Raw genomic sequence first — 72,089 nt, forward strand, 5'->3', positions numbered from 1 at the left:
TAGTGTGCTGTACATTGAGATTTAATGCTATAACTAGTACTCAAACAGTATTTTTCACTTTATGTTTCTCTGTGGGAGCAAACTGTTGAAATCTTTACTTAATGTATGCTAAACTGATCTTCTGTATATAAAGAGAATTGAAAATGAATCTTGATGTGAATGGAAGGGGAGAGGGAGTGGGAAAGGGGAGGGTTGCGGGTTGGAGGGACGTTATTGGGGGGAAGCCATTATAATCAATATTCTGTACTTTGGAAATTTATATTCATTAAATAAAAGTTAAAAAAAAAAAAGAAATTAAGTGCTCCAAAGTAGTTGGAGCATTGGCAGAAGAAAGTCTGCTCAGCCCTCCATTTCTTTTTTATTTTATTTTATTTTTTATTTATTGTTTATTTTTTGACAGGCAGAGTGGACAGTGAGAGAGAGAGACAGAGAGAAAGGTCTTCCTTTTGCCGTTGGTTCATCCTCCAATGGTCGCTGCGGCCGGTGCGCTGCGGCCGGCGTACCGCACTGATCCGAAGGCAGGAGCCAGGTGCTTCTCCTGGTCTCCCATGGGGTGCAGGGCCCAAGCACTTGGGCTATCCTCCACTGCACTCCCTGGCCACAGCAGAGAGCTGGCCTGGAAGAGGGGCAACCGGGACAGAATCTGGTGTGCCGGCGCCACAAGGTGGAGGATTAGCCTAATGAGCCGCGGCGCCGGTCCAGCCCTTCATTTCTTAAACATTTGTACTTGAAAGGCAGAGACACAGACACAATTCTTCCAGCTGCTGGTTTATTCCCCCAAATGCCTGCAAAATCGAGGGCTAAGCCAGGCCAGATTCCAGACCCTGGAACTCAATCCAGGTCTCCCACATTGGGTCAGGGAACTCAAGTAATCGATGCACACCTGCTGCCTCTCAGGGTGTACATTAGCAGAAAGTGGAAGAAGAAGAAAGTTGGAACTAGAACTCAGGCCCTCCAGTATGAGTGGACATGCCAAGCTGTGCCTTAATAACTGCACAAAACACCAGCCCCGTCATTTCTTCATTTTAAAATATCTTGTTTCAGTTCATGGGGGAAATGATCTCATGTGTTGTGAATCTTCCTGGCTGGCCTATAGAATCCTGTATGTAGTAGTGTCACCACTGTACATATATAATAGAAATGGTGATACTACATTTTTCTCATCTGTGAGATGGGAATAAAATGTATTTTGCTGTTGTCATAGATATTATTGAAGATCATTCATAAAAATGAATGTAAAAATCAGATTGCAAGCTAAGAATTAAACCACCTTTGTTCCTTTTCTTTTCTGTCTTTGACAATAGAAGCCAAAAACTGGAGATTCTGAATTTAGGTAAAATGTGACTTTACTGGAATTAGCAGAATGAAATCACAGGTACATTTTTCTTCTTTTCAGATAATAAAAGAACAGAGTAAAAGAAAGTCTATAAGATTTCTGCAAAGTCTGTTCAGATGGAATATCCCCTGACCCCCTAACTACCATATAAATAAAGTAATTAAAATTTATATATATATATATATATATATTTGACAGGCAGAGTGGACAGTGAGAGAGAGAGACAGAGAGAAAGGTCTTCCTTTGCTGTTGGTTCACCCTCCAATGCCCGCCGCGGCCGGCGCACCACGCTGATCCGATGGCAGGAGCCAGGTACTTCTCCTGGTCTCCCATGGGGTGCAGGGCCCAAGAACTTGGGCCATTCTCCACTGCACTCCCAGGCCACAGCAGAGAGCTGGCCTGGAGGAGGGGCAACCGGGACAGAATCCGGCGCCCCGACCGGGACTAGAACCTGGGGTGCCGGCGCTGCAGATGGAGGATTAGCCTATTGAGCCATGGCACCGGCAAAGTAATTAAATTTAAAAAAAATTGGGGGAGGACTTAGGCCAAGCAAGGGACAATTGGAGAAAATATGGTTAAAGTGATGTTGTTAAGTGTGGAAACTGTGAATTGAGGATTGAGTGAAGAACTAACAAGCAGACGTGTAAATTGTGAAGTGAGAAAGGTAATACTGTATGCCCTGACAATGCACAAATACTACCAGTGTTGAAAACTGGGAAGAGAAGAAAAATGGGGGAGGTAGAACTGACTGATTCTATCATCTATGATAGTTGGATGTTAAAGGATATCATTTAAGGACAACAAACCCAGCAATAAAAGTTTGTTATTCAAATGAAAATATTGAATAGTAAAAAACTAAATCCTGAAAAAATTATTGGCTAACACTGAATGCTGAAAGAGAAAGAAGGGAAGGGAATTAAGTTAAAATGTACTAATCCAATGAATGGTTGTGGCAGGAGACTAAAGGCATTGTATAATTGGAATCATATACTCTGTAATCTTGTCAGACTAGCTTAGCTCACTTAGCAGAAAGCATTTAAGTTTTATTCATATCATTTCATGGCTTTATAGCTCATTTCTTTTGGGAGTCATTTTTGTGTGGGTGCAGTGGTATTGTTGTATCACTCATAGAAGACAACATGGCATACCTACAACATTTGTAAATGTATAAACCATTTGATTTAGCTTTAATGGAAAGCTATTAGGGAGGGCAGTGTGAGCCAAGCTAAGTCCTCTAAATAGGATATGGGGCCAACATTGTCGCCAAGCCACTGCCTATGACACTGGCATCCCACATGGGTGCCAGTTCAAGTCCTGGCAGCTCCACTTCCAAACCAGCTTCTTGCTAGTGTGCCTGGGAGGGCAGCAAAGGATGGGCCAAGTGCTTGGACCCCTGCACCCATGTGGGAGACCTGGATGAAGCTCCTGACTCTTGGCTTCTGCCTGGCCCAACCCTGGCTATTGGGGCCATTGCAGAGTGAACCAGTGGATGGAAGATCTCTCTCCCTGTCTCTCCCTTTCTCTTTGTAATTCTGCCTTTCTGATTAACTATATATATATATATACACACACATACACACACACATATATATATATTTAAGATTGATTTATTTATTCAAAAGTCAGAGTTACACAGAAAGGAGAAGCAGAGATAGAAAGAAAGAGAGAGGTCTTCTATCCTGGTTCACTCCCCAGTTGGCTGCAATGGGTGGAGCTGCGCTGATCCAAAGGCAGGAGCCAGGAGCTTCTTCTGGGTCTCCCACGTGGTGCAGGGGCCCAAGGACTTGGGCCATCTTCTACTGCTTTCCCAGGCCACAGCAGAGAGCTGGATTGCAAGTGGAGCAGCCGGGACTCGAACCGGCGCTCATATGGGATGCCAGCACTGCAGGCAGTGGCTTTACCCGCTATGCCACAGCACCATCCCCAACAAAATAGAGCTTTAAAAAAAATGGTGAGGGCTTGTGGAGATTTATCCATATGGAAGTGATATTAAATTTGTGGTTTGGAAAGATCAAGTGATAACAATTTGTAGGCTGTTTGTATCAAGAGAAATAGAATCAGAGTAACTTGATAGGAGGCTATCTTACTTAGGCAAAAGATAATGAAGGTGAGAACCAAAAAGGGTATAAATGGAAACTGAAAAAAATATAAAATTTCCAATGAAATAAATAACAGAAAATGCAGACATTTGTGCATTTCTTAATAAAGATTTATTTATTCATTCACTTATTTAACAAAAATTAATTGAACTTTGTCATGAATCAACCTTTAAAATTAATACTTGTATATTATGTTTGACATTAAGAAAAAAATTCATGTGTAAATATGCTTCAACATGGTGGAAATGACAGTCTAACTTTCAGATGAGAACTTGTGCCTAAGCTGGGCTTTCATTTGAGAATCATTTTGGTGATAATGATTGAGACAATAAAGCAGGTGTAGTCTACTCTCTTTTACACTTAGGGAGAGGACCTGAGGCAGAGGGTATATAAGCGGTTACTGTAAATATTATTCACAATTAAGGGGCAGAAGAATAAATAGAACTCAACAGAACAGACACAAATAAAAGGAGTCTCTATGATATGCATACTAACATTTTGGAAACAGATGTGGAGAACATACAAGAATGGGAATATGACCCATAATATTAAAATTCATAGAGAAATCTAAGAAGAGGTCACTTAGTTAGACATGAAATATTTCATTGGTGATTTTATAGAATATAGAAGCAGATTTTCAAGGATTTCAAGTAATAAATGTTGAGAAAATATAGGTATTGGAGAGAAATTATGAGTTTGAAAAACAACAAAGTTGATGCAGAAGCAAGTAACTTCAAGGTACTTTAAAGTTAAGTGAAAAAATTGTGCATGTATGAAGATAATGTGGAAGGTATCAGTGAAGAAGGAGAGATTTGAGTCAAAAAAGAACAATATATAATCATGGTTCTAAGCTCTATGGAGGATCAAGTGAATTTCACTTGAAGATTCTCTGAGAGAAATCTAATACCATCCTTTTCAAGGACGGAATTGGCTTTGGAATTAATAAAACAGAAGAAAAATTTTTATTATAAATTAATGGATCAAGGTCTACTCACTCAAGAGATTAAAATAAAATCATAGGCGCCGCAGCTCACTAGGCTAATCCTCCACCTTGCGGCGCCGGCACACCGGGTTCTAGTCCCGGTCAGGGCGCCGGATTCTGTCCCGGTTGCTCTTCTTCCAGGCCAGCTCTCTGCTGTGGCCAGGGAGTGCAGTGGAGGATGGCCCAAGTGCTTGGGCCCTGCACCCGCATGGGAGACCAGGAGAAGCACCTGGCTCCTGGCTTTGGACTGGCGCCGTGCCGGCCGTAGCAGCCATTTTGGGGATGAACCAATGGAAGAAAGACCTTTCTCTCTGTCTTTCTCTCACTGTGTAACTCTGCCTGTTTGCTGTAAAGAAACAAATTAATTAATTAATTAATTAAATCATAAAACAAGTTGTAAAACAGAAAATTTTTACTGTCGATTCTGTCCTCTTGTGTACCAAAGGCTCTAGTACATACAGACCTAAAAGTTTATGCTTACTCATTAGATCTACTTGAAATCATGTAGTGGCGTTCCATAAAACCCATTCTTCCTCTAATGTGGAAACAGTTGAATCATGTAATGTTAATTTGGATGATAATAATGTGGCAAATACATCCACTGAACAGTATACATTAGATAAAATGTTCTGAGATATTCCTACATAGATTTACAGAGCAATCTCATTATCTAGTGACACATATTGTTGTAATTTCTTTTGTTAAAAATATAAACATACTTTATTAATTTTTCTTTCCATGCATAGTATGGGCAAACTCACACTAATAGTATCTATGCATCCATGTATATGCTATACAGATTATTCGTATACCTACTAGATGTACTAAAATGTTTATCCTTAAAGCAAGAATGAGGGATGAGTTTTTAGCCTCACAGTAATGATGCTTGTTAAATAAGGCCTATGTTCCACAATGGGACACTTGGATTCAAATCCTGCTGCAGCCATGATTCTAGTTTCCTGATAATGCAGACCCTGGAAGGCAACAGTGTTGGCCCAAGTATTTGGATTCCTGCTACCCATGTGAGAGACCTGTATTGGGTTCCCAGTTCCTAGTTTTAGCCGTAGCCCAACACTGGTCAATGTGTGCACTGGGGGAATTGAACCAGTAGATAAGAGCCTCTCACAACAACACAAAACCCTGCTGTATTTAAAAAACAAATCAGGAGTGAATCTTATCATTATTCTGATGATTCATTAAGTATTCACATAGTACCATGATCATCAGTTCATGTGATAAGAACATAGCAATTAGAAATTTTTGTAGGGAGATGATTATATTTTACATTCCAAAGTCAATAAAGATAGGCAATTGAAAACTTCATCTCTGATGTTTCCCATTCTTACACTCTTGTGGTGGGAAAAATTATCCCAACCTATGAACCACTACCATAGTGAATGTGCTATCTTGGCCATTCAAGAATTCATGTTAACAGAAGTCCTTTCTGGGTGGTTGTCAATGGCTTCCTACATAAATTTGCAGCATTTGTCCAGTAACGCACATAATATTATATATGATTATTTTGTGTTTCAGAAGTTTCAAATGTGTAAGAAAGACTTTTGAATGTTCACACTACAAAGAAATCTTGAATATACAAAGCAATGGAAGCTAACTATCATAATTTGATCATTAAAATGTATGCATTTATCAAAATATTACATTTTACCCCATAAATATATACAGTTATTATTTGTCAATAAATACAAAAAATCTAATTTAAAAAACTGGGTCCTGGATATGTGGAAGTTCACTATCAATTCCATCTACTCTTGTGTGCATTTAAAGTTTTATGTAATAAAAATATTTTTTTAAAAAGGAAAAGAAAAGTTTCAAATGTGAATCTCTGCTTTTAATCAAATATAAACTTTTAGCCACTGAGCCTTAGATTATATTAGGAATTTGTTCATGTTCCAGTGCTTGTAACAATTTGCTAATTCTCTTTAAAGGCTCAAAATCAAGTTACTTTGTAGGATTATAGTTTACCTTTAGTTTTTTTTTAAAGATTTATTTATTTATTTGAAAGTCACAGTTACACACAGAGAGAAGGAAAGGCAGAGAGAGAGGTGTTCCATCCATTCAGTGGTTCACTCTCCAAATGGCTGCAATGGCTGGAGCTGTGCTGATCCGAAGCCAGGAGATTCTTCTGGGTCTCCCATGTGGGTGCAGGGGCCCAAGGAGTTGGGCCATCTTCTACTGCTTTCCAGGCTGTAACAGTGAGATTGGAAGTGGAGCCACATGGACTCATACCGGTGCCCATATGGGATTCTGGTACTGCAGGCAGTGGCCCCACCTGCTATGCCACAGCACGGGCCCCCCTATCTAATTTTGAAGATACCCTGTTAAGTCTACTGAGGACAAGTATAGTGGTTGTATAAAAGAAAAATTTTGGACTCGATTTAGTTTATAATTATCATCAAGATACTTTTATTGAACTCCTGTTTCAAGGAGAATATCTTGCTAAGCAACTGGGCTACCGTAAGTCCTTGTTCTCTTATAATTTTATTAAAAATAAGATTTATTTACTTATTTGAAAGAGGAACAGGGAGAGAGGGAGGGATGGAGAGAAAGAGATCCTCCATCTGCTGGTTATCTCCCAAAATGACCACAATGAGAGTTGGGCCAGGTTGAAGCCGGAAGCCAGGAATGCCATACAGGCCTCCTACATGGGCGGCAGGGATTCATGTACTTGAGCCATTATTCACCACCTGCAGCTGAGTTGGTTGAGAACCAGATCAGAAGAGGAGTAGCCAAGACTCAGGCCAGCACTCCAGGATAAGATATGGACCCAAGTGGTGGCTTAACTCACTATGCCACAACGCCTACCCCTGTAAATTATTTTCAAAATCAGTGAGAAAACAAAGTAAAGCTGAAAGGGACATCAGTGAAGGCAGTGAGTGTGTAACTGATGGAAACGATGTGCATGAAGGATCCTGAAAGAAGAGAAATGAAGAGTAGAATCATGCTTGTGAAGATGAGTTGACACTTCCAGTTACCAAACTCAATTACATACCAGACTAATGAATTCGAATCGTTAACAATATGATAACAAAACACAAAGGAGCATCATCCCTTAGGACAGTTAAATCACTTAAATACGGGATCCTTTAAGGAAAGTTACATTTACTGAATACGTGTTACTGTACACAAGCTATCGTGTTTGTCCAGTTGTTCGGACAAAACTGTAGTATAAACTCAGAAGGACAACAATGTCCTAACGTCATTTAGGTGTCTGCCCCAAAATTGAAACCCAGCTCTGTTTGACATCAAAGCCAATGTTTCTTCCACTGTATTTCCTGCCTCCTTTAAAATATAAATCACACAGGGTCCAGGTACATCAAGGCTTATTTCTCCACTGATTATAATCAGCTGTGATCAGATTAGTGCCTTCGGAATGTCATTAATTACATTAAGTAAAAGCTGATATAAATCGTCACCGATCAGGGAGAACATATGGTATTTGTCCCTTTGGGACTGGCTTATTTCACTCAGCATGATGTGTTCCAGATTCCTCCATTTTGTTGCAAATGACTGGATTTCGTTGTTTCTTACTGCGGTAGTTTTTTTTATCTGTTCTACTTAATATGACTGGTTTAGATCTGTAATTGATGCACAGTTATTCTTAAATGTTGAAAATTAACTGAAATGTGATCCCTGTTGAACATGGTGGTGGGAATGGGAGAGGGAAGAGATGTATAATTTGGGACATCCTCAGGCTGACTTGCCCCAAGTGGTGGAGTTGGAAGCATACCAGGGGATTCCAATTCAATCCCATCGAGGTGGCATGTACCAATGCCATCTCACTGTTCCAGGTGATCAGTTTCAGTTCACAGTTGGTCATGGTGAAGGGACTGGGAGTCAAAGGGAACACATAGACAAGTCTAGTACCTGCTAACGCTAACCGATGGAGTAAATAAAGGGGAGAGTGATCCAACATGGGAAGTGAGATACTCAGCAGACTCATAGAATGGCAGATGTCCTAAATAGCACTCTGGCCTCAGAATCAGCCCTAAAGGCATTCGGAGCTGGCTGAAAAGCTCATGAGAGTATTTCAGGCATGGAAAGCCAAGACACTCTGGCAAAAGATCTCTGCGAGTGAGATCCCAGTGGAAAGAACAGGTCATCAAAGAAGGAGGTACCTTTCTCTGAAGGGAGGAGAGAACCTCCACTTTGACTATGACCTTGTCTAAACAAGGGCTTCCATAGCCTTGGAAACTCATGACTGGAGCATAGGGAGATTACTGATGCCATAGACAGGAGTGTCAATTGCTAAAGTCAACAACAGGAGTCACTGTGCACTTACTCCTCATGTAGGATCTCTATCCTTAATGTGCTGTACATTGAGATTTAATGCTATAACGAGTACTCAAACAATATATTTCACTTTGTGTTTCTATGGGGGTGCAAACTGTTGAAATCCTTACTTAATGCATACTAAACTGATCCTCTGTAAAAAAAAAAAAAAAAGAAAAAAAAAAAGAAATTATCAATTCCCAACTTGACTCTCACTGGGATTAAACATGACAATAGGTCTGCTCTGATTTCATCATCATTTAAAAAAATCATCTATTATTTTTCACTTTATGTTTCTGTGTGGGAGCAAACTGTTGAAATCCATACTTAATGTATACTAAGCTGATCTTCTGTATATTAAGATAATCGAAAATGAATCATGATGTGAATGGAAGGGGAGAGGGAGTGGGAAAGGGGAGGGTAGTGGGTGGGAGGGACGGTATGGGGGGGAAGCCATTGTAATCCATAAGTCGTACTTTGGAAAATTATATGCATTAAATAAAAGTTAAAAAAAAAAATAAAAGAGAGGGAATTTGAAAAAAAAAAAAAAAAAGCTGATATAAATCACAACTTTGAGAGTCAGCTTGTAAAACGCCATTGCCAACACAAGCATGAGTGTTTTATGGAATCCTGGGCCTCTGCTCTTCCCTGTCACGGACCTTCTGCCTCTCTTCCCTCAAATCAGTCCAGTTCAGTTATAAAACATTCACAACTTCATTCACTCTTGCGTGGGGAACTTTTAATTATCCTCCTAGATAGGTCAAATTTTCTTCTTAAACATCCAGGGGTTTTCCCTAGACTTCTGGTTTGCAGCCCAGCTTGTAACAGCTTGAGTGTTGTTACTCTCTCCTGCCAAAAAGTAAGAAGCTGAACAAATGAAAAAACAACAGCTCTTCTTAGATGGTAAGAGGAGTGAGGTCACAAAGCAGAACTCTCCCCCAAATTGGAGAGACCAATAGGGAAATGCAGAGAATTGTAATTAATCAGAGCCGCAAACTCCACAGGAGTCAGTGCTAGAAGAGGGAAATCTGAACTGTAATTGATGAATTGCTAGTTCCAAGTGGACAAGTGTGAAAGATAAAAACTCCTGGGAGAGCCAGTCAGTGGGGAGTAGGTCACAGTTTTGTTGAGTTTTACTTCTAGAATCTTTAGTTGGTCGTCAAATGAATTTGGAGAAAAAGCTCTAATTTCCAGCAAGGCGAGGAGAATGAAAACATTTTGGAATACACTGGAGTATTCTTAATTGGTTTGGGCCATAATCCCAAAAGCTTTATTACCAAATGTTGAAATCTCCAAAGATTAAAATCTCTAAACTCCAACATTGTTAAAATGTAATATCCTATAAGATCAAAAACCTGAAAATAGATTTCTTGAAAAAGCAAGTTAAAAATTCTCTAAGATTTGTGTTTACATATTATTTTTATTTTTGAAACATAAATGCACAACAGACTATTTCATTATAAGCATTACATGATAAAATATGAAATATTAACATGCATATTTTGACAAGCATAAGTAGATATAGTTACAAGAGCACAGGTAAAACCGTCCTGAGCAACTGAGTTGTATTTTAAAGCAATAGGTCAAAAAGTGAAATGCAAAAATACATATCACTGTGGTTGGTGATTTTGTACACTCAGCTTTATAACTGTAGACATCTGGAATACCATGACAATTGGAGTCTTTCAAGATTTATTTATGTATTTATTTGAAAGGCAGCATGACATGGGGGAAGGGTAGGAGGAGATAAAGAGAGATCTCCCATTTGCTGGTTCATTCCTCAAATGACTTCAGCAGTTGGGCCTGGAAATCCAGGAGCCAGCAGCTCTTTCTGGGGCTCCCACATTGAGTCGCAAGAGTCTAAGCACTTGGGCCAATTTCTGCTGTTTTCCCAGGCACATCAGCAGGGTGCTGGATAGGAAGCAGAACAGCAGCAGGGACTCTACATGGCGTCCAGTATAGGATGTTGTCCTCCCAAGCAGCAGCTTATCCCACAGTGCCACAACGTGGCCCCGATCAAAATCTTTCGATGACATGGATTGAAAACTGCAAGAAGTCACTACTGCATATGCAGTTGTCCAAGCCAAGATTTCATGGAATTTTATCTTTCACACATGCAAATGTACAAAAAGGACATTTCTTCATTTAATGAGAAAGTTTCAAAATTTTACAGATAATCACAGTGCATACATACAAAGTCAATGTATTTAAGTGATAATGCATTTAAAAAGGGTCAAACTTACAAAAAATGAATAAAATAGCAACTCTCAGTCTTTTCATAATTTATATGCAGTATTGGAAATGTTACAAAGATGAAATATGTAGCATTGAAAATTGTAAAAAATGCTAACAATTTAAAATAGCGGGGAAAAATTTTAGAAAAGAAAAACTAAGAAGAAAAAAATGGCATATAAAAAAGTGCATCTCAGATGTAGATTATAGGAAACTCTGGAGTCAGTCCATACCGGCTGGATGACTTCCATGATCACTAACTCTACTTGGAAACTTTGCTTTATGATGAGTGGTTGCTTTTTTAATTTTAGGGCATGGCTATCTTAGGGGACTGTTTTCATATACATTTTCTCTGTGATGCTACTCATTTTGAAATTCTGTAATTTGATATTCACTGACATGAGCTTTCATATTAAAATTTCCCATCTTCTGTTTCATGCTTCTGGGTTGTTTTGGGTATTTGGAAACCCATTCCTTAGAAGCTTATACTGAAACCACAGATTTGGTGGAAATAATACTGGTGATCAAAGAGCAACAACATTGTGTATCTTTTGATCATACTGTGCAAAAAATTATTTTCAAACTAGCCAGTAACTTATCTGGGTACTTCAGACAAATGAAGTTTTAATTAAATAAAAGTTCCTGGAACTTTAACATTAGATTAATTGCTGCAATACTTATGGAAGATCTAGCAATCATTCTCATTTATTTTAATTCACTTATTCATTCAGTAAATATTTAGTGCACATCAACTCCTCATTCTTTTTTTTTTTTTAGAGATGTATTTATTTATTTGAAAGGCAGAGTTACAGAGAGCAGAGGCAAGGAGAGAGAGAAAGAGGGAGGTCTTCTATCTGCTGGTTCACTCCCCAGATGGCCAAAACGGCCGGAGCTGTGCAGATGGGAAGCCAGGAGCCAGGAGCTTCTTCCAGGTCGCCCACGCAGGTGCAGAGGCCCAAGCACCTGGGCCACCTTTTACAGCTTACCAAGGGCATAGTAGAGAGCTGGATCGGAAGTAGAGAAGCCAGGCCTAGAACCAGTGCCCATTTGGGATGCCGGCATTGCAGGCAGCAACTTTACCCACTATGCTACAGCGCAGGCCCCCACTCCTCAAGTTCTATGTGAAGTACTTGGAGTATTTTTTAATATAATGGCCATTTATATTAAAACATAATATCAGTAAAATACATGGTGGGAACAACCCAGAAGGGTGGACCTAAACACTGTTGCAGATCAAAAAATACTTTCAGAAGACATAATAGCTGCATTTTGAAAAATTAAGTAGCTGTTGCTCCAAATGGACTGGTGAGGATGGGAAGAGAAAATTTCAGCTACAACCAAATCAACTCATTCTGCCTTAACATTAATCACCAATATTTACATTCTCCAATGAGTATTTCTTTTCTTTTCTTTTCTTTTCTTTTCTTTTCTTTTCTTTTCTTTTCTTTTCTTTTCTTTTCTTTTTTTGATAGGCAGAGTGGACAGTGAGAGAGAGAGAGAGAAAGGTCTTCCTTTACCGTTGGTTCACCCTCCAATGGCCGCTGCGGCTGGCGTGCTGTGGCCGGTGCACTGCACTGATCTGAAGCCAGGAGCCAGGTGCTTCTCCTGGTCTCCCATGCGGGTGCAGGGCCCAAGGACTTGGGCCATCCTTCACTGCCCTCCCAGGCCACAGCAGAGAGCTGGACTGGAAGAGGGGCAACCAGGACAGAATCCGGCGCCCCAACCGGGACTAGAACCCGGTGTGCTGGTGCCGCAGGCGGAGGATTAGCCTACTGAGCCGCGGTGCCAGCCATGAGTATTTCTGTTAGGTATCATATCTACATTCTCCCATGAGTATCTCCATAATAATTCCATACAGCCATACTTTACTTTTAGCTCTCTGGAGGAAATGTGATTTCCTAAGAGTGTTTGTATGTATTTATTTATTTATTTGACAGGCAGAGTGGACAGTGAGAGAGAGACAGAGAGAGAAAGGTCTTCCTTTTGCCATTGGTTCACCCTCCAATGACCACTGCGGCCGGCGCACCGCGCTGATCCAAAGGCAGGTGCTTCTCCTGGTCTCCCATGGGGTACAGGGCCCAAGGACTCGGGCCATCCTCCACTGCACTCCCTGGCTACAACAGAGAGCTGGCCTGGAAGAGGGGCAACTGGGACAGAATCCGGCACCCCGACCGGGACTAGAACCCGGTGTGCCGGCGCCGCAAGGTGGAGGATTAGCCTAGTGAGCCTCGGCGCCGGCCCTAAGAGTGTTTTTAAAATAAAGGGAAAAACAGTAAGAGTCCAAAGGTGATATTCAGTCCTAGTATTGAATATAATATGAGGTAGGATGGTGAGCAGAAAATAGGGGTTTCAATGGCCACCTCCTCGATTCCCATGGAAACAACTTAGTGTAACAGAATATATGTGGAAGGCTAACTTGAAAATCTTTCTTATAAGAAGCCTTATCTCAACAAAGTAAGTGAGAAGACATTAGTGAAACTCAACCGACATTGCATTAGTCAGTTGGATGGAAGACAGAGCAGGCAAAGGTGGAACTCACTGCATTATGATGTGGATTGTCACCCAGAGAAGCTTCCTACAACTGTGGGTGAGTCTCATGTTTGTATTTGGAAGGATGAGCTGTAATAAACTGAATGGTAGCATTGTCGGAGAGAGGGACATTGCTCTTGCCAGCTACTGCTGTAGCTCATCCCTGGCACTAGACTAACTGAACAAATCGGTTACCCTGAGAGCTGGAACACACCGTGGCAATTCAGTAAACACAGAGAATAAATGACACAGAGACTCAGATCTTTGCTGGGGCTGCACAAGGTTTTTAGCTTCTGCTCCACTTCCTCGGGCTGCTGCATTGTGAACTGGTAATGATAATTTACAGTAGATTTATATTTTCCCTTTCCCTATTGTGTGAACATGAAAGAATTGGGCAGAATTCCACATCAGTCTTTGACAGACCCCATTTTAATATTGAATTCAGCTACACGCCAGTGGATCTCTTGCTATCAGGATAAGCAAGCAAAAATGTTATATACCAGACCTGGAAGAAAATAGTTCAGTTCCAACCTTTGTTTTCATCACATTAAAGAAGAGAGATTATCAGTAGTTTACATTTACCCTTAGTAGAGTGTTGGGACTTTTCTCATCTTTCCATGGTGGGATTTGATGATTGTTTGATATATTCTGCATCATAGCCATAGAAGATTCTGTTTCTTTACAGGTTGATGGAAAACTGAACTGATGGGATCTGGAAAAACAGATTTGATTCACAGCAAGAGAGAGAGAGAGAGAGAGGCTTAACAAGCATTAGGATCCAATTTCAACATTCCTGAACCCAGTGGGATAATTGTATAGAGCTACCTCTGAAATTTACAGACCTGTTTGGAAATGGGGCAGGTAGACCAGAAGAAATAACCACTTATGTGTTATCAAAAATAAACATTACTAAATAGGAAAAACTTCAAAACTAGGAATCAAAAAAGATTTACCTAATGACAATAAAATAAAACTATCTATATACTTCCTTGGTGAAAATTTTACAAAGTTAAGTTCTAGGCGCATGTAGATTAAAAATAACAAGTGATCCTAGGACAGTAATCAGGTTGGTGTCAGAAAGTAATGAAAAGTAGTGAGAGAATTAAAAGAAAAACTTGAGACCCAAGAATTCTACACAGGCATCTGGTATGTATATGAAGGAAACAGAGATGCTCTCTTGGATATTTAAAGATTATGCAATTGAGTAATTCTTATGTGTCTCCTAAAAATATTCCTCAAAATTTTACTCTCAAGTAAACCAACAGTATGTCAAGGAAGAGTATTTAGAAATGAGAAAGTTATGGAATCATGTCAGTCAGCATTGAAATCAGATAAACATAGATTCAAGCTTAAATAGGTGGGGTAAATATAGCTAAAAAACCAATATAGAAAATTCCTAGAAGAGAAAGAATGGAAATATATAAAAAGGTTTAACAAACTGTTTCTAGTATGATGGTGTATATATGATTTTCCTTATTTATTCTGTTAAGTAAAACTAAAACCCAAGGACTTTACATATTTAAAAACAACTATAAGAAGACTCTGACAGTGGCGAGAGTGTAACCTGGCTGGAGACCTTGAAACCCAGAATCAACAACGAGTGAGTCCCCTGGGATTTCTTTCAGACTCATACATCTCTGACTTGGAGCTGAAGAAAATGGGAACCCAGGAATGCATGTAGGTATGGACAAAGAGAAGCTTTAACAAAATCCTGTGTCTATAAAAACAACAGCTTTACTCCAGGTAGATACCATAGGAGACACTATGATCTAGCATAACCTGTTGCTTCACATCTGAGGAGAAGGTCCACGTGCTTCCCCACCTTGGTGGCTCTGTCAGGTTTTCCTAGAACAGACCTTGAATATGGAAACCCTCATCCAGACCACTTCGCAGTTCTGTCAGCTCTCCATTCCCTAAGAAACTTCAACTTGTGATACATTCCTTCATTCCCTCTTGATGCATATGTGATGTTATAAGGGTCCATCTCTGAAACACTTTTGGGTGAAGAATGGTTGATTGGAATGTATGAAATCTATTGTTTTTATATCAATAAAAAATTTTAAAGCTGTTTGAGTTAAAATGTTTAATGTTTATTCCAATTAAGCTTTCATGTTGCTCATAATATCCATTTATTACCTTTTAAAAGGTCTTCAGAAACTGTGGCTATGTGTCCATATTTATTTTAGTTATTGTTTATCATTGTCTTTTTTTTTTGATAGGCAAAGTTAGAGAGAGAGAGAGAGAGAAAGGTCTTCCTTCTGTTGGTTCACCCCCCAAATGACCACTACAGGCGGCACGCTGTGCCCATCTGAAGACAGGAGCCAGGTGCTTCTCCTGGTCTCCCATGGGGTGCAGGGCCCAAGCACTTGGGCCATCCTCCACTGCCTTCCCGGGCTACAGCAGAGAGCTGGACTGGAAGAGGGGCAACCAGGACAGAATCTGGCGCCCCGACCGGGACTAGAACCCAGGGTGCTGGCACCGCAGGCGGAGGATTAGCCAAGTGAGCCGTGGCATCGGCCTATCATTGTCTTCTTTTTTTTTTTTTTTCTGGAAAATCTTGCCAGCATTATTTAAATTACCTGTTCAGTGTTTACTTTTTAATCTTCCTTTTTTGATCTGTATCCTCTACATCTTCTAATCTCCTTTTTCACTTTCCATCTCTTCGTAACTCTGTTGAATTCTGGATAATTTATCAAAATATAATTTACAGATTTATGTTGCTCTGTTTTGCTATGTTTATTTTGTTATTAAATCATCAGTATGATTTTAAAATTTTAGTTAATATATTCTTCTATTTTGTTCTGATTAAATTTCCTTGCTGTATATGTTTTAAAACTTTTGTACACATATTAAACATTGTTTACATTGACTAGATTTTTATTACAGTATCTAAAGCACTTACAGCTTTATCCTGTTGTCTCTCGTTTCTGCCGTTTCTCATCTATGGGGGTGTTTCCATATGTATATGGTTATTTTTCACTAGGACCTTCTCAGTTTCCTTGGACTTTACTGTTTGAGAGTTCTTTAGGCTAAGATCAGGATTATAATAAAATTATCTAACAGCTACTAGAGTATGATCTTTATGAAATAATAAAACAGATGCTAGTTCCAACAAGGTTGATATTAAAAGTGTTTAACAACTGGTATGGCATGGATACAGAACATCTAAAGAGATGCTGGCTCAATCAGGATAATTGCTAAGTGTAAAATAAAATCCATATGAGTGTACTTGCCTGTGCTAGATAAGCAACAGCATTTTCTGGAATGAAGTAAGTTCCTCCAGAGTGAGTTTGCATTTGGTTTATTTAGATGCCTGGGGACACTTCATGTTCAAGATCACTTTAAATTATAATTTGCCTATAGATGTTCTGGGATCTAAAGTCATATGAGTTTTGGCTGCATACTCTCCCAGTTGCCATCTTTGGGTTCTAAGTGATCTGTGGTCTCACTCCCGTCCAACCTTCTACTGTGTTCATAATTTGTGATTAATTGGTTCTCTGTGTGAGTTCTGGCAGAGAATAGATGATTTCTGGTTAAATCTTACTTTAGGACCTGTTGGAGCCTCAGCTTTAAAGGAGAAAGTTCTATTAGACTTTTTGATTCCTGTACCACTGGAGTCCTAGAAAATTTAGGTACTGTAGTGTCAGTTTACCTTTTGTAAAGGGCCATAAAGCAAAAGCCAGCTACAGAGGAGGACTCCAACAACTCTACATACATTTTCAAAAATGTATCCAAAATTATTTATTGTTTTTAACCTGTTGGAGACTAACCTCATTATTTTTTCTTCCTATTATTGGAAATGAAATTCCTGTGATAATATTTTTGTAATGCAAAGCTAGTTGACATATATTGATTGGCACTGATACCAGAGTCTTTTTGGACAGGACTTAATCTACAAAGTTAAATAGAGGAGTTATGCTTGTTTAATTTGGTGTTCATAGCAATAATGACAAAAATAGCAAAAAGAAAACTAAAGGGTTTTGTTTTCTAGGAAATAAAATGTATACTTTCCTTCTAAATTAGATGTATTTTTTATTGTTTCTGACCAGTACATATGGTTGTAAAACTAGTAGGCTGTGGGGAGCAACTCGGACTAGACTAAGTTACTCGAATTAAGACTTATTCTATGCATCTGCTCTCCCACAATATGGCGCTGGGAGAGGAGTAAACAGCTTCTACGCAGCTACCTCTCGCCAACTTGAGTGATGACCTGCAGGAGCTGATCCTGCTCCTGATTGGAGGAGAGCAGCGTACTCGGCGTGTGGGTAGCAGAGTTGGGATTGGTGGAAGAGGACTATAAAGGAGGAGAGAGACAACATGCACCAGGAACACCTGAGGAACATCTGAGCAGCCCCCGAGAGAGCTGGCTGGTGGTGTGCCACTCCCCTGCGGAAGTGGGGAAAGTGGCAGGGGGCACTGCCCTTCCACGGAGGTGGAAGGGTCGGTAGCCAACCCGGGAAGAACCAGCAGCAAACCCGGGGAGGGCCGAGCAGACAAAAGAACAGCGCAGGGTCCTGTGTCGTTCCTCCGCGAAGAGGGGGAGCGACAGTAGGCATTTTTAAAAAGAGTTAAAGCACTTATCTTAAATGTAAATGATCATAGTTGGAATTGATGGATTGATTATACCATTTAAGAACTTCCAAATATTGACTTTGAGGCTTATTGGTCTGTTCACCATGACATATGGGTGATTTGTAGATAGTCAATGAGATTGTCATGAAATATTCTGAAAGTATAACGTTCTGCCCATCAGAGGTATAGAACCAATTCCCAGGAAGATCTGTCAAATATACAAGGTTTGTTACCTGCAGAAGACCAGGTTGAAAGCATCCAATAAAGTTGCACTCAGATATCTTCAAACTGGGAATGCGAAGTCATTATTGTTGTGTTTTTCGCAGTCAATAGTAAGCAGTTTCATTCTGTAAGTCCATTTTATCAGAAATGGTAGCCCCAAACAACAGTGGGGAAGCAGAATTAGCTCTGATCATAAAGGGATGTAGAAAAATGATATTCCTTGTGTTCCAGTTACGTGGGCAAATTACTCACTCAGAGAATTAGAAGAACATGAGGATTAATTTAAGAGAAAAAGAAAATCAAGTTTCCATTCATATCAACAGGACTTTGAAGGAAGCAGAGAAAAAGCTGCTGTGTTTTTGTTGTGATGATAAACAAAGGCAAAAAGTAACCAAATAAATCTGAGCTCGGAAAAGGATCTTTACTGTAAATCAACTACTCCAGGAAGGATTCTAAATATGTACATATAACATACCATATGTAATATATATTTATATGTCATTATAAATTTATTAAAATGAACATCCAGCTTTCTGACATACCAGCATCAATTCTTCAATAAATGTAAGATATTCTTTTTAAAATGAAGTCTATTTTATGCCTTAAACATATGAGTAATGAAGACTATTTTACAAAGTTCAATTTGGGTAACTTGTGTTAAGACACAAGATGCTCTGATTAATGTATTGTAATGATAGTATTTGCTTTATTATAAATCCATGACACTTTATGTGACTAACAAAGATGTAGCACACAATATTGTCTTCGCATGGCTGCGGTGAGACACACTGATAGCTGACAACAGCCCATTTGCCTGTTTTGAAAAATTTTTCCTAAAGCTCTTGTGTTGCTTGAGTTTTCCCCGACCACTGGTTCTAGAACAGAATGAAGTTAAATAGCCTAACTGTGTCTCTGTCTTCAGATGCAAGTGCAATTTTTTAAACATTTGCACTAAGCTCATCTTAAAAGCAATGAGACAAAAATGAGGAGATTAGTCATACAAAAGGCCAGAAAAATTATGTATTATGGATTAGCTAAATATTGGATTTCTTTATATTTGACTCTAATCAGTTTCAGATTGCAGTTAGTTTTATTTCTGGAAAGAGGACTGAGTGGAGCTGTTTCTTTTGTAGAGTCAGAAGCCGTGGTCGCTCCAGCAGTTCTCAGTCTGTACAATGTGGACCTCTCTGAGGAACCATCAGCAGGGCTGATCATAAATCATAGAGCTTTCTGTTTACCCTATGACTGCTCTTTAAAAACAGGATCAATGCACTTCATTGCTGAAACCTGAAAACAAGTATCTAAGGGGGGTGGGGAGAGTGGCAGAAAGACAATATTAAAAAGGTCAAACGTTAATTCACCTTGGTTCCCAGAAATATTCCTTACAAGTTTTTGATGAAAACAATTTCATAGCCCTTGATGATTACATTGTAACAGGCCCACATTCAGGAACATTAAAACTAGTTACATGCTCATTTTTATTCTAAAAATTCTTAGCTTTTCTAAAGCAACATCTTCCTTTTGAAGTCCAGGGGAAAAATAAAACAACTGACCAATTTCTGGAATACAGATTCTCACATAAATACCGACTAGAAAATTTTTTCAGGAGATAGTTTTTAGCAAAAAGAAGAGTAATATCATTTCCAAGGTGCATGTTTTGTGCAGCATGAAATGTATGAAGTAAAAGAAACTAAAAGATGCATGTTTTTATTCTATTTCACTTTCTTGGCACTTGAATAACAATTATATCACAAACATTCCCTTGCAATTCATCTGTGTAAAAATCCATAAAATAACACCTTCAGATGAAATAGAAAGAAAAAACTTTCCACTTTTATTACTTTAAAATGTATTCCTTGTCCCAGAGCCCACCATTTTCCAAAATATGTGGTTTGAAGAAATAGCATTAACAACTTCTTGCATAAAAAACTTTTATGAAAGCAAACTTTGAGTGATTTTCTGGTAAATCTAATTTATTTAAATTAGCTTTATTTAATTACACATACAGCTGTTCTGTGCCCTGAACAGGGCCCAAGAGACTATTTAAAGTGCTTAAGTCTAAATGTCATGTTTTATCACTGTGTAATATGTAGCAAACTACAGCAAAAAAATTTCACTGTTCACTGGGTAGTACTTCCAGAATACAGCATTATTTTCCTTGTTTGTTTTAATCTTCTATTAGTAGTTATAAAATTACAAGTTAAATGTAAGTAGAACTGACATTCATGCCATAATTCAGGTTATAGTTATTTCCTTGTTGAGAAGGGACTCATTCTGGTAGCTTTAATTACCATCTATATCTAGAGTTTCCAAGATTCATATCCATATTTCTATTTAGTTTCAAGACCCCTACACCCAGTGTCATCACCTTAAATAATCCACAAATCCAAAGAAAATTCATTATCTTTATTTCAACCAGTCCATCTTGTGGTATTCAAACATCATCAAATTGGCTCCACTGAACATTGAGCCTACTGATTCTTGAATGATTTGGCGGACAAAATGGGTAAGAGTTGATATCACTTCTGTTCTCATGGAATGAACTAAAAGCTGTATTACAGCTTACCACATTCAAGAGAACTTGGACTTGAGTCAGATAAATTGAATTTGAATCACAGCCTTACTATTATTGACCCAGTAATTTTGTGCAAATCAATTTTGGAGGTGGTTTACTCAAATATGATCAAACTTCCCAATGATATCTAGAAAATCCAAGAAGAAAATATATGTGAAAATGTTATATAAGGCATAAGGATTTATGCAAATATTAGTAATTCTTAGCCTATTCCTAAAAGAAGAACCCAATGAGGAAGATAGTCCTGAAAATAGAATAAGCCACCTTGTTAATAAAAGAATAGTATATAAGCCTCCACTACTGAATAGTCATCTAACACAAATTGGTTCCATGAAATTTCCTAAGAACTTAACCAATTCCTATGCTAACTAACAATGTAGAAAACAAAATAACTCATGAGCCAGGTAAAGCCAAGCATTTCATGTACAGAAATCTTTAGAAAAGAAGGTTATGTTTCTTGGCAATGTTATAGATCTTTTATGTTAATAGAAATTAATGGGTAATTTACATTGAAGTAGAGGTCAGAAGTATAACATCTCTAACTTACTTATGAAACAGTTTAGATATTGCAATAACCAAGATCAAGGTGTGACTTTTGTCAAATTTTAAAGCTTTTTTTTTCGTTCAAAGGCTCTTCCAATACAATTAAATTGGAATAAGAATCTTTCATAAGTTCCACTGTATTATGCTACCCAGTCAGCCCAGGTGATTGGCTTAAATTGGCACATGAGTGGTTTGGATGGCACACATTTTATGAAGTATTATTTGCTAGCATGACTGTCTTTATATTGGAAGATTTTGTGGATCCCTCTTTATTTGATTTTAGCATGTTTCAGTATCCCCAGAAGTAGTGAAAAAGTTTTATTTCCTAATGGCATTGAACCATATCACTCCTGTAGTAAATCTACAAGCCACATACATCAGCAGTCACTGGTCTTTTCCACTTTGAAAGAGTGGCTAATGAGAATGTCAGAGGAAATTTTTAATCTTCTTTTCCTCTCAAAAAGCAATTCAAAGTCACCTGTGCCATGCATTCAAATGCTTGTCTCCTACATACCCAAAACACTGCCAACTTCCAATCTTCATTGCACTGTCATTGAATTTGTTTGTATGGGTTATATCATCTCCTGCCCCAACCTTTATTCCCCCCAAAATTTGAGGGCTGAGAGTTTTATCTGCTTATCACATTATGTCAGTCTTTTGCAAACAAGCTGTAGCAGGTACCTGATAATCTTGGGGATAATTACTCTTACAGTAATTTGCAACACTAATGATACTTTCCCAGTTTTTTTATGGTGCAAGTGTTTTATGCTTTATTAATTTGCACTTGGTCTTTTCTTTGGTATTTTTCCTCATCTGAGAGTTTTACAGGTCTACTGCTTGTACTGTTCCCTTGAAGAATATTTCCACTCTGAAAGAAGGAAAATGATTATGGTTATACTGAAAAGGCCAGATGCTGCCCTTTATAGGAAAAAATATATTATAAAACTTGGCTTTGTGTCTTTCCAGAATAGGAGGGTAAGTAATAAGTAATGGGAGACTGGTTAAGGAGTTTGTGCCTTAGGTGTATGTACCAATCAGGATATCTACAGTAGGCTGGTGTGCATTTTAGGAATTCTATCAGAGGAGGGGATTAAGTACCTTCAGTGCTAAGTCCTGTGCAAGGTTCAAATTTTCTAGGGAGAGAATAGTCAAGACAAGTTAACACATCCACATAAGATGAAGTTGCTAGAACTATTTTCTTCTGCTATATCTTTGCCTTTTCAAGATTGTGATATCAAATAAAATCATACAATATATTGTCTTAGGAGTCTGGCTTGTTCACTTAGAAATATACTCTTAGGAGTCATTCATTGTTACATGACTCAGCAATTTGTTTCTTTATATTATTGAGTAGTATTTTGTTGATTGATGAATCACGGATTTTTAAATAATTCGTTAAAGGACTTAATGGCTGTTTACAGTTATTTTTGTAATTATGAATAAAGATGCTGTAAGTATTTACGTACAGGTTGGATAAACATGAGTTTTCATTCCCCTGAGATAAAATCTAGAAGTAGAATCATTAGGTCATATGCTAAGTGCATGTGCATCCTATCAAGAAACTGCCAAAATCTTTTCCAAAGGGATTGTATTATCTAATTTTCTTATGACAAAGAACAGAAATTACTACTGCTCTGTATCTTCACCAGCATTTGGAAATTAAAACCCTATTTAGTCATTTCTATGGATGTATAGCAGTATCTCATGGTTTTAATTAGTATTTCTGTATAAAAGGCTAATGATAAGGAGTACATTTTCATATATGTATTTGTCATCTCTTTATTTTCCATGTGAAGTCTGTTTAGATCTTTTTCACATTGTCGGTTTTTCATTTACTTATTGTTGAGTTCTAGGGTTCTTTTTATATTCTGGATCAAGTCCATGCAAGTTTGTAATAGTTTCTTCATGAATGTGGCTTATCTTTTCATTTTTTCCATGTCTTTCACAGAGAAAAACTTTTAATTTGGATACAGTCCAATTTATCAATTTTTTATGGTTTGTAATTTTGGAGTAATATTTAAAAATTTATCCTCAAACACAAGTCCATGAGTTTTATAGCTTTATACTATGTGTTAATTTTAATATCAATTTTTAGTTTTTGTGCATTCTATGATATTTGTGTCGATTTATTTTTGCACATTTGAATGTATTTTTCTGGCACCACTTGCTTAAAGAATTTTCCTTTTTCCATTGAATTGTCTTAGCACCTTTGTCAAACATCAGTTGACTGTGTTTGTATTGGTCTATTTCTAGACTCTATTCCAAAAATTGTCCTGTTTAGCTTTTGTCAAAATAACTTTGTCAAAATTATTTCAATTACTGCACATTATGATAAGTCTTAAAATCAGTCAACAATTGCAGGTTCTCTGATATTGTACTTCTTAGAATTATTTTTGCTACTTGAATTCCTTTGCCATTCCATGTAAATTTTAGAATTAGTTTATTATTATCTTCAAAAAAAGGTTTACTGGTATTTTGGTTCCTATTGAGTTGAATCTATAGATCAAGTCAGGAAGAAATAATGTCAACAATATTGAGTCTTTCAATCTGTGAACATAATGTGTCTCCCTTTATGAGGCATATATATCTACATATGAAATTTTATTTACTTATTTTTATTTATTTAAAAGGCAGAACGAAAGAGTGAGGGGGAAGAGATGGAGAGAGAGAGAGAGAGAGAAAGAGAGAGAGAGAGAGAAACCAAAAGCCCAGGACTCAATTTGTGTCTCCCCTGTAAGTGATTGGCGAGAACCCAAATACTTGAGCCAATTACTGCTCTCTCCAGGGTGCATTAGCAGGAAACTGGAAGCAGTATAGGAAGCAGAGCAGGGACTTGAACTGAAAATTAGTCTGAAAATTTATAATTTCCAAAGTATATTCATGTAAAGGAACCAACCCCTCTAGTCACTTCACTTACAGCATCTGTATCTGTGTTCATCACCCTATAATATAGTCATGTATACATTTTTCTCCTCTGCTTGAGTATCCTATCTCTGTTGGTGTTCCAAGAACCTATTGAAGTTCCAGATACATCTGGTATGGACAAAAGAACAAAGAGAAGAAGTCAAAGCAGAAAAGAGAAGGAGAAAGAAAGAGGAAAAAGAAGGAGTAGAGAGAAGGGGAAGAAGTCAAGGAAAGCAAATTAGGTCACAAATTAGATGTACAAATTCCTAAGCAGACATAGATTACATTCTTTACATTGCCAACTTACTAATATTCCACAGACACCTCAGGAAAGAGGGGAATAGAGCATGAAACTTGCCAATTGAATTCTCCATCTTTTCTAGTCTAAACCATTTCATTCAGGCAACTTAATGTGTCTGGGTAAATGTTGCATCTTTCAGATGTTGCTCCCTATCTGCCCCTTCCCAGACATTTGGGTGATGGTGTTACACATAGGACTTTATGCTAGTTGTGGAGGGGAGCCAGGGCTCTAAACAGCAAATTTATGCTGTGGTTGTTCATCTCCTCCCAGTGTCCCATGGCTGCTGCTGGTGGCTAGTCTGCTGGCAACAACTACAGTTTTGACGTGAAGTCTGCAGCTCGTGGTCTGAAGTCTGGACCTTCTCTTGGCGTGGTCAGGGGCTGGGGCTCTCCTTTCACTCAAGCCACGCCCAGCTCCTGTGGGCCCTGAACACTGCTCTAATTTCCAGTAACATTCTCTTTCTGGCCTCTTGCTTAGGAATTTTGCACCCCAGAATCTCTGTAGAGGCTACCCCACCCTTGCACGAGCTTGCTTGAGGCAAGGTCCACTGCCTCAGTCATCACTATCCTCACCACCACTGGGTGAGTAGTGGGACACCTGGATTCTTTCCTACTATGCAGGAGTCAAGGTGGACCCCAGAATACTACTGTCTACCTAATAAGCTACAGCGTAGATCTATCCAGCATGGTGGCCTCTTCTGCAGGTTGAATGAGAACACATTTGTATGGTTCCACTTGATCCTATATATGACATTTTGGAACTAGAGAAGTTGATTTCAGAATGGACTTGATCAAGAGAAATCAAAATGAAATGAAGAGCTCAATAGATCAAATGACAAACACATTAGAAAGCCTTAAAAACAGAATGGGTGAAGCAGAAGAGAGAATATCGGACTTAGAAGATAGAGCACAGGAAAACATACAGTCAAACCAAAGAAAAGAAGAGGAAATTAGAAACCTGAAAAATATTGTTGGGAATCTACAGGATACTATTAAAAAAACCAACATTCGAGTTCTAGGAGTTCCTGAAGGCATGGAGAGAGAGAAAGGATTGGAAGGCCTTTTTAGTGAGATACTAGCAGAGAACTTTCCAGGTTTGGAGAAGGACAGAGATATCCTAGTACAGGAAGCTCATAGAACCCCCAATAAACATGACCAAAAGAGATCCTCACCACGACACGTGGTAATTAAACTTACCACAGTGAAACATAAAGAAAAGATCCTAAAATGTGCAAGAGAGAAACGTCAGATTACTCTCAGAGGATCTCCAATCAGACTCACAGCTGACTTCTCATCAGAAACCCTACAAGCTAGGAGGGAATGGCGAGACATAGCACAGGTGCTAAGAGAGAAAAATTGCCAGCCCAGAATATTATATCCTGCCAAGCTCTCATTTGTGAATGAAGGTGAAATAAAGACCTTTCATAGCAAACAGAAATTGAAAGACTTTGTGGCCACTCGTCCGGCCCTGCAAAAGATACTTAAAGATGTGCTACACTCAGAAACACAGAAACACGGCCATCAATATGAAAGAAGGGAAAGGAAGAACACCTACCAGTAAAAGAGCATGGGAAGCTCAAAGCATATACTAGAAAATATTTCCGGGAAAATGGCAGGGCAAAGTCACTACGTATCAATAGTCACATTGAACATTAATGGTCTGAATTCTTCAGTTAAAAGACACCGTTTAGCTGACTGGCTCACAGAACACAACCCAACTATTTGTTGCCTACAAGAAACACATCTCTCTAACAAAGAGGCATGCAGACTGAAAGTGAAAGGTTGGAAAAAGATATTCCATGCCAACAGAAACCAAAAAAAAGCAGGTGTAGCCATATTAATATCAGACAAAATAAACTTTAATACAAAAACTGTTAAGAGAGACAAAGAGGGACACTATATAATGATTAAGGGTTCAATTCAACAGGAAGATGTAACTATTATAAATGTATATGCACCTAATTACAGGGCACCGGTCTATTTAAAAGATATGTTAAGGGACTTAAAGGGAGATTTAGATTCCAATACAATAGTACTGGGGGACTTCAATACTCCACTCTCAGAAATAGACAGATCATCCGGACAGAAGATCAACAAGGAAACAGCAGATTTAATTGACACTATTGCCCAAATGGATCTAACAGATATCTACAGAACTTTCAACCCTACATCTACAGACTTCACATTCTTCTCAGCAGCGCATGGAACCTTCTCTAGGATTGATCACATACTAGGACATAAAGCAAATCTCAGCAAATTTAAAAGAATTAGAATCATACCATGCAGCTTCTCAGACCACAGCGGGATGAAGCTGGAAATTAGCAACTCAGGAAACCCCAGAAAGTATGCAAACACATGGAGACTGAACAACATGCTCCTGAATGAACACTGGGTCATTCAAGAAATCAAAAGAGAAATCAAAAACTTTCTGGAAGTAAATGAAGACAACAACACAACATATCAAAACTTATGGGATACAGCAAAAGCAGTATTGAGAGGCAAATTTATAGCAATAGGTGCCTATATCAAGAAATTGGAAAGGCACCAAATAAATGAGCTTTCAGCGCACCTCAAGGACCTAGAAAAACTGCAGCAAACCAAACCCAAATCTAGTAGGAGAAGAGAAATAATTAAAACCAGAGAAGAAATTAACAGGATTGAATCCAAAAAAACATTACAAAAAATCAGCCAAGCGAGAAGCTGGTTTTTTGAAAAAATAAACAAAATTGACACCCCATTGGCCCAACTAACTAAAAAAAGAAGACAAAAGACCCAAATCAATAAAATCAGAGATGAAAAAGGAAACGTAACAACAGACACCACAGAAATAAAAAGAATCATCAGAAATTACTACAAGGACCTGTATGCCAGCAAACAGGAAAACCTATCAGAAATGGATAGATTCCTGGACACATGCAATCTACCAAAATTGAACCATGAAGACATCGAAAACCTAAATAGACCCATAACTGAAACAGAAATTGAAACAGTAATAAAGGCCCTCCCAACAAAGAAAAGCCCAGGACCAGATGGATTCACTGCTGAATTCTACCAGACATTTAAAGAAGAACTAATCCCATTTCTTCTCAAACTATTCAGAACAATCGAAGAAGAGGGAATCCTCCCAAATTCTTTCTATGAAGCCAGCATCACCTTAATCCCTAAGCCAGAGAAAGATGCAGCACTGAAAGAGAATTACAGACCAATATCCCTGATGAACATAGATGCAAAAATCCTCAATAAAATTCTGGCCAATAGAATACAACAACACATCAGGAAAATCATCCACCCAGACCAAGTGGGATTCATCCCTGGTATGCAGGGATGGTTCAACATTCGCAAATCAATCAATGTGATTCACCACATTAACAGACTGCAGAAGAAAAACCATATGATTATCTCAATTGATGCAGAGAAAGCATTTGATAAAATTCAACACCCTTTCATGATGAAAACTCTAAGCAAATTGGGTATAGAAGGAACATTCCTCAATATAATCAAAGCAATTTATAAAAAACCCACAGCCAGCATCCTATTGAATGGGGAAAAGTTGGAAGCATTTCCACTGAAATCTGGCACCAGGCAGGGATGCCCACTCTCACCACTGCTATTTAACATAGTTCTGGAAGTTTTAGCCAGAGTCATCAGACAAGAAAAAGAAATCAAAGGAATACAAATCAAGAAGGAAGAAGTCAAACTATCCCTCTTTGCAGACGATATGATTCTGTACTTAGAGGATCCAAAGAACTCTACTAAGAGACTATTGGAACTCATAGAGGAGTTTGGCAAAGTGGCAGGATATAAAATCAATGCACAAAAATCAACAGCCTTTGTATACACAAGTAATGCCATGACTGAGAAAGAGCTGCTAAGATCAATCCCATTCACAATAGCTACAAAAACAATCAAATACCTTGGAATAAACTTAACCAAGGACGTTAAAGATCTCTACGATGAAAATTACAAAACCTTAAAGAAAGAAATAGAAGAGGATACCAAAAAATGGAAAAATCTTCCATGCTCATGGATTGGAAGAATCAACATCATCAAAATGTCCATTCTCCCAAAAGCAATTTATAGATTCAATGCAATCCCAATCAAGATACCAAAGACATTCTTCGCAGATCTAGAAAAAATGATGCTGAAATTCATATGGAGGCACAAGAGACCTCGAATAGCTAAAGCAATCTTGTACAACAAAAACAAAGCCGGAGGCATCACAATACCAGATTTCAGGACATACTACAGGGCAGTTGTAATCAAAACAGCATGGTACTGGTACAGAAACAGATGGATAGACCAATGGAACAGAATTGAAACACCAGAAATCAATCCAAACATCTACAGCCAACTTATATTTGATCAAGGATCTAAAACTAATTCCTGGAGCAAGGACAGTCTATTCAATAAATGGTGCTGGGAAAACTGGATTTCCACGTGCAGAAGCATGAAGCAAGACCCCTACCTTACACCTTACACAAAAATCCACTCAACGTGGATTAAAGACCTAAATCTACGTCCTGACACCATTAAGTTATTAGAGAACATTGGAGAAACCCTTCAAGATATTGGCACAGGCAAAGAATTTCTGGAAAAGACCCGGGAGGCACAGACAGTCAAAGCCAAAATCAACTATTGGGATTGCATCAAATTGAGAAGTTTCTGTACTGCAAAAGAAACAGTCAGGAGAGTGAAGAGACAACCAACAGAATGGGAAAAAATATTTGCAAACTATGCAACAGATAAAGGGTTAATAACCAGAATCTACAAAGAGATCAAGAAACTCCACAAAAACAAAACCAACAACCCACTTAAGAGATGGGCCAAGGACTTCAATAGACATTTTTCAAAAGAGGAAATCCAAATGGCCAACAGGCACATGAAAAAATGTTCAAGGTCACTAGCAATCAGGGAAATGCAAATCAAAACCACAATGAGGTTTCACCTCACCCCGGTTAGAATGGCTCACATACAAAAATCTACCAACAACAGATGCTGGCGAGGATGTGGGGAAAAAGGGACACTAACCCACTGTTGGTGGGAATGCAAACTGGTCAAGCCACTATGGAAATCAGTCTGGAGATTCCTCAGAAACCTGAATATAACCCTACCGTTCGACCCAGCCATCCCACTCCTTGGAATTTACCCAAAGGAGTTTAAATTGATAAAGAAAAAAGCGGTCTGCACCCTAATGTTTATTGCAGCACAATTCACAATAGCCAAGACCTGGAACCAACCTAAATGCCCATCAATGGTAGACTGGATAAAGAAATTATGGGATATGTATTCTTTAGAATACTATACCGCAGTAAGAAACAACGAAATCCAGTCATTTGCAACAAAATGGAGGAATCTGGAACACATCATGCTGAGTGAAATAAGCCAGTCCCAAAGGGACAAATACCATATGTTCTCCCTGATCGGTGACAACTGACTCAACACCAAAAAGGAAACCTCCTGAAGTGAAATGGACACTATGAGAAATGGTGACTTGATCAGCATAGCCCTGACTGCTAATGGACAACTTAATACATTATCCCTCATAGTATTTTTTTTTTGTCTGTTCTACTTAATATGACTGGTTTAATTCTGTAATTATCACACAGTTATTCTTAAGTGTTGAAAATTAACTGAAATGTGATCCCTGTTAAACATAAAAGTGGGAATAAGAGAGGGAAGAGATGTATAATTTGGGGCATGCTCGGGCTGACTTGCCCCAATTGGTAGAGTTGGAAACATACTAGGGGATTCCAATTCAATCCCATCAAGGTGGCATGTGCCAATGCCATCTCACTATTCCAAGTGATCAATTTCAGTTCACAATTGATCATAATGAAAGGGCTAAGAGTCAAAGGGAGCACATAAACAAGTCTAGTATCTGCTAACACTAACCGATAGAATAAATAAAGGGGAGAGTGATCCAACATGGGAAGTGAGATACTCAGCAGACTCATAGAATGGCAGATGTCCTAAATAGCACTCTGGCCTCAGAATCAGCCCTAAAGGCACTCGGATCTGGCTGAAAAGCCCATGAGAGTATTTCAGGCATGGAAAGCCAAGACACTCTGGCAAAAAGATCTCTGTGAGTGAGATCCCAGTGGAAAGAACAGGTCTTCAAAGAGGGAGGTGCCTTTCTCTGAAGGGAGGAGAGAACCTCCACTTTGACTATGACCTTGTCTAAACAAGATAAGAGTCGGAGAACTCAAGGGGCTTCCATAGCCTTGGAAACTCATGACTGGTGCATAGGGAGATTACTGATGCCAAAAACAGGAGTGTCAATTTGTAAAGTCAACAACAGGAGTCACTGTGCACTTACTCCTCATGTAGGATCTCTGTCCTTAATGTGCTGTACACTGAGGCTTAATGCTATAACGAGTACTCAAACAGTATATTTCACTTTGTGTTTCTATGGGGGTGCAAACTGTTGAAATCTTTACTTAATGTACACTAAACTGATCTTCTGTTAAAAAAAAAAAAAAAAAGAAACTATCAATTCCCAACTTGACTCTCACTGGGATTAAACATGACAATAGGTCTGATCTGATTTCATCATCATTTAAAAAAAAATCATCTATTATTTTTCACTTTATGTTTCTGTGTGGGAACAAACTGTTGAAATCCTTACTTAAGGTATACTAAGCTGATCTTCTGTATACTAAGATAATCGAAAATGAATCTTGATGTGAATGGAAGGGGAGAGGGATTGGGAAAGGGGAGGGTGGTGGTTGGGAGGGACGGTATGGGGGGGAAAGCCATTGTAACCCATGAGACGTACTTTGGAAATTTATATTCATTAAATAAAAGATAAAAAAAAATAAAAAAAAAAGAATGGACTTGATATTTCCCACTATACTGGGTATTTTTAAGTTCTTTGGCAACACAAATCACCTCTTTGTTTTAGGCTGACACGAAGGAGTAAAACCAAACTGTTGAAGTGAAATGGACACTATGAGAAACGGTGACTTGATCAACATAGCCCTGAATGTTGATGAACAACTTAATACTTTATCTCTCCGAGTATTTTTTTGTTTGTTCTACTTAATACTATTGGTTGAATTCTGTAATTAATACACAGTTATTCTTAAGTGTTGAAACTTAACTGAAAAGTGATCCCTGTTAAATATAAGAGTGGGGATAAGAGAGGGAAGAGATGCACAATTTGGGACATGCTCAAGCTGACTTGCCCCGAACAGTAGAGTTAGAAACATACCAGGGGATTCCAATACAATCCAATCAAGGTGGCAGGTACCAATGGCATCTCACTAGTCCAAGTGATCAATTTTTGTTCACAATTGATCATAATGATAGGTCTAAGAGCCAAAGGGAGCACATAAACAAGACTAGTGTCTGCGAATACTAACCAATAGAATAAAAAAGGGAGAGAATGATCCAACATGGGAAGCAGGATACACAGCAGACTCATAGAATGGCAGATGTCCTAAACAGCACTCTGGCCTCAGAATCAGCCCTTAAGGCATTCAGATCCAGCTGAAAAGCCCATGAGAGTATTTCAGGCATGGAAAGCCAAGACACTCTGGCAAAACAAAACAAAACAAAACACACACACACACACACACACAAAACACACACACACAAAAACAACCAAATGAAAGATCTCTGTGAGTGAGATCCCAGTGGAAAGAACAGGTCTTCAAAGAAGGAGGTACCTTTCTCTGAAGGGAGGAGAGAACTTCCACTTTGACTATGACCTTGTCTAAATATGATCAGAGTTGGTGAATTCAAAAGGCTTCCATAATCTTGGCAACTCATGACAAGAGCCTAGGGTGATTACTGATGCCATAAACAAGAGTGTCAATTTGCTAAGTCAACAACAGGAGTCACTGTGCACTTACTCCTCATGTGGGATCTCTGTCCTTAATGTGCTGTACATTGTGATTTAATGCTATAACTAGTACTCAAACAGTATTTTTCACTTTGTGTTTCTGTGTGGGTGCAAACTGTCGAAATCTTTACTTAATATATACTAAACTGATCTTCTGTATATAAAGAGAATTAAAAATGAATCTTGATGTGAATGAAAGGGAAGAATGAGCGGGAGAGGGGATGGTTGCAGGTGGGAGGGAAGTTATGGGGGGAAAAAAGCCATTGTAATCCATAAGCTGTACTTTGGAAATTTATATTCATTAAATAAAAGTTAAAAAAAATGGAAATACAATCTAACATATTAGTGGCAATTATTCAACTAATCAAGCACTTGAAATATATAACTAATTCCCCCTTGTATTGTGAATTTTATTTCAGTTATAAATATGGGCGAGCTTAATGAGAACTGTGAGTTTTTCCTTTACTTCCTGTATTGGATTTTAAATTGATCCACTTTCACAGTTTTATAAAACACTCTACCTTTACCATGTCTTGCTATAGCTAATGACCCCACTGGGTGGCATTCCAGATTATAAAAATCAGTAGTCTCCAGTCTCTGAATTTAATTTACAGATTTTTTCAAATTATTAAAAATGTAAAAGAATGGCATTTAAATATGTGTGTTATACTTTATAGGAAATATTATAAAAATGTGTATATATATTGCAGCAGCTTAGTCACTGCATTTCTCATCACACTGTATGATGTATAAGAATGATCCCGTATTTTAGCATAGCCTCTGTAACCTATTAGTCTAAACTTGAAAAAGCCATGAAAATTTTTCTAAAACATGTTCACCTTAGTCCTTTAGCCTTTAAGATGTGGTTTTCCAGGCTTCTTGCTTTTTAATTGCAGAGGTGGTTCCTCTCTGTTCAAGAACTTTCAAATGATATGCATCATTCCTTTTAAGTATAGCCTTGCACATTAAATTTGTGTTTCTGTGAAATTTTTCTAAGCTTCCCTGGTTGCATTTAATTAGGACATTAGACTATTCTAATCAGTGCAACTCCTTTTTCACAAGTTGCTATCTTTTCCTTGCAAATAAAGAAATGCCTTCGTTCCGTGTGTTTCCACATAAGCTCACAGCTATAATAGGGGAGTAAGTGTGATTTCACTTGAGAAGGGGCCCATGGAAATCTCAAGAGCAGCACTGGTTTCATCACTGCTAATTAGATTCAGACCAGAAGTAATCACCCACTGACTCCAGCTGCAATGCAGTCGCAGTGTTGTAATTTGGGGGAGATTTCTGGAGAGCAGGTGGCTGACTTGGCCTAGTTTAGATCTTGTGATTCTAAAACTGGAAAAGGCCACATCATTTATTGCAGTACTTCTGGTGTATGCTGTGTTCCCCCTGTAGTTTACAAGGCAGTTTTAGGTAGTACAGGATCGAACATCTTGATCATCATTACATAATCACCCTGAGTGACACTAAGACGAGGAAAGAAGAAAGGAGTAAGAAGAAAGAAGAGGTGAGCAAGAGGCGGAATGGAGGCCAGGAGACTCATCTAGAGCTCAGGCAGAGGCGTAGCCTTGCAGGGGTGTGGTGGTTATGGGCTTTAAATGTGTGGTAGTGTGTGTCTGTGGAGGGGGCTGGTGAACAAAGTGCCAGATGTGGCGATGGGCTCCAGGGATTCATGTTGACTTCTGTGTTCTTTCACGACACTTGAGGTCTCCTGCTCGAGGACAGCACTCCAGTGAAGACAATCTACTGAGAATAGAGGAAGAGAATACTTCGAGACACGTCGTGGATTCAGAAACAAGCGAGAAAGCTTGCAGAGACAGAGGAACAGGTAATGCAATCAAGAGTGGGGGAGTTGGCATTTCCAGTCCGTGTTTAACAAGGGACAAGGAGATATTGTGAGCAAAGGTGCACAAGAATATGGTGACCAGAATTCTGGCCTGGAAGCTGGAACCCTGACATTGTCCTCCTGATGTGCAACACAACCACTCTGAAATTTGAGGCAAAAGAAAAGTTAAATAAGTAGCAGTATAATGTAGCCAGTATCCCCTTGAATCCTGGAACTGGCTGGTCTGGGTTGATATTCAGGTTTTATCATGTACTTGCTGTAAAATCTTGGTGAAGTTAATCAGCTTTTCTGTGCTTCTATTTCTGCATCCATTTTATGGAAAATACAGTGGTGCCAACATCGATGTTGATGTGAAGATTAAAGGAGTTCATATATATAGAGAGAGGTGTACATAAATATATATGTATACATGTATATAAATATATACATATACATATCATTTTATATACATATATATACATATACATATCTTTTTTAAAGATTATTTATTTGAAAGAGTTAGAGAAGTAGAGACAGAGAGAGAGGTCTTCCATCTGCTGGTTTACTCCCCAAATGGCTGCAACTTCTGGAAGCCAATCTGAAATCAGGAGCCAGGAGCTTCTTCCAGGTCTCCCACGTGGGTGCAGGATTCCAAGCAGTTGGGCTATCCTCTGCTGCTTTTCCAGGCTCATTATCAGGGAACTAAAAAAATCAGAAGCGGAGCAGCCGGGCCTCGAACGGACACCCATATGGAATGCTGGCACTGCAATCCGGGATCTTAACCCTCTGTGCCACCACACCGGTCCCTATGTATGATTCTTAGAAAAGTGGCTGACAAATGGTGTGGGTTGTTTCACATTTCTGTGTGGTTATGATAAAACTGATTACAAAGTTTGATTTCAAAGTGACTGGGATGGAAACGCACCTCCAGATAACTTTGCAATGGAAAGATAGACGAATAGCACAAGTTGCTCAAGTGCTCAGTGACAGAATAAGGGTTGTATTCAGGTTTGCTTGCCTGTTGCTCTCATCTTCTAATGTCCTCTGTGTGTTTTGCATCAGTGTTGACCTTGTCAGTCTCGAGCAGGCACAATGAAGCATTGCTGCAACATGCCCTTATGGTAAAGGAGAATGTCGCTCCCCCTCTTCGTGGAGGAACGACACAGGACCCTGCACTGTTCTTTCGTCTGCTCGGCCCTCCCCGGGTTTGCTGCTGGTTCTTCCCGGGTTGGGTACTATCCCTTCCACCTCCGTGGAAGGGCAGTTCCCCCTGGCCACATTCCCCACTTCCGCAGGGGAGCGGCACACCGCCGGCCGGCTCTCTCGGGGGCTGCACAGGTGTTCCCCTTAGATGTTCCTGTTGCATGCCGTCTCTCTCCTCCTTTATAGTCCTCCTCCGCCAATCCCAACTCGGCTGCCCACACGCCGAGTACGCTGCTCTCCTCCAATCAGGAGCAAGTCCTACAGTTTATTGGCTGAACTGGAGGCAGCTGTGCAGAAGCTGTTTTCTTCTCTCCCAGCGCCATATTGTGGGAGAGCAGATGCATAGAATAAGTCTTAATTCCAGTAACAGTATAGTCCGGGTTGCTCCCCACAGAGAAGCCTGTGTGTGAGTGGAGGTACAGCATCCTAGACAGGATAATTGCGAACATAACTATTTTATTCAAGAATCTTAGGTCTTTTTTATTATGTGAAGTACAGATATTCTTATAGCCTCTGATTTTAGAAGAAATGGAAAAGAGTGAATGGATAGCTAGCCAATCAGTAAAATGAGAGTGTTTTCAAAATTTCATGGAAAATGCATATTACAAGAAAACTTTTCATGGATTTCATTTTTTACACCAAAATAAACTTAGCTTTTAATTCTATTTTTCATGAACTTTTTGAAGTCCCTTTGTGCAGACAGCAACAGGGGGTGTCTCTTTTCCCGGCAGCATATAACTTTGCAGTGTGGACAACACTGCCAAGAATCCATGATTCTTACAGGTTTGTTCCTTAATTCTCATGGATTTACAAGTCAGAACTCTTCATTGCCGTGTTAACCACTGGACCACGCGTCTTCCTTTAACCTTTTCTTGTTAATCATTAAGCCTATTAATAAATTACCTCCTTTAATTTTTCATTTTAACAGAGAGAGAGAAGTCTTGAAAGAGTGAAAACTAGATCTCTAGAATCTCTCCTAATAGGTCACTTTTTTAAGGCAATGAAAATATGAACCTCTGTCTTATGGGGGTGTGTGGTTCCTTAAATGAGTACAGTAATTGTGCCTTTGTTAGGAGCTGCTTAAAAGCTTTCAAGAAAATACAATTTGAAATAATGCTGATTAGACACCTTCCCATGAAAGAAATAATAGAAAGAGATCAAGTGATAAATGAAATGAATGTTGCACCATCGAAACAAATGGTGATAAATGAAAGGCTGGAGCTGCTGCTTACATGGGCACTTCTGTCGCTGGTCAGTGCCATTTGTAATTGTGCTTTAGTGTTTTGCAAACCAGTCATTTCACTGATGCAAACAGTAACATTGAAGTGATAAATTAAGGAGAAGCAGGCTGGCTGATCAGCAGATCGGCAGTGATGCAGCTCAAATGAAGAGGAAGCCATTCTGTTTCCTTCACATGTTGATCATCAAGAAATGGACAGATAATTTGGTTTGAAGGGCAATTTGCCAAATAGGTAACCACGCATGTTTTTTAATAATTCTTGTATCTCCTTTACTTCTTTTTAAAGTAAATTTTCCTTTTATTTTAGTCCACTTTTAAATAATCTACCTTTTAATAAAATTTCCCACCTGCATCAGAAGCTCAGCACCAACAGTCATAATCACGCATAGTAATGGGAACTCCTCAGCTTATTCTCTTTGTGTAAGTTAAGAGAATTTTAAAGGCCAGCGCCGCGGCTCACTAGGCTAATCCTCCGCCTAGCGGCGCCGGCACACCAGGTTCTAGTCCCGGTTGGGGCGCCGGATTCTGTCCCGGTTGCACCTCTTCCAGGCCAGCTCTCTGCTGTGGCCAGGGAGTGCAGTGGAGGATGGCCCAGGTGCTTGGGCCCTGCACCCCATGGGAGACCAGGAAAAGCACCTGGCTCCTGGCTCCTGCCATCGGATCAGCGCGGTGCGCCGGCCACAGCGCGCCGACCGCGGCGGCCATTGGAGGGTGAACCAACGGCAAAGGAAGACCTTTCTCTCTGTCTCTCTCTCACTGTCCACTCTGCCTGTCAAAAAAAAAAAAAAAAAAAAAAAAAAAAGAATTTTAAGCCAGTTGTTGGAGATGTAATGAGAATGTGAAAGAAACTGAAAGAAAAATGTAACAAAAGGATTTGATGATTTGGAATTTTTTTTTTTTTTTGACAGGCAGAGTGGACAGTGAGAGAGAGAGAGAGACAGAGAGAAAGGTCTTCCTTTGCCGTTGGTTCACCCTCCAATGGCCGCCGCGGCCGGCGCGTGCTGATCCGAAGCCAGGAGCCAGGTGCTTCTCCTGGTCTCCCATGTGGGTGCAGGGCCCAAGCACTTGGGCCATCCTCCACTGCCCTCCCTGGCCACAGCAGAGAGCTGGCCTGGAAGAGGAGTAACCGGGACAGAATCCGGCACCCCGACAGGGACTAGAACCTGGTGTGCTGGCGCCGCAAGGCGGAGGATTAGCCTATTGAGCCACGGCGCCGGCTGATGATTTGGAATTTAATTATTGATTTGAATAACTCAGTCCCATCTGTTTTCTTTCCTATCTAACTCACCAATTTCTATGTTATTCCAATTTTCAACTTGGAAGTCGCTTATCCCACATAATTCCCTAATCTATCTAGAATGAATTGAATGGCCCATCAGTTTGCCCCTATAGTCTTAGGTCACAACCATAGTTGTAGCATTTAGCTCACTCCCTATCATGGTCAATTTGCTTTCCTGTCTCCCAGTTATCACCTTAAAGCAGGGACAAACTTAGGTTCACTTTGTATCCCCATCACTTAGCATATAGAAAGTGCCCTACATAAGAATGCTTTGTATATTTGGAGATGAGAGCAATTTTGTTTAGCATGTAATCTGTCTACAGTATGAGAAGTGTAGATCTCTATTCAATCAGCCTTGTGGGTGACTGATTTGGAAGTCCATAGGTAACAAATTCTTAGGTTAAGGGATAAGAGTATTTATTGATTTCTCTTGTCCATGTTTACTTTTTAAAAAATATTTATTTATTTATTTATTTGAAAGTCAAAGTTATACAGAGAGAGGAAAGGCAGAGAGAGAGAGGTCTTCCATCCACTGGTTCACTCCCCAGTTGGCTGCAACGGCTTGAGCTGCACTCATCCGAAGCCAGGAGCCAGGAGCCAGGACCTTCTTCTGGGTCTCCCATGTGGGTGCAGGGGCCCAAGGACTTGCGCCATCTTCTACTGTTTTCCCAGGCCATAGCAGAGAGCTGGATTGAAAGTGGAGCAGCTGGTCTCAAACCAACGCCCATATGGGATGCTGGCGCTTCAGGCCAGGGCATTAACCCACTGTGCCACAGTGCCAGCCCTCCATGTTTACTTTTTTTTTTATTTATTTTTTGACAGGCAGAGTTAGACAGTGAGAGAGAGAGACAGAGAGAAAGGTCTTCCTTTTCCGTTGGTTCACCCCCAAAATGGCTGCTACGGCCAGCGCACCATGCCGATCCAAAGCCAGGAGCCAAGTGCTTCTCCTGGTCTCCCATGCGGGTACAGGGCCCTAGCACTTGGGCCATCCTCCACTGTACTCCCGGGCCACAGCAGAGAGCTGGACTGGAAGAGGAGCAACCAGGACAGAATCTGGCACCCTGACCGGGACTAGAACCTGGGGTGCCAGCGCCGCAGGCGGAGGATTAGCCTAGTGAGCCATGGTGCAAGCCTAAAATTTTCTTTTCAAATGATTCTCTTCCACAAGATAATAAAACTATATTTTACTATTTGTTAACATGCATTTGTGAACTTTCAATGACAGGAAGCAGGGAATTTGAGCCAAGGGAATGATTTTTACCTGTCCTCTTAGCTTGTGCAGAATTTAGATTGTGAGGTGATGGGGAACTAAATGGTGGTGACTATATTGGGAGAGTTATGACTTCTTTATGCTTACTTTTGGGAAAACAAAGCAAAACACAATGTAACAATGAGAATAGCTTAATCCAATGTTAACCTGGACGTCTCAGTTGGTTTTGTACTTGTTTTTTCCTTTGGGAAATTAAAAAAAAAAAATGCCTCTAACTTGAACCCATGTTCTATTTCTCTGTGAATTGAATAAGGACCACAGATAAATTTTTTCCTTTTGACTATGCCTCATATCAAAGCCTTCACAATTACTTGAATTGGCAACTGCCAGGCCTTGATAAGACCATTTGTGTTTTTCACAAATTTATATTTTTTTCAGTTTTATTTGTTGACAAATATTTACTGAATACATCTAAAGGTAAAACATAGTCTCTGTCCCCAAAGGAGCTTACTCTATTCTTGTTACTGAGATTGTTATGTGACATCACAGAGGTTTTTGGACATGCTAACAATGTGATAGGAAGGTTCTGAGTTCAGTTAGGATTAAAGAAAATAAGGCTATAAGTTCTCCACTGGAAAACAAAGCGTGAATTTTAAATTTGAAAGGATATGGCTACTTTTAAGATCAAAATCAGATGAAAAAATAAGATCCACGGGTTCTTTTTAAGATCCTATTACAAAAAAAAAATAGTCCAGAAGTTATGGCTTGTTTGGAGGTGAGCAATGGTCTAAAATGAGGCACTGGTTCAGCTTTCCTCTTTACCTCATTAAAAAGACTAAGTGTATTTCTTTATTTCATGTTCAGGGTTATGTTTCATGTGTTCTCCCGATAGTGGCTATTCATAATGAATATCAGACAGGCTGAGATCAGCCCCTCTCTTTGCTCAGCTTTGCTTTTATGGCAGCTCATCTGGTAGCTGGGCTACACATGGAAAAATGATGTGTGCTGAAATCCAGGGCCCCTAAATACAATAGAACTTTTCCAAGGGCAACAAGTAGGCTTCACTTAATATTCAGCATTTGGAAACAGGTTCATTATATCAGCTATATTAAAAACATACTGGAACCCAAAAACATAATTAGGCAGAGCCTAGAGCACAGCATTTACAAATATAGTGCCTGAAAATAATGAAGATGATTTTGAGACACCTGATTTAGTTTAGTTGATCTTTCCAAACAAAATATTAATTAAAAAAAAAAGAGGCAGACACCATAGAGGAACTATTTGGCTTTGTACAGTCTCCTCTGAGTTCCAATAACATTAAGCACTTGGGATACTCAGCAACTGAATAATGCAGCCCTTTATTATACCTGGTTTCCTTGATAAGGGGCCAAAATTACATTTCAGATTCTGCTCACTCGCTCTCTTGTATCTTTGCTAGTAATTGTCCCCAGATAAGTGTCATTAATCATATTTTGTAGACAAAGAAATGAGATACACAATGGAGGATTTTTTTGTTTTTTTGAGATCTTAAAAGTTTTGGAAATAAAAGTAAGATCTCAGTTTACCAGCTTCTCATTCGTATCAACCTTTTAAGAAATCATATTCTGTAATCTACAAATGAATTGATGAAAACAGCGGTAAAAGTGGGAAAATCATTCTGTTAGCTTTCCTTTACTCATGATGAGGTTGAAAAAGTAATAATTTACTATAATCATTGCTATCAAGACTAATGCTTTTATTAGAAAAGTTTTTTTTTAATTTTAAGGAGTGAATTATTTACATCTGCCTTGAAGAAATAATCAAACAAGTTGATTATAGTGAAACAATAGTTCATATTCATTTCTGCCAGTTAAACTTTCTCTACTATAGAGACTTTATCTAAAGTCATATCCTGCTCTTCAGATGTTGAAGACATAAACAATATGTACGGTTTTTTTGTTTGTAAGATAAATCAGTGAGGTTGTTATACAAATTCAATGTATAAAAATAAAGAACATTCCTATATTGTAATACTTAAAAATTTTTAAAATACCATTTATAATAGACATAGAGCCCTAGTATAGTTAATGAATATACTTCTCAGAATATTGGCATTGGCATATGGTGCTGTGGTTAAGGCACCACTTGGATCATCCTCATCCTGTGTGGAAGTGTCTGTGTTCGTGTCCCAGATGTGCTCATGATTCCAGCTTCTTGCTAATGCACACCCTGGGAGGCAGCAGGTGATGGCTGAAGTACTTGGATCCCTGCCGCCCATATGGGAAATCTGGATTGAGTTCCAGGCTTTTGGCATTAGTGTAAACCAGCTTTAGATGTTACAGGTGTGTAGTGAGCAAAACATTAGGTAGAAAATCTCTCTCTGTGTTTTGCTCTCTGCCTTTCAAACAGATTATAAAAAGAGCTCTTAAAATGTGAGTGAGCATTTCCAGAATTGATTATTGTTCATAGCCCTTGTCTCTACTGTTTTTTTGGTCTTACTTTTTGTTGAATTCTTCACTTACTATAAAACAAACTGAAAGTGTGTCATTGCAAAAATGAAAAGAGTAAGAAAGGAAGGAGGAGGGAGAGTGGGAGCATGGGTGGGAAGGAGGGTGGGATGGGAGGTGGCGCTGTGAACCTACATCTCCATATATGCAGTACATGAAATGGGTTCACCTCACATAAACGAAAAAAGTCAACATAAGAAATTTGAGCAAGCAATAGATGCAGAAAATAGATAAAATTCAACATTTCAGGATAAAAACTTTTAACAAATTAGGTACCGAAGCAATGTGTCTCAATATAATAAAGGCTGTATGTAAGAAGCCAACAACTGACATTATACTGAATGGGGAAAGGTTTAAAGCTTTTCCTCTGAATTCTGGAACAAGATTTCATCAGCATAGTACTGGAAATCTTACAGCAGTTAAGCAGAAGAAAGAAAGAAAAGGCATCCAGATTGGAAAGAAGAGAATAAAATTGTTGTCACTCTTTTCAGATGACGTGATATAAATGTAGGAAACCCTCAAATCTTCACCGAAAGACTGTCAGGACTAATAAACAAATCCAAGTAACATTTCAGGATAGTGAAATTAAAATTTTAGAAATCAGTAGCATTTTATATATTCATATTTAAATGGAAGAAAAAGAACTTAAGAAAGCAAACCCATTTACAGAAAAAAAATCTAGTAAGAAATTCAACCATGAAAATGAAAGAGCTCCAAAATAAAAACTATAAAACATTAATGAAAAAGATTGAAAAGAACACAAAGATTTTAAATATACATGGTGTTCTTTTACTGGAAAAATTTATATCATTGACATATCCACACTATCCAATCTATCTGTAAATTTAGTGCAATCCCTATCAAAATACTAATGACATTTTCACAGAATTAATTAGAAAAAATAATAAAACTTGGAGTTATAAAGACCCTGAATAGCCCCCCCCCAAAAAAAAACTGAACAAAAAGAACAAAGCAGACCTGACTTTAAAAAATATTACAAAGATATGATAATTAAAACAGCATGATATTGGCATACAAACAAATACCAATAGAACAGAATAGACTTCCTCGCATGCATCTGCCAGCACCTGATCTTTGAAAAAGGTGTTAAGAGCATGCATGAGAAAAAGGACAGTCTTTTCAATAGATGATCAGAGAAAATTGGATTTCCACATGCAGAAGAATGAAATTAGACACCTCCCTACAAGTCTCTTACTGTGTGCAAAATCAACTCAAATGCAGGAAAGACCTAAATATATGGGACCGGTGCTGTGGTGTAGCAGTTAAAGCTACCACCTGCAGTGCCAGCATCCCATATGGGTGCTGCTTTGATACCCGTCTGCTCCACTTTCAATCCAGCTCTCTACTATGGCCTGGGAAAGCAGTGGAAGATGGCCCAAGTCCTTGGGCCTTTGTGCCCTTGCACCCGCCTGGGAGACCCAGAAGAAGCTCCTGGCTCTGGGCTTTGGATCGCCGCAGCTCCAGCCGTTGCAGCCAGTTGCGGAGTGAACCAGCGTATGGAAGACCTCTCTCTCTCTGCCTCTCTTCTCTCTGTGTAACTCTGACTTTCAAATAAATAAATAAATCTTTTTTTTAAAAAAAGATCTAAATATAAGACCTGAAACATTGAAAATACTAGAAAAAGACATAGGAGAAATGCTTTAGGATATTGGAATGGACAGGAATTTTGAATTTGACCCAAAAAGAAATGGATACAAAAGCAAAATAGACAAATGGGATTTCATCAAACTAGAGCTTCTACATAGCAAAAGAGACAATCTGCAGAGGGAAGAGACACTTGTGGAATGGAAGACAATGTGTGCAAGTTATACACCTGCAAGGAGTTAATAACCAGAATATATAAGAACTTGAACAACGGAAAAGTTAAAAAAAAAAAAAAGAAAGAAAAACATAATGTAATTTTAAAATGTAGGGTGGATGTTTGGTGCTGCATCCTATATCAGGGTGCCTGAAATTGAGTCCCAGCTCCATTCCCAATTCCCACTTCCTGTAATATGTACTCTGGGAAACAGTTGGTAATGGCTAAAATAGTTGGGTGTCCAACACCCATGGGGAGACCCCAATTGGGTTCCTGGCTTCTGGCTTTAGCCAGTCCCAACTGCTATGGGTATTAGTGGAGTGAACTAGCTTTCTCTGTCTTTTCCCACTGTTTCCCTATTATTATTTCAATTAACTAAATAAATATTTTAAATGATTAATAGATATTAATAGCCTTTTCTCAAAGAAAAAATATAAACATCATCTGTTTCTTGTCAGATGGACTGTTATCAGAAAGACAAATAGTAAGATATGTTGGTAAAGATATGGAGAAAATAGACCCTTTTCACACAGCACAGCCATTGTGAAAAACAGTATAAAATTTCTTCAAAGAATTGTAAACAGAAATAACATATGACCTAGAAGTTCCACTGGTATAGATCCAAGGGAGATTAAATCAGTCAGTGAAGAGACATCTGAACTCTCATGTTTATTGCAGCACTGTTCTCCATAGCCAAGAAATGACAACAACCTGTCTACTCACTGTTGAATGGGTAAAGAAAATGTGGTATTTATGCACAATGGAATATTACTCAACCATAAAAAATGGAAGAAATCTCATTTACCATAGCATGGGTGAAACTGAAAAATATTGTGAAATAAGCACAAAAAGATGAGTATGGCACAATCCCATTCATAGGTGGAATCTAAAAACAGATGATATCATATAGTTAATGGTTTAATGATGGTTACCAGAAGCTGGGAAAGAAGAGGGAGAGGAAAGTAAGGGGAAAGACTGATTAATAAGTATTAAGTTACAGTTAGAGAGGAGTATGAAGTTCTGGGGTTCTGCTTCATACTAGGGTGACTACAGAAAATGTGCTGTGTATTTCACTATTAAAAAGCTATTCGATGGAATTTTGGATATTTTCACCACAAAGAAATACTAAATATAAATTTTGTATATTTTCACCATGAAGAATAATTAAATTTTGCATATTTTACCACAAAGAAATATTAAATATTAAATAGAAAGCTATGTTTACTGTGATTGGCCATTACATAATTTATACATGTATTGAAATATCACATGTATACTGTTTTCAGTTTTTTTAAGTTCATGGGAACAAGGAATTAAATGATGTTTATCTTGGTACATAAAAGATAAATTAAATGAAATAAGAGTTATTAGTAAGAAAATTAAAATATCAGAGCAGAAATTTATGAAACATGAAACTAAACATAAAAACTAATGAAATTAATACCCTGCACTTTATAATATAACAGCATAGTAAGAGATGGAGGAAAACCACGTTTTTATTTCGATATGTGCAGAAGAAGCATCAGAGTTTCCTGAGGCCATTCAGAGTTCATCCTCCCAGAAAGGAGTAGAGGCGCCACTCCTACTTGGGAGTGGGTAGGCTACTAGTAAAAGGAATGAGAAGAATGCTTCTGTTGAGGAAAAGGAAGGAGTGTCCTCTCTTTCACTGTCAAAGTAGATCCGTCATAATTTATGGAATCGATTTCATCACTTTCATCAGGGTGTTCCCAAGTTACTCCATTTCAACTTAGAGAATTCTGTTCTTTCCCAATCAGTGTCCATTACTATTCCAGTAGGTGGCCTGTGAGCTGGGGAGTTCAGCTTACATTGTTCAGTCAGTCACAGAATGAGATTCTGTATCTGATTTTTATCAGTCTCAATCTTGAAGCTACAGAACACAGGGATCTCTTTCAGGGCATAGAAGTTTTAAGGTTATTTACATAGCACTGGGGCTGGGGGTTTGAATCCTTGCGCTCATCCTTTCTTTAGAACTTTGTCCAGCGACATTTGGAGCAACCGGCCAACCTCATTAAATTCATTAGTTTTCCAAAAATGTTTAAGGATCATCTGCACAATCACCCAGCTCCTTGCTTTTTATAAGAGCATGATTGATTGAGATAGCCAGTAGAGTCATTTTGCATAGCTCTATAGCCAGGTCATACCATGAACTCTCAGAGGTCTCCTTGTTGCTCAAAATAGGACCATTAGCACCTCTGTATCTAATTAAAGTAGGGAACCAACTCCAGAAACCCCAGAACCAATTTTTAAAGGTCATCCTGAAAATTCTCTTCTTTGAGAACCACTTTTAATACCAAAATCTGTTTTAGTCTGGTTTCTCCAAACTAAGAACAAAACAAAAACAAAACATATATATGTATATAAAATTTTCAAAAAGACTGTGGAATTAAAAAATGTTTATTTTGGTGCAAGAAAAGTTTTCAAACCCATGCATAGTTTTATTTTTCATAATGCCCATTTCCCATGAGCTTTTTAAAGAATATAAATAAAGTACTTTGGAGACTTCAGAGTTTCAAGATCTACAGTCAAGAATCTGGAGACATTGGAGAGACAATGGTTTCCAAAGGCATGAGAAACAGGAAAACCAAAGATGTAAGTTTCAGTCTACATTCGAGTCTGAAGGCAGAAGATCTTTGTCTCAGTAGAAAGTAGGCAGAGAGTAAATCTTCTATTCAGTGCTGCCACAGATTCCATAAAGACCATCCACATTGGAAAAGACAGTCTTCTTTGTCAATTCAAATGTTAATCTCAGCCAGAAACACTCTCATAGATCAGAGTAATGTTTAAAGAAATATCTTGGTACTATTTAACCCAGTCAAATTGATGCTGTCACAAAATGCATGAATAGCTAAAAAACTGATTTATGAAACCAGTTTTATTTGCAGTGGTGTAAAAAATAAATACTAAAGAATAAATTGTAAAGAAAGAAGTACAAAATATATACTCTCAAAACTAGAAAATCTGCTAAATAAATTAAAGATCTAAGTAAATAGAAATATACTCTGTGTTCATGGATCTGAAGATTTAATATTGCTTGGATGGAGACAGTCCTGAAATTGATCTATAATTTTAATATAATCCTTATCAAAGTCCCAACTGACTTCTTTGCAGCAGTTGATAAAATCATCATATGTTCTAGAATAGGAAAATCTTTATGCCTGATAAAAATTAGAACAGTACTAGCTGGATGAGAAATATAGATGGCAAGGAGGCGTAGTAAACTTTCCAGAGTGAGGAAAATTAAATCTTGACTAGAATATTAGCTACACATGTATATACCTATTCTGTAACTCATCAAACTGAACTGTTACATGAAGTATGTTTTATTTTGTATAAATCATGTAATATAAAGTTGATAAAATATTAGAAATAATATTAACATAAATATAAATATTTATAAAAAGATGCTATGAGAATGCCATAACTAATTTAGATCAGTAAGTTCAAACACCTCAATTAAATAGATAAATTTAATAAATAAAGATGATTAAAAGTGACTCATGAGTTGGCAAACTCAAAAGGCCTCCATAGCCTTGGCAACTCATGACAAGAGCCTAGGGTGATTACTGACACCATAAACAAGAATGTCAATTTGTTAAGTCAACAACAGGAGTCACTGTGCACTTACTCCTCATGTGGGATCTCTGTCCTTAATGTGCTGTACATTGTGATTTAATGCTATAACTAGTACTCAAACAGTATTTTTCACTTTGTGTTTCTGTGTGGGTGCAAACTGTCGAAATCTTTACTTAATATATGCTAAACTGATCTTCTGTATATAAAGAGAATTGAAAATGAATCTTGATGTGAATGAAAGGGGAGAGGGAGTGGGAGGGGGGAGGGTTGCGGTTGGGAGGGAAGTTATGGGGGAAAAAGCCATTGTAATCCATAAACTGTACTTTGGAAATTTATATTCATTAAATAAAAGTTAAAAAAAATTTAAAAAGTGACTCATGAAACAATAGAAAATGTAAATCCTAAATATTAGAGAATCATTTCCACTCATATATAATCCTATTAATTTACCATCAGGCTGATTTTTGAGAGAGTTCTAAAAGTGAAAGTTCTATAATTATGAAATTAACAGCTGATAGGTTCTCAACATAAAATGATAAGGAAATGGAAATGCCAATTTCCTGATTTGATTAGTTTATGTTGTATACATGTGATACTGCACAATACTCCATAAAAATGTATAAATATGACTTGTTAATCAGAATATATTAAATTCAAAAACACAAAACTAACACAAATTTTTTCAGAATATTGAAAAAGAATATAACACTACTCATAATTATTAATATAGTCTCAGTATACAAATTGATAAAGAATATTTATAGCAAACCTTACATGTTAACAGTTTTGCAAATTTTTCTTTTGTTCTTTAGTCTTCACACTAAAGATATGAATCGTTTGTGTACCATATTTATAATATTAGACCATTCTGAATATGTCAGTATAGTTACTGTTACCAGTGAGTTTATATTTGCTTCTTATTCATTAGCACCTCTTTGTTTCAATTGGAAGGACTCACTTTAGCATTTCTTATAAGATAGGTCTGATAGTTATAAATTCTTACAATTTTTTCTTTTCTGGAAATGTCTTTGATTCTCCTTCGTATCTGGAGGGTAGTTTTGCTGAGTATAATATTCTTGCCTGCAATATTTTTCCTTCACTGCTGTGAAAGTCATAACTCACTCCTTGGCCTATGAGATTTCTGTGGATAAGTCTGCACTCAGGCCAATTGGGACCCCTTTATATATTACTTGTTTTCTTTCCTTTTTTCTTCCTCTTCCTTTTCCTCTTCTTCCTCCTCCTCCTCCCTCTCTTCTCTTCCTCCCCTTCCCCTTTCCTCTCCCACCTTCCTTCCTCTTCCTCTTCCTCTTCCTCCTCCTCCTCCTCCTTCTTCTTGTTCTTCTTTTTGTGGCTCTGTTAATCCTCTCTTTTATCGTTAAACATGTACAGCCTTGGGCCCTGCCACTCACATGGGAGAGAGACCTGGATGAAGCTCCTGGCTCCTGGCTTCAGCCTGTCCCAGTCCTGGCTATTGAAGCCGTCTGGGAAGTAAAATGGTGGATGGAAGATCTCTCTCTCTCTCTCCCTCTCTCTTCCTCCATCTCTGTAACTGATATTCAAGCAAATAAATAAATCTCTTAAAAAACACATGGAGAGATTTATTATAATGTATCTTTGAGTAGGCAGGCTTGCTCAGATTGAATCTGACTGTTGACCTTTGACTTTTCTTATCTAAATATTTTATCTTTCTCTGTTTTGAGGTGTTTCTGATATTATGTCTTCAGATAGGCTTTCTACACTCTTGTCGTTCTCAAATCCATCTTGAACCCCCAGAAGTTGTAAATTTACTCTTTTCATGCTGTCCTGAAGTTTCCATAAGCTTTCTTCATTCCCCTTCATCCTTTTTTCTCCTCCAACTGTGTATTTCCAAATGTCTTGTTTTCCAGCTCAGTGATTCTTTCTTGTGTCTTATCTGTTCTTGTTATTAATGCCTTTTTTCGTGGTTTAATTATTTTTAGTGTGATCTTTCAGGTAAGAATTTCTGTTTGACTTTTTAAAATTATTTCTCTTTCAAGTCTCTGTTAGAGTACAAAATCATTTCTTTGTGTCCCACTGAAATTCAATGAGTTTTCTTAAAATAGTTATTTTGAAATCTTTATCCAAGCATTCAAAATTTTTTGTTTTTGGATGGTTGATTTGAGACACTTTATTTTGTCTTTTAGATGAGGTCGTGGAGTCCTAGAAGTTCTTTATGATGTTTCATGTACAAAATTGTATATTGAAGGACTAATTATGCTAATTACTTGTCAATCAGAATACATTATTTGTAGCTGTCCTAGAAATTTTAAGTAGTCTATTTTCTTTAAGCCTGTGGGCATTTCTGCTATCTCAGCACTAGGTGGCACCCTAAGTCCAGATTTACTGAAGGGCCACTATTGATGTGTTCTCACTGTTTGAGTCCTAAAATACTCTTCTGGTTTAGACTTCTCTCAAATCTTCAGTTGTTGTCCTGCTCAGAATTACTAGGGGAGAGTCTAAAAACGAATAATTTGTCCATATAAGCCTCCTCCTAGGGCTAGGGTGGGCCTAGCGACCTAGTTCTATGGCTGTAAATGCCATTATGATAGATCACATCTGGGGCCCACAGCTTATCAAGATCAGTGCACCTTCAGGCAAAACAGAATCCCACCCTGCTGTAGTCTGCTGCTGCAATGTATGAACTGCCTAATGCCACTTCTACCAGTCACTGATGATGCTGGTTTGAGTGTAAGATTGATTAACTGGGGCCATGGAACTCTATTTGGCATGTTCAGAGGCTTCAAATTCAGGTGCAGAGACAGTTAGGATCTGCTCAGTGTTGGATTTAACTAGCTTAGCACTGAACCCCAATACAGTCTTGTGGTTTCTTGCTTATCAAAGTGGGAGGAGGGGTGATCAGGGTAGCCCTTCAAATGCCTAGGCAATCAAAGGTGGGTCACTCCGGAATCTCAGAGTCATTAGGCTGTTTGTAATCTTGGTTGTGGGAAGAGTGGCAAGCAGGCCCATAGGAGGCTAACACTGAGACATATCAAAATGGTTCTGCTTTACCAGGGCTCAAATGTCTGCCTAATGCTGGGTCAAGTTTAGATGCCCCGTCCACAGTTATTTGCCTAGAGACAGGAACATTAGGAGCTGCCCAGTGTTAGCCTTTACCAGCCTGGTACTTGGTCCCAAAACAAAGTCCTGTGGTTCCTTATTGTCTGCACAAGAATGGAGGATTGTAAAAAGATATTCCTTGGCTACCTGAAATATAGATAGGTTGAGTCACACCTGGATGTCAACACTGGGCTCTAGAATGCCTCAGGGTAGTGTAATACCAGACCCAGTTGAGGCTGGCCATGATCTGTGCCGAAACAAGTCTGTCCCACTAGGGGGCAGGGCAAGTTGAGAGGCTCATGTGTCAAGTCAGTGTCTGTGAATGCTGATCTGGAGGTAGAACTCTTCAGGCTTTATCAGGTGCTGAGTCTCTGGGAAGAAGCATACCTGACTCTGCAAGTCCTAAGATCTTCCTTCTGCCTACACCACAGTGGCTGGAGTTTTGCTCCACTTTTGGCCAGAGGTTGTGGGAATGGTGGTAGAAGCTGCCTGGTTACAGAGGCTTCAAAGAGTTAGTTTGCAGCCACAGGCCTAGGGGTAGGGGACGTAGAGGCCCTGTCTGACTCTGAATTTCATTGCAGTTAGCCTGGCATTGGGGTTAAAGTCTAGGGTCTGAATTTAATTCTGTTTCCTCCCTCATGCAGGAAGTATCTCTCGCTCTACACTGTGCTACTTGGAGCTGCCAAGGAGTGATGTGGAAAGTTCTTTTCTTCCTGCTTTCTTCAATGCAGTGTGTTTATCTTATTATTATACAAAAGGCAGGCACTTGGGGTCTCTCACCTGTCTTCCTTAGTTCTTGTGAAGGTTTTTTTTTTTTTTTTTTTTTTTTTTTTTTTTTTTTTTTTAAGATTCACTTATTTATTGTTAAGGCAGAGTTACAGATTGAGAGAAGCAGGGGCAGAGCGAGAGGGAGAGCAAGACAGAGAGGTCTTCCATCTGCTGGTTCAGTTCCCAAAATGGCTGCAATAGCTCCAATGGCTGGGCCAGGCCAAAGCCAGGAACTGGGAGCCAGGAGCTTCTTCCAGGTCTCTCAAGTATTTGGGCCATGTTCCGCTGTCTTCCCAGGCCATCAGCAGAAAGCTGGATCAGAAGTAGAGCAGCTGGGAATCAAACTGGAGCCCGTGGGGGATGCTGGCACTGGAGGCGACCACTTAACCCGCTATGCTACAGCACTGACACCTGGAGGAGTTTTGATGCAGAATAGTTATTAAATTTGTGTCTCTGTGAGGAAATGGTCACTGTAGCATCTTATCCAGGCACCATTTTCACTCTCCTAGCTTTTTAAATGTGAGGACTAAGGTCTTTGATTTGAGATCTCTTTTAAAAATATAGTCATTTAATTTTCTTAATTACCTCCTAGTTGTTTAGATCATCTCATAATTATGTGTATATTTTTATTCAGTTCAGCAATACTTATTTCTCTTTAATTTCTTCTCTGAACCATGTTTTTTTTTTCCTTTTTTTTTTTATTTGACAGGTAGAGATATAGACAGTAAGAGAGAGATAGAGAGAAAGGAGAAAGGTCTTCCTTCCATTGGTTCCCTCCCCAAATGGCTGCTACGGTCTGTGCTGCGCCAATCCGAAGCCAGGAGCCAGGTGCTTCCTCCTGGTCTCCCATGCGGGTGCAGGGCCCAAGCACTTGGGCCATCCTCCACTGCACTCCCGGGCCACAGCAGAGAGCTGGACTGGAAGAAGAGCAACCAGGACAGAATCTGGCACCCCAACCGGGACTAGAACCCGGGGTGCCGGGGCCGCAGGCGGAGGATTAACCTAGTGAGCCATGGCGCCGGCCTTGTGTCTCCTAGTCTATCTTAACAAATTTGGAAGTGCACATGAAAAGTATGAGGATCCTTCTGTAAGGGTTATGTAAGTGCCTGTTAAGTCACTTACACTCTTAGAGTTGTTGAAATTTTATAACATAATTGCTCATTTTCTATGTGTTTTACCATTTGTAGAAAGAATGGTATTAAAATATCTCGTAGACTTGTCCCTTTTTTCATTTCTGTCATCTTTTGCTTCGTGTGTTTTGAAGCAGTTATAAGGTACATAAACACCTCTGATAATATCCTTGGTTCAAAATATGCTTCATGTGCTATTAACATAGGCAGTCCATTTTTCTGTCAGTTACTGTTAGCCTGGTGTGTAACTTTCCACCATTGTAATGTGTCTTCATATTTGAAGTGCATTTCTTCCCTACAGCATGCAGTTGGTTCTCCATAAGCATACCTATGATCATTTAATTACTTTTTGGTATTAAATCCTCAAAAAGATGCCATAGTCCTAGGGAAGACATGCTACATTCTTGATCATTTAAAACAGTTAAATATTTTCAAAAATTTGTTTTTTCTTTGTTATTAATGTTAAGTACAGAAAACAAAAGTTGTGAGGTAGTAGCATAACAAGTTGCCATATGCCCCTTACCCCAGTTCTCATATTAACATCTCTTATTAGTGTGTTTGTCTGTTTGTCTCAGTTAATGACTCACCCAGCTTCCCTATTGTTAAATGCAAACTCCTTCTCATCCCTCTCAGCCTCTAGTAATCAACATTCTGTGTTCAGGATGAGGTTTTTTTTTTTTTCTTTCTCCCACATATAAGGGAGAACATGTGGTATTCATCCTTCTGTGTCTAGCTTATTTCACTCAACATGATGCCCTCTGCTTCTATCCATTTTGCTGCAAATGACAGGATTTCTTTCTTTTTTTGTGTCTTAGCATCTAGAGAATGGCACATATGTAATGGATGAAGTTTGATGAGTTGGGACATAGACAAGCACTCTTGATGCCATCACTATGATTAAGGTAACTGACATATCCAGCACTTCCCCAAGTTTCCTCAGCTCCTTCCATTTTTGTGTGTGGATAGAAAGAACTTAAGATCTATGTGCTTAACAAATTTTTGATGTGATCTTGTTTTTTAATTATTTTACTTTTTATTATGAATTATTTTTCTGTAGATTTGGGTTTTGCTTCTTTTCTAATATCTTGTGTTCAATACTTAATTATTTTTTGTTCTTTCTTTTTTCATAATTCTTGAAGGCTATATCATTTCTTGAAAGCACTGCTTGGGAAATCCTTCCACTTGTCTTGAATCATGTTGTTTAGGGTAACATTTCAGCTGTTTAAAAATTAGAAAAGTATCAACATTCCAGAATTTGGTTTTCTCATATTTCTATGATTTCTATTTTTTATTACAGAAAATTTGGTCAATTATATAACTTCCTTTTAAAATATTTATTTGAAAAGCAGAATCACTTCCCAAATGACCTCAAAAACTGGCACGTGGTCATACAGAAACCAGGAGTCAGAAACTCCATCAGGATCTCCTATGTACTTGAGACATTTTCCTCTGCTTACCCTCAGGCACTTTAGCAGGGAGCTCGATTGGAAACAGAGCAGTAGAATGTGAACCCTCACTGTAATATAGTATGCTGACGTCACAAATGGCAGCTTAGTGTGCTAAGCCACAACACTGGCCCCTTCTGCATTTTGTTTACTTATTTTATTGACAAATACATACATATTTTAAATGAATATTTAATGGGCTTGTACTGTGGCATAGTAGGTTAAGCCTCTGCCTGCAGTTCAGGCATCCCATAGGGGTGCCAGTTTGAGTCCTAGCTGTTCCACTTCTGATCTAGCTCTGTGCTACTGGCCTGAGAAAGCAGCAAAAGATGGCTCAAGTGCTTCAGTCCCTGCACCCACATGGGAGACGCAGATGAAGCTCCTGGCTTCGGACCAGCCCAGCTCTGGCCATTGTGGCCATTTGGGGAGTAACCAGCTGATGGAAGTCCTTTCTCTCTGTCTCTCCCTCTATCTGTAACTCTGCCTCTCAAATAAATGAATAAATAAATCTATAAAAATTAATGAATGCTCAAAGAACACAGGAGTTTTGGGAGAGTGCTCTTTACATTAAGTTCTATATAAAGATTTGTTATGTAATTTCAAGCTATTTGGGGAATTTGGGTTGTACTTGTTTTATTGATTTCAAGCTTAATTCTATTGCAGTTAGGGAAGCATATTTTGACTTATTTCAATAATTGAAATGTACCCATGTTTCCTTTATGGTCCAGTGTATAATAGATTTTGGGAAATAGTCCATATACATTTGTAAAGGATATACGTCATCATTGTTGAGTGATGTGTCCCCTAGACAACATTAGGTCAAGGCTTGTAATTGTGTTGTTCAAATCTACATTCTTTCTGATCTTTTCCACTTTTTCTGTCAACTATTGAGAGAAAATAGTTAAAGTTCCCAAATATAATTTTATTGTGGATTGGTTTATATCTCTTTTAGAGATAAGATAGTAAGAGGACTCACTAACTCAAGCCCCTGCTGACCTGACTTGTACCCCTCCCCTGAGTATGTATCCGTCTCCAGCTACAGATCAGTCAGGAGTAAGGTGAATCCAGACGCTAACCACAAAAGACTACTGCCCATAAGGCACTATGCCAGAATGCATGTATACCCACATTAGCCCAGCTTCACTGATGCATGACCTTCCCATTGTCCTTGCTGGTGAGGCAGAAATAAGCAACGTTGCCATTTGGAGTGTGTCCTGTGCAGAAGAAGGAACTGTGCCTGCACAGAACCCAGAGCTGAGTGCAAACCAAAGTATGATGCTAAAAGGGACAAACCAGAACTCCAGGCCAGTGCAGATTGAAGTGCTTTGTGATAAGTGGGAACCACCATGCTTCCCCATCCGATAAAAATCCCTGCCCAGCTCCCCCTCCCCTCCTTGAGCCAGTCAGCAGAACCTCTTCCCGTCCTGCTGGCTCTTCTGTGCTTGAGCATAAGCCCCCAGTGATCTTTGCCTGGGTTGCATGTTGGACTCTTGTTAGTTTCTATTTGCAAATGAGCCAAAGAACTTGGGCTCAGTATCATTTTTAGTTTTATCAACTTCTGTTTTTCATGGTGTCAAAGTTAAGGTTTTTCTTTTTTTTAATTATTATTATTTTTTCTTTTTTTGACAGGTAGAGTGGACAGTGAGACAGAGAGACAGAGAGAAAGGTCTTCCTTTTCCGTTGGTTCCCCTCCAATGGCTGCCATGGCCAGCGTGCTGTGGCCGGCCCATCGCACTGATCCGAAGCCAGGAGCTAGGTGCTTCTCCTGGTCTCCCATGGGGTGCAGGGCCCAAGGACTTGGGCCATCCTCCACTGTACTCCGGGGCCACAGCAGAGAGCTGGCCTGGAAGAGGGGCAACCGGGACAGAATCCGGCGCCCCGACCGGGACTAGAACCCGGTGTGCTGGTGCCGCAGGTGGAGGATTAGCCTATTGAGTCGTGGCGCTGGCCAAAGTTAAGTTTTTTCTAAGAATGTCTTTTGTCTTTGCTCTGTCTGCACCCTTATACTTTAATGTCCTCCTAAAACTAGTAATAGTTGAGTCTTTTTTTTTTTTTTTTTTTTTTGACAGGCAGAATGGCCAGTGAGAGAGACAGAGAGAAAGGTCTTCCTTTTGCCGTTGGCTCACCCTCCAATGGCCGCCGCGCTGCGGCTGGCACGCTGTGGCCGGTGCACCGCGCTGATCCGATGGCAGGAGCCAGGTGCTTCTCCTGGTCTCCCATGGGGTGCAGGGCCCAAGCACTTGGGCCATCCTCCACTGCACTCCCTGGCCACAGCAGAGAGCTGGCCTGGAAGAGGGGCAACCAGGACAGAATTGGGCACCCTGACTGGGACTAGAACCCAGGGTGCTGGCACCGCAGGTGGAGGATTAGCCTATTGATGCACAGCGCTGGCGCTAGTTGAGTCTTAACAGCATATTATTTCCTTTTAGAAATACTTTCATCAGGGCGGAGCCAAGATGGCGGAATAGTGAGGGCGCGCACCGATAGTCCGGGAAAATTTAGTTTAATAAAAGGGGAGTTACGGTAGCCTCAGAAAAAAGAACCAGGAAAATATTGCAGACAAAACTCTTCTGGATCCAGTGGGCATGAATCGGAGGACCTACTGGGAGAACAAGGTCGCCCACCGCGCGCGAAAGCCGAACCACAGGACCGAGCCGCGGGACTGAGCCGCGGAAGCCGAGCCGAGGGACGGAGCTGCGCGCAAGTGCTCGAAGGGGAGTGCAACAGCGGGGAGACTTGGGAAGTCCAGGGCTCCGAGTCCACACATCGGCGCTGGAAGGGGAGCAGACCTGCGTGGAGAGCGTGGGAGCCCACAGTTCGGGACGTCAGCGGCAGACTCAACACACCAGCGCTGGAACGCGAGGTGAGCCGAACCTCAATAACCCGAGACACCGGCAGGCAAGCGGAGAGAGGAGACTAGAGGGAACGACCCCCGGGGCGGGGGGGACTTCACCAAGCTAACTGGAAGAGAGAGAGAGGGAAAAAAAAAAAAAAAAGGTGACTGGTATGGACACGGGTTTCTCTCTCTCCGCTCACCTCTCAAGGGCGAGCAAGACAAAGAGCAGGCGCCATCTTGGACATACGTCATAAGCGGAGCGACCTCAGGTCTGCACCGGCCCTGAGCCTAGCAGTAAAACCTGACTCTGGGTGGGGCGAATTAACAGGAGATTAGGACTTAGTAAATTTATGGTGCTACTGAACTGAGACTGTGAAAAAAGAGACGGTGGGGGAGAGAACTCACGGAATTCACGTGAGCACTCTCCAGAGACGCTACAATTCCGTAACTTTGGCAACCCAGTGGGAGACTGAAGGAGAATTTGAGCGCACTCTAAGAGCCGAACAGATTCCCTGTGTGGTCCTTGGGAAAGAGCTTCTGATCTCTGGCTCCTGTGGGTATATCATTTGCCTGCTAACTACCTCCAACTTTGTTCAGCTGTGCAGAATAACTTCCCTGTTGAATCAAAAAAAAAAAAAGAGAGAGAGAGAGAGAGAGAGAGAGGTTTACCACGCCTAACCTGGGAGTGTCACCTTTGGCACACCAAACAGAGCTCTCAGGCCACACCCATCTCAAGCCCTAAGGCTCCATCAAAAACAGATAGTCCACTTAATCTAGAGTCATAGTATAACAAGAAAAAGCACCACAGTGAAGAAACCAAATATCTCCAATATGACAAATAACAAACGCAAAAACCAAGGTAATAAAAACAAGGAAGTCACCATGAAGCCCTCAAATGAAAAAGACACCCCAATTCAAGATTATGAGGATGATGACATAGAAGAAATGCAAGAAGCAGATCTCAAAAAATTGATAAGAACATTAAGAAGTTCTCAAAAACAAATTCTTGAACTACAGAAATCCTTAATGGACAAGATAGAAAATCTCTCTCGTGAAAATGAAATATTAAGGAGGAATCAAAATGAAACGAAACAACTAGTACAACAGGAAACTGGGATAGTGACTGAAGTGAAGAATTCAATAGATCAAATGAAAAACACAATAGAGAGCCTTACAAACAGAATGGGAGAAGCAGAAGAGAGAATATCGGACTTAGAAGACAGAGAACAGGAAAGGATACAGTCAGACCAAAGAAAGGAAGAGGAAATTAGGAATCTAAAACATATTGTCGGGAATCTTCAGGATACTATTAAAAAACCCAACATTCGGGTTCTAGGAGTTCCTGAAGGTATGGAGAGGGAGAAAGGATTAGAAGGCCTTTTTAGTGAGATATTAGCAGAAAATTTCCCAGGTTTGGAGAAGGACAGAGAAATCCTAGTACAGGAAGCTCACAGAACCCCTAATAAACACGACCAAAAGAGACCCTCACCACGGCACGTTGTAATTAAACTCTCCACAGTGAAACATAAAGAAAAGATCCTAAAATGTGCAAGAGAGAAACGTCAGATTACTCTCAGAGGATCTCCAATCAGACTCACAGCTGACTTCTCATCAGAAACTCTACAAGCTAGGAGGGAATGGCAAGATATAGCCCAGGTACTAAGAGAGAACAACTGCCAGCCCAGAATATTATATCCTGCAAAGCTATCATTTGTGAATGAAGGTGAAATAAAGACTTTTCATAACAAACAGAAATTGAAAGAATTTGTTGCCACTCGTCCAGCCCTGCAAAAGATGCTTAAAGATGTGTTACACACAGAAACAAAGAAACACGGTCATCAATATGAAAGAAGGTAAAGGAAGGAAACCAAGGAAGGAAAGCTCACAGCAAAAGATCACAGGGAATTCAAAGCATATATTAGAACTTATCTTTGGCAAATGGCAGGGCAAAGTTACCACTTATCATTAGTCACATTGAACGTGAATGGCCTGAACTGTCCAGTTAAAAGACACCGTTTGGCTGATTGGGTTAAAAAACAAAACCCATCTATTTGCTGCCTACAAGAAACACATCTTTCCAACAAAGATCCATACAGACTGAAAGTGAAAGGCTGGAAAAAGATATACCATGCCAACAGAAATGAAAAAAGAGCAGGCGTAGCCATCTTAATATCAGACACCATAAACTTTACCACAAAAACCATTAAGAGAGACAAAGAGGGACACTACATAATGATTAAGGGATCAATTCAACAGGAAGATATAACAATTATCAATGTATATGCACCTAACTACAGGGCACCGGTTTATCTAAAAGATTTGTTAACGGACTTAAAGGGAGACTTAGACCCCAATACAATAGTACTGGGGGACTTCAATACTCCACTCTCAGAAATAGACAGATCAATAGGACAGAAGATCAACAAGGATACAGTAGATTTAAACGACACTATAGCCCAAATGGATCTAACAGATATATACAGAACTTTCAATCCTACAGCTAAAGATTATACATTCTTCTCAGCAGTACATGGAACCTTCTCTAGGATTGACCACATACTAGGCCATAAAGCAAGTCTCAGCAAATTCAAAAGAATTAGAATCATACCATGCAGCTTCTCAGACCATAAAGGAATGAAGTTGGAAATGAACAACTCAGGAATCCCTAGAGCATACGCAAACACATGGAGATTGAACAACATGCTCCTGAATGAACAATGGGTCATAGAAGAAATCAAAAGAGAAATCAAAAACTTTCTGGAAGTAAATGAGGATAACAGCACAACATACCAAAACTTATGGGACGCAGCAAAAGCAGTGTTAAGAGGAAAGTTTATATCAATAGGTGCCTACATCAAGAAATTGGAAAGGCACCAAATAGATGAGCTTTCTATTCACCTCAAGGATCTAGAAAACCTACAGCAAACCAGACCCAAATCTAGTAGGAGAAGAGAAATAATTAAAATCAGAGAAGAAATCAACAGGATTGAATCAAGAAAAACATTACAAAAAATCAGCCAAACGAGGAGCTGGTTTTTTGAAAAAATAAACAAAATTGACACCCCATTGGCCCAACTAACTAAAAAAAGAAGAGAAAAGACCCAAATCAATAAAATCAGAGATGAAAAAGGAAATGTAACAACAGACACCACAGAAATAAAAAGAATCATCAGAAATTACTACAAGGACTTGTATGCCAGCAAACAGGGAAACCTATCAGAAATGGATAGATTCCTGGACACATGCAACCTACCTAAATTGAACCAGGAAGACATCGAAAACCTAAACAGACCCATAACTGAGACAGAAATTGAAACAGTAATAAAGGCCCTCCCAACAAAGAAAAGCCCAGGACCAGATGGATTCACTGCTGAATTCTACCAGACATTTAAAGAAGAACTAACTCCAATTCTTCTCAAACTATTCAGAACAATTGAAGAAGAGGGAATCCTCCCAAATTCTTTCTATGAAGCCAGCATCACCTTAATTCCTAAGCCGGGAAAAGATGCAGCACTGAAAGAGAATTACAGACCAATATCCCTGATGAACATAGATGCAAAAATCCTCAATAAAATTCTCGCCAATAGAATGCAACAACACATCAGAAAGATCATCCACCCAGACCAAGTGGGATTTATACCTGGTATGCAGGGATGGTTTAATGTGCGCAAGACAATCAATGTGATACACCACATTAACAGACTGCAGAAGAAAAACCATATGATTCTCTCAATAGATGCCGAGAAAGCATTTGATAAAATACAACACCCGTTCATGATGAAAACTCTAAGCAAACTGGGTTTGGAAGGAACATTCCTCAATACAATCAAAGCAATCTATGAAAAACCCACAGCCAACATCCTATTGAATGGGGAAAAGTTGGAAGCATTTCCACTGAGATCTGGGACCAGACAGGGATGTCCACTCTCACCACTGCTATTCAATATAGTTCTGGAGGTTCTAGCCAGAGCTATTAGGCAAGAAAAAGAAATTAAAGGGATACAAATTGGGAAGGAAGAACTCAAACTATCCCTCTTTGCAGATGACATGATTCTTTATTTAGGGGACCCAAAGAACTCTACCAAGAGACTATTGGAACTCATAGAAGAGTTTGGCAAAGTAGCAGGGTATAAAATCAATGCACAAAAATCAACAGCCTTTGTATACACAGACAATGCCATGGCTGAGGAAGAAATTCTAAGATCAATCCCATTCACAATAGCTACAAAAACAATCAAATACCTTGGAATAAACTTAACCAAGGACGTTAAAGATCTCTACGATGAAAATTACAAAACCTTAAAGAAAGAAATAGAAGAGGATACCAAGAAATGGAAAAATCTTCCATGCTCTTGGATTGGAAGAATCAATATCATCAAAATGTCCATTCTCCCAAAAGCAATTTATAGATTCAATGCAATACCAATCAAGATACCGAAGACCTTCTTCTCAGATCTGGAAAAACTGGTGCTGAAATTTATATGGAGGCACAAGAGACCTCGAATAGCTAAAGCAATCTTGTACAACAAAAACAAAGCCGGAGGCATCACAATACCAGATTTCAGGACATACTACAGGGCAGTTGTAATCAAAACAGCATGGTACTGGTACAGAAACAGAAGGATAGACCAATGGAACAGAATTGAAATACCAGAAATCAACCCAAACATCTACAGCCAACTTATATTTGATCAAGGATCTAAAACTAATTCCTTGAGCAAGGACAGTCTATTCAATAAATGGTGCTGGGAAAATTGGATTTCCACGTGCAGAATCATGAAGCAAGACCCCTACCTTACACCTTACACAAAAATCCACTCAACATGGATTAAAGACCTAAATCTACGACCTGACACCATCAAGTTACTAGTGAACATTGGAGAAACCCTTCAAGATATTGGCACAGGCAAAGAGTTTCTGGAAAAGACCCGGGAGGCACAGGCAGTCAAAGCCAAAATTAACTATTGGGATTGCATCAAATTGAGAAGTTTCTGTACTGCAAAAGAAACAGTCAGGAGAGTGAAGAGACAACCGTCAGAATGGGAAAAAATATTTGCAAACTATGCAACAGATAAAGGGTTAATAACCAGAATCTACAAAGAGATCAAGAAACTCCACAAAAACAAAACCAACAACCCAATTAAGAGATGGGCCAAGGACCTCAATAGACATTTTTCAAAAGAGGAAATCCAAATGGCCAACAGGCACATGAAAAAATGTTCAAGGTCATTAGCAATCAGAGAAATGCAAATCAAAACCACAATGAGGTTCCACCTCACCCCGGTTAGAATGGCTCACATTCAGAAATCTACCAACAACAGATGCTGGCGAGGATGTGGGGAAAAAGGGACACTAACCCACTGTTGGTGGGAATGCAAACTGGTCAAGCCACTATGGAAATCAGTCTGGAGATTCCTCAGAAACCTGAAGATAACCCTACCGTTCGACCCAGCCATCCCACTCCTTGGAATTTACCCAAAGGAATTTAAATTGGCAAACAAAAAAGCGGTCTGCAGCCTAATGTTAATTGCAGCACAATTCACAATAGCTAAGACCTGGAACCAACCTAAATGCCCATCAACGGTAGACTGGATAAAGAAATTATGGGATATGTACTCTTTAGAATACTATACTGCAGTAAGAAACAACGAAATCCAGTCATTTGCAACAAAATGGAGGAATCTGGAACACATCATGCTGAGTGAAATAAGCCAGTCCCAAAGGGACAAATACCATATGTTCTCCCTGATCGGTGACAACTGACTGAACACCAAAAAGGAAACTTGTTGAAGTGAAAGGGACACTATGGGAAACGGTGACTTGATCAGCATAGCCCTGACTGTTAATGAACAACTTAATACATTATCCCTCTTAGTAGTTTTTTTGTCTGTTCTACTTAATATGACTGATTTAATTCTGTAATTAATACACAGTTATTCTTAAGTGTTGAAATTTAACTGAATTGTGATCCCTGTTAAACATAAGAGTAGGAATAAGAGAGGGAAGAGATATATAATTTGGGACATGCTCAAGCTGACTTGCCCCAAATGGTAGAGTTAGAAACATACCAGGGGATTCCAATTTAATCCCATCAAGGTGGCATGTACCAATGCCATCTCTCTAGTCCAAGTGATCAATTTCAGTTCGCAATTGATCATAATGAAAGGACTAAGAGTCAAAGGGAGCACATAAGCAAGTCTAGTACCTGCTAACACTAACCGATAGAATAAATAAAGGGGAGAGTGATCCAACATGGGAAGTGAGATACTCAGCAGACTCATAGAATGGCAGATGCCCTAAATAGCACTCTGGCCTCAGAATCAGCCCTAAAGGCACGCGGATCTGGCTGAAAAGCCCATGAGAGTATTTCAGGCATGGAAAGCCAAGACACTCTGGCAAAAGATCTCTGTGAGTGAGATCTCAGTGGAAAGAACAGGTCTTCAAAGAAGGAGGTACCTTTCTCTGAAGGGAGGAGAGAACCTCCACTTGGACTATGACCTTGTCTAAACAAGATAAGAGTCGGAGAACTCAAGGGGCTTCCATAGCCTTGGAAACTCATGACTGGAGCATAGGGAGATTACTGATGCCATAGACAGGAGTGTCAATTGGTAAAGTCAACAACAGGAGTCACTGTGCACTTACTCCTCATGTAGGATCTCTGTCCTTAATGTGCTGTGCATTGAGATTTAATGCTATAATGAGTACTCAAATAATATATTTCACTTTGTGTTTCTATGGGGGTGCAAACTGTTGAAATCTTTACTTAATGCATACTAAACTGATCCTCTGTAAAAAAAAAAAAAAAAAAAAAAAAAAAAAAAAAAAGAAAAGAAAAGAAAAGAAACTATCAACTCCCAACTTGACTCTCACTGGGATTAAACATGACAATAGGTCTGATCTGATTTCATCATCATTAAAAAAAATCATCTATTATTTTTCACTTTATGTTTCTGTGTGGGAGCAAACTGTTGAAAGCCTTACTTAATGTATACTAAGCTGATCTTCTGTATATTAAGATAATCGAAAATGAATCTTGATGTGAATGGAAGGGGAGAGGGAGTGGGAAAGGGGAGGGTTGTGGGTGGGAGGGACGGTATGGGGGGGAAGCCATTGTAATCCATAAATCGTACTTTGGAAATTTATATTCATTATATAAAAGTTAAAAAAAAATAAAAAATAAATAAAAAATTAAAAAAAAAAAAAAAAAAAAAAAAAAGAAATACTTTCATCAGCCATGTACATTATCTCCTATGCGCTTCTCAATTTGCTCCTATGTTGCACAAAATTTGGAGTTCTTTCTATAAATTGGTTATATCCTTTTGTTGAAGACATTGTCCTTTTATCACTGTATTTTATTTTGAAAAGTTTGGGTGAGTATAGTGGTTTAAAAATATCTATACTCCATTTCATTATTACTGGTAGTCTCAATACCATAGGATTTTCAGTTATACCGATGTTAGTTTGAATCATTCTTTCCACTGAGTAGCTGCACATAAATCATTTAATTAGTTTGTATCCCAGTTTTCCATGGGATTGTTGTATAGACTAAGTAGGATAATTTATATAAAGACTTCAGTGACTCTGTAACTAATAGATGATCCTAAGACTTACACATCCATCTTTTCATTTCTAATAGCATTATCATGTTAATAGCATGACAAGTGAGGGTATTGTGAGAAGTTTGGAAGGTTAAAGGGGCAGCTCATGTATTCAAACACTGAATGGTCTTAGCTTGGGAAGGATAGAGATGACTGGAAACAAGTTGCCACGGCCAGAACTCTCAGACCATCTCTTATCTGGGTCAACTTCGTTCTTGCACACCATCTCCCTCTTCCAGCTGGCAGAGATAACAGATTATAGAGATTCAGGAATTATACACATTCAACTTCCTAAACAATTAGGATGGAAGCAGTTTGATCTCAAATGCCAGAGGAGGACTTTATTGTCCTGTCCTGGCACTGGTCCATTCTTTTCAACAATTACTACGGCAAAGGAAAGAGAAGTATGGTTATGGAATTTCTAAAATATATTTGATCCTGTTATATTTCTTGCTTTCCTTTTGTGCCAGAATGGTTCCAATCCAAATAAAGAAAAGAACTCATTTTTAGCATAATTCTGAATGCTCTGGATAATTTGAGATGCCTTAAAAGATAGTCAGTAATCTGTGCAGCTGTGTGCTGGGTCATGCTGGAATTCAACCAGTCCTTCCTAAGGACTAGGGTAAGGGGATTCTCTTACTTCCATACTTCCTCCTAGCGTCAATGAACCCCTAGCGTCAATGTTGAACACAAGGAAACCCATGTGGCCTCACTGGGAAATTCTCCCAACACTGATTTATTTTCTTTTCCTCCATCTTTTGTTCACCTCCTCACTTGCACCAAAACTTTCTTGGCATAGGACTGATGACATGACACTTTTCCCACAGACAGCAGGCGAGCAAGTGTGGATTAACAGGCCCAATTTTACACAGCTCTTTGTGTACCAACAGGAGGTTGACAACTATTAGGAAAAGGGAAAATGTGCTGGGTACTTAATATGTGCTTAACATGTTACATGGCAGTCTCTTTCCATTTGTACAATAAACCTGAGAAGGTACCATTTTACAAATAGAGTCCACCAAGATTAAGTTACACATACAAGGTTGCCAGGTCATTAATAATATTAGAAGAGAAGGCAGTTGGCTGGCACCTTGGCTCACTGGTTAATCCTGCGCTGGCATCCTGTATGGGCACCGGGATCTCGTCCCAGTTGCTCCTCTTCCAGTCCAGCTCTCTTCTGTAGCCCGGGAGGGCAGTGGAGGATGGCTTGGGTTCTTGGGCCCCTGCACCCGCCTGGGAGACCAGGAGGAAGCACCTGGCTCCTGGCTTTGGATCGGCGCAGCGCCAGCCATAGCAGCCATTTGGGGAGTGAACTGATGGAAGGAAGACATTTCTCCTCTCTCTCTCTCTGTCTATAACTCTACCTGCCAAAAAAAGAAAAAAAAAAAAAAAAAAGCAGGCAGTTAACATCTGTGCCCATAGTTGTCATTAGTGTATTACTCCCCTTCCCTGAATCTCAGTGAAGAGGAAGCAGACACTAACCATTTAAGAAAAATCATATTATGTAATAAGGAGTTTAATTTGTTATTGTTTTAAACAAGCAAATTAATTTGTTTAACAAAAATAGGTCTTTTCACATGTGATCTGAAGATCTTGGTCTATTAATTCTCCTGCCAAACCCATACCTTTCTTTGGGGTGATTTGTTTACCAAATTGAATCTTTCTTTTAGATTCCTACTTACAGATATAAGGGCCACTGAACACTAAGAACAGGCTAGAGCACTATTCACTGTTGCTGCAGTCCTAGCTCTCCAAGAGACAGAACTGTCTTCCTTTGAGCTGACTCTGCTTTTTGAGGTGAATATTTCATTGGAAGTCTTCAAAATTAAGAATTAATGTGTATTTCATCACTTTAATGAGGAAGCAACAATGGAGTGTCATTTTATTATTATATTCATTTTATGCAATTCAAAAATTATGTGTGTGTGTGTGTATACAAGGGTACTTCAAAAACTTCATGAAATAGAATTAAAAGGTAAGTTATTTTGGTGGAAAAGTATCTTGAAATCCATGCAAATATGAGGAGTTTTCAAAAAGTTATTAAAATTTGTATATTAAAAAACTACACTTGATTTTCAAATTTTATTTGGTGCAAAAAAATCTGGAAATCCATGCATCTGTGGGATCTTCAAAAAGTTCCAAGGCAACAAATAGTCTGAAAACATAGTACATGGTTTTCAAAATTTTTTACGTTCAAATAAAGTTATCTTTCAATTCTATTTTCCATAAACTTTCAGGAGTACCTTCATATTTAATTCCTGTAAAAGAGCACTTGTGATTTATTTTATTGGTAAGCACCATATGATTCCTGGTGGAATCCCAGGGAGCAGAGTGCTGTATGGCAGCACACCTGAACACATTTTATGAGTTCTAGTCCACCTGCTCCAGGAAGAAACTGGAGTTTTTATTACTAGAGTTACAATAGTTGCTTCTCAAAAGAGAAGTATACTATTTTGCTGAGCTGAGTAATCAGTGGAGGGTATGTAACATCTGACTTGTAACCAACATTAGTCAGCCCCATTAATTAATGGCTGGGGAATCTGCTTTGTCTTTTAAAAGGATAAAATCTAATTGTGGTTCAAATTAAACAGTCTAATGAAAGTAACCACAAGGCAATTGATCAAAACTAATAGGTCAGTAGTTTTGCTTTCGTTAAGTAAACCTCCTGTTTGTTTAGCATAAATACCTTAAGGGGCTTAACTCAGGTTATTGATGTATCAGAACCTCTAGAGGAAGTACAGCCAATTATTGTTGGGACTATTTTTAAAATAGGAATTGAGCTTAATAAAAGCATGTTTTCTCATTGTCCTATTCAACAAATATTTATAACATTTCTAGTGTATGCTGTGTGCTGGGAATTAAAAAAGAATAATGCAGCTATGGCAATAGAAGTTAGAATATTGAAAATTAAAGCAGTGAATTTTGCCATCTTGCAATGATTTATTTATTTATTTACTTTCTTATGTACTTGAGAGGTATATTTACAGACAGAGAGAAGGGGAGGGGGGGGCTTCATATCCGCTGGTTCACTCCCCAAATGGCCAGTATGGCTGGAGTTGGACCAATTCGAAGCCAGGAGTCAGCAGCTTCTTCCAGGTCTCCCACATGGGTGATGGGGCCCAAGCACTTGGGCTGCCTTCTGCTTTCCCAGGCCATCAGCCGGGGACTGGATCAGAAGTGGAGCAGCTGGGACTGGAACAGCGCCCATATGAGATGCTGGTGCCTCACGCAGATACATAACCTACTATGCCACAGTGCCAGCCCCACAATGATCATTTTTAATTAATTATGTTCTTCATGTTTTACTTTCAAACTTTCTTTCTTAAATTTTAACTTATGAAAAAGTGTACCTTTTAAAAGATAAAGGATGTAGTATTGATTATTGTTATTATTCCAACTGTATATTATAATGAACACTATTATCTAGCTTACCCCAATATTTAAGGGAAGAAAGCATTTGAGAGTTTAAAAGGGTTATAACATTGGGACTTGAATTGGTATGATAACTCTTTATATCTCTCTTTCTATCTTATATAATTCCCTACTATCTACCTTTTATCCTCACTGCTTCAATGTGGTAATTATAAGACATAATAATCATAGTAATAATAATAATAATATTACACATGTCCAAGTAGAGCCATTCAAAATTTACTCAAGATCAAGTTCACATTATCTTTGTAGGACTAAATGATGGATTGTGTTATAGAAAACTAACAACTTAATCTTCTCATGTTATGATAGAAAGTATTAATTATTTTTTCTTGGGATTGAAAAATTCTTGAGAGAATTCTGAAAGTAACAACATGTTGCTAAAATGAGCTAAAAATTAAGAAATTGCAATATAAACAAAAGATGAGAGAATGAGTTCCCACTAAACTTGCCATATAAGAAATGCTACAGAAGGTTCTTCAGGTTGAAATAAGTAGAGATTAACCACATAATTCCTAATGTTATGATCTCTGATATGGGTAAAAAACAAATTCAAATATAAAATTCAGGATTATTGCAATTTTTGTTTGTAATTTCACTTTTTTACATGATTTAAAAGGAAAATTAACTAATATTATTAAAAATCTATTAATGGACACACAATGTATAAAGATGTAATTTGGGAAGCCAATAATATAAAGGGAGAAGATGTAATTGTATGGTAATATAGGGGTTTTTAAATGTGATTGAAATTAATTTGATGTCACTTCAAATTAATATAATTTTGAAATGCTATATGTAATACTTATAAATACACAGAAAATAACTATAGAATATACACAAAAGGAAATGAGAAATAGAAACAGTACAAAAAATTACTGAAACCCAAAATAAGCAAAAATGGTAAAATTTTGGATGAGAAAATTTATGACATATAGAAAACAGAAAAACTGAAGTTTCTTCTTAAAGTAATTAATTTACATGAAAATGGATTACACTATCAAATCAAAAGGCAGACATTGCGGAATCAATTTTTGAAAATATGATAAAACCTCTTGTATATGTGGTCTTTAAAAAATCAGTTTAGACCTAGAGACAAACATTCTGAAAGTAGAAGTATGGAAAATGATATTCCAGGCAAATAGTAACCAAAAGGGAGCTGGGTGGCTAATATTAATATCAGCCCAAATAGACTTTTTTTTAAAAAAAGTAATTAGGTTTTAACAGATTCAATGTACTTTGTAGACACAATTCCAAGAACATAATGATATTCCCTTCTTCCCTCCCTTTCTCCCTCTCTCTCTCCATCTCCCTCCCACTCTCCTTACAACATACTTTCTTTTTTTTAGTTTTTGAGATATTTTAAATTTATATTACAGTAAAAAGGTTTAATACTTCACCAAATAAGAAGTTTAACAGGTAAAAGGAAATGACCATAGTTTTGTGAGAATATAGAAAATGGCTATGTACAATAATTGAATGAAAAAATGATCCAACATGGGAAGTGAGATACACAGCAGACCCATAGAATGGCAGATGTCCTAAACAGCACTCTGGCCTCAGAATCAGCCCTTAAGGCATGCGGATCCGGCTGAAAAGCCCGTGAGAGTATTTCAGGCATGGAAAGCCAAGACACTCTGGGGGTGGGGGGGGGGAACACCTAAATGAAAGATCTCCGTGAGTGAGATCCCAGTGGAAAGAATGGGTCATCAAAGAAGGAGGTACCTTTCTCTGAAGGGAGGAGAGAACTTCCACTTTGACCATGGCCTTGTCTAAATATGATCAAAGTCAGTGAACTCAGGGGGCTTCCATAGCCTTGGCAGCTCATGACAAGAGCCTAGGGTGATTACTGATGCCATAAACAAGAGTGTCAATTTGTTAAGTCAACAACAGGAGTCACTGTGCACTTACTCCTCATGTAGGATCTCTGCCCTTAGTGTGCTGTACATTGAGATTTAATGCTATAACTAGTACTCAAACAGTATTTTTCACTTTATGTTTCTGTGTGGGAGCAAACTGTTGAAATCTTTACTTAATGTATGCTAAACTGACCTTCTGTATATAAAGAGAATCGAAAGTGAATCTTGATGTGAATGGAAGGGGAGAGGGAGTGGGAAAGGGGAGGGTTGCGGGTGGGAGGGACGTTATGGGGGGGAAGCCATTGTAATCCATAAGCTGTACTTCGGAAATTTATATTAATTAAATAAAAGTTAAAAAAATGACCATTTAACCCATATATAGTAAATTAAAAAGTAATCACAGATCATTCAAACCTAGTAGTATAACATTCTTAACCATTGGTTTCACAAAGAAATTAAAATTTTGCAAAACTGTCTTTGCAGCAATACTGATACACACAGATATTTATTTCTTTTTTCTTTCTTCTTTTTTTTAATTTTAGCTCCCACATATGAGGTAGGACATGTGGTATTTTCTTTCTGTGTCCAGCTTATTTCACTCAACATGATGTCCCTCCATTGTATCCATTTTGCTGCAAATGGTGGAATTTCATGATTTATTATAAATAAATAATATTCCATTGTGTGTAATAATATGCCATTCCATTTTCTTTATCCATTCATCTGATGATGGACACCTTGGTTGATTCAGATTTTGGCTACTGTGAACACTGCTGCTATGTACATGATGGTGCAGGTGTCTCTTTGATACATTGCTGTCAATCCCCAGTGGTGGGATTGCTGGATCACATAGTAAGGCTAGTTCTAGGTTTTAGGAAATTTCCACACTGTTTTCCATAGTGGCTGCACTAATTTACATTCCTACCAACAGTGCATGGGTGTTTCCCTTTGTCCACATCCTTACTAGCATTTATTACACTCTGTGTTTTGGATTTTAGCCATATTAATAGGGTTGAGGTGATATCTCCTTGTGGTTCTTTTTTCAACTTTTATTTAATAAATATAAATTTCCAAAGTACAGCTTTTGGATTACAGTGGCTTTTTCCCCCCATAAACCTCCTCCCACCCACAACCATCCCATCTCATGCTCCCTCTCCCATCCCATTCACATCAAGATTCATTTTCAATTATCTTTATATACAGAAGATCAATTTAGTATATACTAAGTAAAGATTTTGACAGTTTGCACCCACACAGAAACACAAAGTGTAAAGTACTGTTTGAGTACAAGTTATACCGTTAATTCACATAGTACAACACATTAAGGACAGAGGTCCTACATGGGGAGTAAGTGCACAGTAACTCCCGTTAGTGATTTAACAAATGACACTATTGTTTATGGTGTCAGTAATCACCCTAGGCTCCTGTCATGAGTTGCCAAGGCTATGGAAGCCTTTTGAATTCACCAACTCTGATCATATTTAGACAAGGTCATAGTCAAAGTGGAAGTTCTCTCCTCCCTTCAGAGAAAGGTACCTCCTTCTTTGACGACCCATTCTTTCCACTGGGATCTCACTCACAGAGATCTTTCATTTAGGTTTGGGTTTGTTGTTTTTTTTTTTTTTTTTTTTGCCAGAGTGTCTTGGCTTTCCATGCCTGAAATACTCTCATGAATGCCTTAAGGGCTGATTCTGAGGCCAGAGCGCTGTTTAGGACATCTGCTATTCTATGAGTCTGCTGTGTATCCCGCTTCCCATGTTGGATCGTTCTCTCCCTTTTTTATTCTATCAGTTAGTATTAGCAGACACTAGTCTTGTGTATGTGATCCCTTTGACTCTTAATCCTATCATTATGATCAATTATGAACTTAAACTGATCACTTTGACTAGTGAGATGGCATTGGTACACCCACCTTGATGGGATTGTATTGGAATCCCCTGGCACGTTTCTAACTCCACCATTAGGGGCAAGTCTGATTGAGCATATGCCAAACTGTGCATCTCCTCCCTCTCTTATTTTCACTCTTACATTTAACAGGGATCACTTTTCAATTAAATTTAAACACCTAAGAATAATTGTGTGTTAACAAAAAAAAATACTAAAAGGGATAAAGTATTAAGTTGTTTGACAGTCAGGACAAGGGCTGATCAAGTCATTGTTTCTCATAGCGTCCATTTCACTTCAACCGGTTTCCTTTTTAGTGCTCAGTTAGTTGTCACCGACCAGGGAGAAATATGATATTTGTCCTTTTGGGACTGGCTTAATTCACTCAGCATGATGTTTTCCAGATTCCTCCATTTTGTTGCAGAGAGGATTTCATTGTTTTTTTTTTTTTTTTTTTTTGCTTTGTTTTGTTTTGTTTTGTTTTTGGTGTGTTTGTGTTTTTTTTTTACTTTTATTTAATGAATATAAATTTCCAAAGTACGACTTATGGATTACAATGGCTTCCCCCCCATACCGTCCCTCCCACCCACAACCCTCCCCTTTCCCACTCCCTCTCCCCTTCCATTCACATCAAGATTCATTTTCGATTATCTTAATATACAGAAGATCAGCTTAGTATACATTAAGTAAGGATTTCAACAGTTTGCTCCCACACAGAAACATAAAGTGAAAAATAATAGATGATTTTTTTTAATGATGATGAAATCAGATCAGACCTATTGTCATGTTTAATCCCAGTGAGAGTCAAGTTGGGAATTGATAATTTCTTTTTTTTTTCTTTAACAGAAGATCAGTTTAGTATGCATTAAGTAAAGATTTCAACAGTTTGCACCCCCATAGAAACACAAAGTGAAATATATTGTTTGAGTACTCGTTATAGCATTAAATCTCAATGCACAACACATTAAGGACA

The 72,089-nt window shown here is 38.8% G+C and overlaps 1 long non-coding RNA gene across 1 annotated transcript; it reads left to right on the forward strand.

The window, feature by feature from the left end:
* The first annotated feature begins 16,306 nt into the window (after positions 1-16,306).
* LOC127483444 (uncharacterized) lies at positions 16,307-55,093 on the forward strand. The gene is made up of 3 exons (XR_007909669.2): positions 16,307-22,355; positions 34,137-34,258; positions 52,878-55,093. It is a non-coding gene; the product is annotated as an uncharacterized lncRNA (long non-coding RNA).
* The last annotated feature ends 16,996 nt before the right edge of the window (positions 55,094-72,089 follow it).

The sequence above is a fragment of the Oryctolagus cuniculus genome, chromosome 13 (genome assembly GCF_964237555.1).
Source record: "Oryctolagus cuniculus chromosome 13, mOryCun1.1, whole genome shotgun sequence".
Classification (NCBI taxonomy): Eukaryota; Metazoa; Chordata; class Mammalia; order Lagomorpha; family Leporidae; genus Oryctolagus; species Oryctolagus cuniculus.